We start from the raw sequence: 68758 nt of genomic DNA, 5'->3' as shown, positions 1-68758 counted from the left end.
CCCTCCAAGACCCCGTGAGGTGAAGCTTATTACCTCTCCTTTGCAGAGGCATTAACTGAACTCAGAGAGAGGCTGCATGTTCCAGCCGCCGTTGAGTCTCCAGGCACAGAACAAGATTGCACCAGCCTACTCTGATGGGTATGTCCTTGTTATTATGCCTTGACAACCTGCCTGGTAGTCCACTTTCCAGATGTTGGATAATTCTCTATAATCTACTTCCTGCTGTTTCTGAGCCTTAGGTCTCTTTCTGGTCCTTTGCTTTCATAGCTAGCTCTGCATGAAGCATCTTTGGGCCAAGAACTTTTTCACAGTGCTATTTTGCACCGTTATTTCCTTCCTAGGTGGAGTTATTTTGTGCCCAGGCCTCATTCTATAGTTCGTTCACACTGAGGCAGTGTTTATGAATGGTCTGAGAGGGTCAGCGGGACTGAGAACCACGGTGATGGCTGCGAACGGCTCAGGCATAGAGCATTTGCCTAGCGTGGGCGAGGGCCCGAGCCCTCTCCTCAGCACTGCAAAATAAACCACACAGGAGAGCTAAAGACAGCTTTTAAAAAGAAAAGGTGTGTTAGAAGGTGAGGCTCTGAGGAATGGGTCTGTGGTCAAGAGCACTTGCTACTATTCCAGAAGTCCAGGTTTGGTTCCCAGTAGTTATGTCTGGTTGCTCACAACCACCTGTGACTCCAGTTCCACGGCATCTGACATCCCTGGCATCTTCCATGGGCTTCTGCACACACATATACACACAGACACATGCATACACATAAAAAATTAAAATATTTAATTAAAACAAAACAAAAAAAAAGGATAGAAATCAAGCCATGGTGGTGCACAACTTTTAATCCCAGCACTTGGGAGGCAGAGGCAGGCAGATCTCTGAGTTCGAGGCCAGCCTGGTCTACAGAGTGAGTTCCAGGACAGCCAGGACTACACAGAGAAATCCTGTCTAGAAAGACAAAACAAAATAAAAAGGAGGAGGAAGAGAAAGGAAGAGAGAGGGAGGAGAGGGAGAGGGAGAAGGAGAGGGAGAGGGAGAGGGAGAGGGAGAGGGAGAGGGAGAGGGAGAGGGAGAGGGAGAGGGAGAGGGAGAGGGAGAGGGAGAGGGAGAGGGAGAGGGAGAGGGAGAGGGAGAGGGAGAGGGAGAGGGAGAGGGAGAGGGAGAGGGAGAGGGAGAGGGAGAGGGAGAGGGAGAGGGAGAGGGAGAGGGAGAGGGAGAGGGAGAGGGAGAGGGAGAGGGAGAGGGAGAGAGGCTGGGTGGGAAGATGCCTGAGCTGGTACAGAGCTTATTGAGAAGCATAAGGACCTAAATTCACGGTACAACACCCACATAAAAGTCTGGGTGTGGTGGCATCTGCCACATGATTGTGGCATCCCAGCATGCACTGGGGCAGGGAGAGGCAGAGGTAGGTAAATCCTGAAGCTCACTGACTAGTCATCGTAGCAGAACTGGTGAGCTCCAGGTCCTTAGGGAGACATTCTGACTTGATAAAGAAGGTGCAGAGGTAGGGAGACCGCTCAGCATGGGGACTTGTGTTCAAATCTGGAACATACATGTTAAAAGCCAGCTAAGGCCTGTAAACCAAGGTTGGTGACCGAGACTGGAGGATCCCAGGGGCTTCCCAGTCAGTCAGCTGAATCAAAATGGTAGACTTTAGGCTGAGGGAAAGACCCTTCCTTAAAGAATAAGGCAGAGACTTATAGAGGAAGGCACTCAATATTCTCCCTTGTGTGTCCCCCCACACAGACACACAGACACATAGGCACACGTACCTTATACCTCCACCGCAGACACATCAAAAACAAAAAATAAAAATGAGGTGATAACGCACCTTAGGGGGAAGCAGTCCAAGTATGTGAATGAGAAAAGCTTGCTTTAATTAAATCATTGGCTTTAATTAACTTGGCTACTCCACCAAGAGCAGCACCTGTGGCTCCCACCTGTACACTGTACACACTTGCGCCCACCCACACCGACACACAGGATTGCACAAGCACACAGAGACAAATAAAAAAAAAATAAAGGAAAAAGTGAAGGAAAAAAACGTCAGCGATTTCTTTGCGGAAGGGAATGGGTGGGCGGGGCAGGGTAGGGGAGGTATGTGGGAGAGGCAGGAAATGAGAGTCCACAAGCCCTTGGGGTTGGAAGCAACGGGAGTCAATCTCAGAGGCTTCTAGTGGCTTTCAAGACTTCCTTGGGCTGGCGAGATGGCTCAGTGGTAACGGTGATTGCCACCAAGCCTGGTGACCTGAGTTCAATGCCCAGAAAGAGCTAATTCCTACAGGCTGTTCACTGACTTCCACTTGTTCTGTAACCTGCACCCTCAGACCATGGCGCATGCGCGGTGACTGCTCTGCCCTCAGCTCTGGCCATGATAAATATGTGGAATATTACTTTTGAGACGGTGCCTCACTGTGTAAGCCCATCTGGCCTTGAACTCAGAGTTCTGACTGCCTCTGCTTTCTGAATGAACAAATGTAACTGAAAAGGAAGAGGGGCTGGAGAGATGGCCCAGCGGATGAGGACCGGGTTCAATCCCCAGCATCCACATGGCAGCTCACAACTGTCTCTAAGATCTGACACCCTAGCAGACATACATGCAGGCAAAACACTAACGCACATAAAAATAGATAAATAAGAAGGTTTTCAGCTGGGTGTAGTGGCTCAAATCTTTAATCCCAGCACTCAGGAGGCAAGCAGATCTCTATGAGTTCAAGGCCAGCCTGGTGAACAAAAGGAGTCCAGGACAACCGGGGCTTCACAGTCTGTCTCAAAAAACAAAAACAAGCAAACAAAAAAGGGTTTTCTAGTATCAGATCCCGTGTGAAGGTCAAGATAGAAAGGAGATTGGACTGGCTGTGTCCCAGCATCTTCCAGTGTGATGACACACTCTGAAGAAAGATGGGTAAGAAGCCTAAGTCCCCAGGATGCTTGCTGGGTATGGTGGGTGGGGGATGGGCTGAGACACCATACTCCGGCCCTCCTGTGGTTTTCCCTTTTTCTAAAGGTAAATATCTCCTGGGGCGGGGGTGAGGGGTGGGGAGGTGGGGGGAGCGGGGAGGGGCAGACTCAGAAATAACCTGGGGATCTGGCTGCAAAGTAGGGATGGACTGGTCTGGTCGGACTTGACTTGGTGGTTGTGTGGCTTGAATCCAACCCTGTGAGTAGTGAGTGGTGTCCAGAGGATTCTAGCCAGGGTCCCAGCCTCGTTCATCCCCAAAGCTAGTCTCACAAGAGAGATTAAAAATTGTAGGTAATGAGTGGAATCATCACCGCCAAATGAATTAAAGCAGATGATTTCATTAAAGCAAGCTTTTTAATTCATGTCCTTAGACTGCCCTTAGGGAAGCCCTAAGGTGGGGTTTGAGAGCTCAACTCAGGGGTGGGGGCTTCCCAAATGGGGGATTTGGTTGGCAAAATAAGTGAGGTTACAGGAGCAGAGAATAAGTTAGCCCCCCCCCCCCCAAACAAAGACATGGTTGCAAGGTGGGCAGAGCAAAGTAGTCACCGGTGGCCCTATAGCCTTTTGAAACAAAGGTAGGGTTGCAAAGTGGTTATAAAAAACTTTCTGAAACAAAGACATGATTGACATTCTTGGAATAGGCAGGACAGAACCACGTGTAGTTAAGGTTGCAGATGGGGCATAGTCCAATCCTTGAGAAACAGAACCTTGCCGGGCACTGGTGGCACACCAGGCAGAGGCAGGTGGATTTCTGAGTTCGAGGCCAGCCTGGTCTACAGAGTGAGTTCCAGGACAGCCAAGGCTATACAGAGAAATCTTGTCTCGAAAAACAAAACAACAACAAAAAACAAAAATGAGAAACAGAACCTTAACCATAAACAGGAATGAGAAGGGGGTACCTTTGGGGGCCCATGATGAACCATCCCTTCCCCCCTGAGGTACAAGCCACACAACGGTACAGTATAGAATAGAGTTTATATAGAGCATGGGGAGGGGAGTTGAAAGGGTAGTAGAGACAGAGAAAGTGGGGGGGGAGGAGAGAGAGAGAAGAGGAGGCCAGCCTTAAGGCCATAAACACGTGGAGAGAGAGGGAAATGGGGAGAGAAGGGACAGAGGGGGAAGAGGGAAGAGAGGAAGAGAGTAAGAGCAAGACAAGAGAGTGAGGAGGGGACAAGCAGCCCCTTTTATAGTGAGTCTGGCATAAACCTGGCTGTTGTCAGGTAACTGTGGGGTGGAGCCTAGAAGAAAGGCTAACACTGACTTTGAGACCAGCCTGGACTATAAAGCAAGTTTCAGAACTGCCAGGATTGTTACACAGAGAAACCCATCTCAAAAAAAGGAATTGGAGAGGGTGGGGCCAGGACAGCAGCTCAGTGGAACCGGGCTTGCCTGGCATACACCAGGCTGTGAGGGCTGCTCCCAACACCGTGACAAAAAATGATTCGAAAGCCAGTTGTGGTGAGACGCATCCATCTGGAATCCCGGTGTTCAAGAAGCAGTGGAAACTGGAAGTTCAAGCTCTTCATCCTGAGCTAGATTATAAGTTTAAGGCTAGCTTGGGTGATAAGAGACCCAGACTCAAAAGTTTAAAAAAAAAAAAAGAAAAAGAAACTTCTCCAAGTCAAGGTGGCAGTTGTTTCCTGAATCTGGTTGGTTTCTCCGGAGAGTGGAAGGATGTATACGAATAGGCCCAGCAGGAAATCCAGGCTCTGAGAGCTGCTGGGTGGCCTAGGGTTGCACTGTCCTCCTGTGAGAGAGTCTGGGCACTGAGGTACATGCTGGGCCTCAGACCTCTCCAGGCCTGTCTCAGTCCCAGAGACTAGCAGTGGAGGGTGAGGATAATATAAGCCCCTGGGGACAGGCCTAACCCTGTGGGGAAGGCGCAACTGTAGCAAATGGGAAACAGGTTTTGTGATAGCTCTCCTTGGGGCCCAATTAGCACCCAGGCCTTTTGCCCCAGCCTGGGAGGGGGGGTCAGCTCAGGGTAGTCAGGTAGTAGATATAGACCCAGGGAAGGAAGCAAAGACACTGACCTCTACCTGAAGGCTGAGGAGGGTGAGGAGGTCTGGTATGCCGGCATTCTCCTTTCCAGGGTGGGCCTAAGAGCACCTTAGGCAGGAAGCAGTTGGGGTCAGGGGACCAGAGTGAGGGTGAAAGTCAGTCAAGAGATGCTTTTCTGGGGTAAGAGAGGGAGAGGGCGAGAGGCTGCTGTCGTGGCCAGCATCTAGAAAGCTAACTTCCTCTCTAGGCCTTCGCCCTCAAGCCTGATACTGCTCTCAAAGGCTCCATTCAGCTTCTGGATCTAGGATACAGAGCTGAGGGTTTAAAGAGTGGGAGTGGGCGGAGCTACGAGTGCAAAGCACAAGGTCTTCTGACAGCCCCTTTGCCTACCCCTCTAGTCAGGTCTTTCTTACTGAGCAGAGGAAGGTTGTACAGAATTCAAATTCATCTCCAAATTCATCACCCATCCTAGGGGAACTGGCTGGCCTCATGCTTAGGCTCAGGGCCACGCCCAGAATGACTCTAGTGACCCTCCCACGGTCAAAGCCATACATGGGTTTCACCTAGTGTCATCCTGTCCCCTTGGGCCAGTTAAGACCCCTGGGGCATCCCAACTCTGAGAAATGACTTCAAGCAAGGCACCCTTTTAACACAGACACGTTTATTGGCAAAACCTATTCCCAAGCACAGCGGTGGGGAAGGGTGCTGGCAGAGTGGGCGCACGATCCCCACTCTCTTTGGTAATGTTCAAGGAGCAGGCAAGGCAGAAGGGGATAGGGGTGTGCCCAATGGCAGGGTCACATCAGCAGCTCCCCACAAGGAGGGCTCTGTGCTCAGCAACTGCTTTCTTAGACTGTGTCAGTCAATCCTCCCAACTCCCTACAAGGTAGGCACATCCTTGTCCTCATTTCTATGATGAGGAGACAGTTGTCCAGTGGTGAAGTGTTAGGAGGCCGGCATGTGCTTTCAAATCCCCTGAGCATCTCCCACCGGAAGTCTCCTGCTGCCTGGTCACTCAGATTTTCTGTTTCTTTCAAAGTTCCAGTTTTTTCAATTCTTTTTTTTTTTTTTAATATTATCTTTTTGTAAAAAAAAACAAATAGGTATCTATCCATATTTTGAGCAAGCCACTGTCTCCTGCTCCAATGTGTCAACACTTAGGTCCCTCCCCCCACCCCCAAGATTCAGTTTAGCTGGGGTTGGATACAGCAGGTCTCTCATGGGGGCTGAGTGCGTGAGCAAAACCGAGGCGCAGAAAAAGCACTTAGAAAATACACAGTCAATAAATTACAACTCCCACCCTCCCACTCTCCCCACCCAAGTCCAGAGTAGACTTAGGTATTGGCCTCACCCCACAGGAGGAGCTTAAACCAGTTCCCTCTGTGTCCACTAACTCTAGGGCGTTTAGTGGGTGGCTATGGCGTATATGTATGTATGTATTTATGTATGTATATATGGATGAATGAATGAATGAATGAATACCTGGTGGGAGAGAGCAAGCACTTAGGAACCTAAGTTCTAGTCCCTCACCTGTACCTTACTCTCACTGGGATGCCTCTCTGAATGCAGAGAAGGGAGTCTTGTGGTGGGGCTGGGACAGAAAATGGAAGGAAGTCATTAGGGGTATTTCTGCACAGGGCATGAGTGGGGAGATGGAGGTGAGAGCTGTGGCCTCCAGGCCAGGAGGCTCAGGTCCCTGCTGTGGCCCAGGGGCTGTGTGATCTGGGCAGGCTCTAAGAACAGCGAAGGCTGTAATGGTTCTCACACATTTGCTCTTGGTCCTCAGCAGCCATGTGGCAACATGGGTATTATTACCAATGCAGACATTTTATAGAGTAAGAAGCAGAGACCAGAGAGGTCAAGGGACTTATGTAAGGCCACACAGCCAGCAGGAACTTGAAAAGTGTCCTCCGTCTCTCCCCCTTTGCTATTTATAACTGGGCCATGAATGGAGGAGACGCAGACCTAACTTTTCCAGCATGGAAACCATACAGTCACAAGAGACTGTGACCCCCAATTCCCTGATATAGCTTCTGGTCACCTCCAGCCAGAGAATCCAGTGTACCTTAGGTAGAGGGTTTCCTAGACAACCCCTCCTTCCCCACCCACAGCCATGACACGCCCATGAAGGTCTTCCTGGGAAGGTGGGAAAGTGCAGTGGTTGGGGGCCTGGGCCTGCCCCTCACACAGGCATGGGCACTTCGTCATATTCATCCAGCCCTTCCTCCTCGTCAAAGGTCACTTTGGCTTCATCACCATCCAGCTAGAGGGGCGGGAGGGAAAAGGGTGAGAGAGCAGGACAGGAAAAAAGAATTGAAAGAACTGGAACTTTCGGGGACTTGAGGTACCCCTAGAGTTAGGAAGCAGCCTGGACAAGCCCTGTGCTGTCCCCGGAGTATAGGCTTGGTCTAGGTACATGGTTTATAAAGGGGAAGGTGGCCCCTGAGGGTCTGGTGAGGAGAACCTGTGAAAAGGTGGGCGGGGCTTCCCATCACTATGGCAGCCCTTCACCGAATGTCCCAAATAACTTGGACAATGATACAACTAACTGCTCAGCAGCTCATGTGGGACACACCGTGTGCTTCTCAGAAGGCTTTCAGCCTGTCATGATTCCTCCCTGTACTGGGGAGCCATAGGGAAATGAGGTCGCTTGCTTCAGATCATGCTAGGACACAGCAGACCAAGGCCGAGACAAAGGCCCTGGATACAGAATTTTTTATTTCTTCTTAAGATGGCATCTTATGTAACTCAGGCTGGCTTTGAACCATGTGGCCAAGGATGACCTAGAATTTCTGATTCCCTTGCCTCTACCTCCCTGGTGCTGGGATTATAAGCATGTGCCTCTATATGGAGTTTATGGGGTGCTGGGAATTGAATCTAGGACCCCGTGCACTGGAAGCAAGTGTTTTACCAAGGGAACTACATCTATTCCTAAACCCACGCCTATCCACCTCACTGTGCCGTCTTCCCAGCTCCAAGACACACAATTAGCATTACCGGACCCTCCACCCACCCAGGGTCCCCACTACTCACACACTGGAGTTCCAGTTCTCTGAAGATGAGCGGCAGGAGAAGACGACGCAGAGGCACGGTGAGGATGAGGACAAAGGGCAGGGCCAGCGAGGCAGGAGTGGACTTCACCACCCACAGCAGTGCCAGACAGATGATCTGAATGCCCGTGAAGAGGTGCATGCGCCAGGTCTTCACCTGTGGGGAAGCCCGGGTCAGTGTCTGCCCTGTTCTGACGCCCTTCCCCCACCCCAGCTAGACAGATGCAAAGCCGAGTACCCTCCTGACAAAGGGCACATCCGGGTGGTACTTGGGAGGCTTGAACATGAGCAAGATGCGGTCAAAGAGCTGGATGCCACTGAGGGATGTGACTCCCATGTACAGGAAGATGCCGAACAGCACAGCCAGGGGGATGCGGGACAGGATAGGTTCCATGAGGATGGACAGTCCTGTGAGGAGAGACACACTCTTGGTTCAGGTCACCCAGGGATCAGCACCCATGGGGCTTTGCTCATCCTTGGGGCTGAGCATGAAACCACAAGTGCCATGTGACCCCTTCCTGCATCATCTGTATATGGGCTCAGAGGGGAACAACCTGGAAGGTTATCTTTCCAAGGAGTCAAACCCCTCCCTGCCTTACACCCACTCTCCAAGTCTAATTGGGGCCATGGATGATGCTCAGAGGAACCTGTGTTTCTTCTCACTCCAGAATGCCTCCATTATCCTTTATGGAAAGGAAGAGAAGCAAGTGGAGAGAAGGAAGAGAGACCTTTAGACTGTTCCATCAGGGACTACAACCCTGCTCACCCAGCTGGACTCTGCTTCTCGGGAACCCTACAGAGCCCAGGGATGCTCTGCTACCCCTTAGACCAAAGCATGCTACCAGCCTTAGAGCAACCTATCTGGAAAAGAATCTCAGAGATTTAATAAATCCTCTAATTGTGCAGATGGGGAAACCTAGGCCCAGAGACTAGAAAAGTTATCCAGCCAGAAGCAGGGCAGGGCAACCCCCCAGTTTCTTGCATTCCTTTTGGCTAAGCACCTGGAGGTAGGATCTGACTTCAAAAGAGCCCCGTAGTGCAGCCCTCCTGCCCTGCAAACGCCCATCACAGTATCCCAGGGCCCCAGGGCCCCTGTGCCTCCTCACTTCTGCTAGATCCCCTCCTGTGAGGAACTGGTGTATGGGGACCTAGATGCTGAATAAATGGGATGGGAGCCTCATTCCCCAACCCCAAGAGAAAGAGTCACAGTTGGGCAGGGGAGATAGTGGAGGTGGGATTTCTGAGTGGGGAGAGCCCCCCCCCCCCCGCCCATCCCAAGAACAAGGGCCAGAAAGGAGTGGAGCAGGGCGGAGGGGCATGGCTAACCCCACTTACCCACGAGCACGGAGACCAGGAGCCCACTGATCCGCTGTTCCTTGACCTCTTGGATCTGGGCTGCAGCCCCTGGACCACTGGCCTTCCCCATGACTGTGAGGGCATTGGCGTGGGTAACAGAACGCACAGTCGTGGCACTGAGCCAGGGCATCCCAAAGAGGGCGGCCACCCCACCCATGCCAACGACCAGCAGCAAGTCCAGATGGAAGCCGGAGCCCTTGATCATCTTCCGCTCTGGTTTACTGACGATCAGCCTGAGGGGGGAAGGGAAGTCTGGTGAGCTGGGCCCTCCCTATAGGCTCCTCTTTCTTTCTCCACACCAGTCCCTCTGGGCTCTTTTTGCTTTCTGTTCTCATTTTCCTTTGAGTTCCTGGCTCCCTCCCTCTGGCTGTTTGAGAATTCAGATTCTGAGGGCTAGAAGTCTTGGAAACACCCTCAGGCCTCAGGTGTTCTTGCCTAAATCCTGGAACTTCAGCTTCAGGGAGCTTTGACTGTTCACACCCCCCCCCCCCCCCCCCCCCCCGCGCGCACGCGCGCTTCAGGCCTCTCTCACCATCCAGCAGTGGAGCTTATAGCTCCCAGTTTACAAGGTTTTCAAATGATGTGGCCACCCCAGGGTCCACAAAATGCAGACCTGCCTCAGATGCTCCATCACTCCCATCTGCTCACAGAGGGCCACTGACCAGTCTCCTGCTGGCCCACAGCCTGCTCCCCTCCCTGCCTCCAGCCCTCCCTGGCCAAGTCTTGCTCTTACGTGGTGATCTGAGACTCAAGGAATATGAGGATGAAGACAAGCAGGGCAGGCAGAACAGACGCAAACATCATCCACATGGGGAATTCGGTGTACAGACCCATGGGGTGGATGACCCAGCCGCGGGCGGAGGAGTTGGACACTTTGAGGCCCTCAGGCACTGAGAGTTTCTGTAAGAAGAGACAGCTGGTGAGAACCTGGGACCAGATGGCTAGGGAGACATAGGGTCAGGGAAGCCAGGGTCCTGGGGCAGCCAGCTGGGTTGAAGTGCTCAAGGACCTGCTTCACTGGACATTTGCCTTGCTCCTAGGTACTTCTCTAAGCCCTCTCTGTATGTGTCCTCTCATTCCTGATGTTGTGGGCAAACAAGCAATATCAGAGAGGTCATATAGCTTGCCCCATGCTGTCCTGGCCAGCAGGACATTAAACAGGGATCCGGGGAGGTCACCTGAAAGAGAAAGTGGGGGAAAAGCAGGCCGACGCAAAGAATGGCGATCTGTCTATAGGCTGATCAAATTGCCATTTTTACCTTTTCACACAGGGGTTATATACACAAAAAGGCTGGATGTGGGGAAGGGGATGACGCAGGAGTGTAGGTGTTCAGGGGGAGTACAGATATCTTCCAGAACAGAGTGTCAGCTGGGTGAAGGTTCAGGGGACAGTTCACTATGACCCTGCCTATGATTCACTTGTCCTAATCTAAGTTGGTACTATCCACCAAGGCTACCCAAGGTCTATGACTATTCAGGCTGGCAATTTTCCACCAAAGCTGCTTGTTCGCAATAGCTGTTTCAGTGTTTTTCCACAGAGACCCAAGACTTTGTGCTAGCAGGCTGACTTAGGCCTATGGCTGATTTTAGGCCTTCAGTGTATAAGCGAAGCTGCCCCTGACACCATGCTGCACCCCTATGTGGTGGCTGAGCTGAGGTTTACCTGAATCTGCCTGGCTCAGGGTGCACCTTCTCCTATGGCCCCGGGCAAAAGAATAAAAAGGACAAGGTGGCCCAGCCTCTTGCTTGAGGGGAGGGGACTTGAGGGAATATTGGAAGATCAAGGATGGGGAAAGAATTCTATCTGGCTTTGAGTTAGGAAAAGCCATTCTGTCAGGATACAGAGGAGAGGAAGGAAATGAAGGTTTCGGTGGCAAACCAGAGGAAGAAGAGGACTCACCTGTGTGTAGGTGCTTTCGATGAAAGAATCCACCAGGACCATTATCAGGATGGAGATGGGGACCCCGAAGTCCCCAATGACTCTACGAAGCTGCAAGCAGATAAAGGAACCAGTTGTGTCCATATTCTGTCTCCCACCTGCCTTCCTCTCCATCCTACATTTACCAAGAACTCTGCTCAACCTGAGAGGTCCAACAAGAACGAAGAACCAGTGTCTATCTTTACTCCAGCTATCCCTGACTTCCTTCTTCCTCTGGCCCCTCCTCGCCTGTCCCTACCCTTCTCCCTCTCCCAAGAACTGTCTATCCCTGGTTCCCTGCTGCTGGATCTGGGTGCTTGAGTTGAGATGGGTTTGTATGTAACATGGTCCTTGGAAACAGGGGCCTGGGGTGGGAAGGGGAGTCGAGGGCACTAAAGAAGCTAGGGTTGGTGAAGGTAAGGGCAGGGGTGTACTGACCTTGCCGGGAAAGTAGGTGCTGTTCTTGAACTTTCGTAGCATCATGGCAAGTAAGAAGGTACCAGCCATGAGCACAAGGGAAAAGAGGGCTGTGTTGGGCACGGGGCCCTGAGGTTTGGGCTTCATCACCACAGGAGCATAAATCTGTTGTAGTGGGTAGTCCTGGAAAATCTGTAACCGACAAAACATTGTGTTCCCTCCCAAGCCTTGGCTGGAGCTAGACAGTGTCAGATAAGTTGACTGGGCACTATCAACCATCTGTCTGCAAATCCGTCTATCCATACATGCGTCCAAACATCCATCTGTCCATCATTAAACCCATATCCCCATTCATGCATCCATCCATCTGTCCACCTTCCTTCTCATCTGACTTATTAACATGCTTGGTTGTTGTTGTTGTTTAAGATGAAGAACAAGTTAGCTTGTGTGGAAGTGTGGGAAGGGTCCAGGAAGCAATGAGACTGCATATGCAGGTATGTGCTTCCAGGCGTTGTGTGGAACGTGAGAATTCTGGAGATGGCAGTAAGCAATAAGAAGGTTTATGAAAAGGGCTTAAGGAGTTGGTGACGTGGACAGCATTTACGTGGCATAGGAGAGGTTTGAACCCCAGCACAATAAATAAGTAAATAAATAAAATCTCCTTAAAAGATCTCAGAAGATAAAAGAGCCTGCCGATCAACAGAATCAGGACATGCACAGGTCACCCTTCTTCCATACACAGTACAGATATGGAGGTGGGTGGAGCTCTCGGGGGAGAAGGCAAGCTATGGAGGCAGAGGCCCTGTGGGGTTCTGGAGGGCAAGTGCAGGAAAGGAGAGGCCTAGGGCTTCCAAAGCATCTTCTGCCTCACTGCACATGAATTCCTGGGCTATCCCATAGAGAGTGAGCACTGCCACATGATGTGTGGTTATAAACGTGAATAAGTGTAGACAGAGGTGCCTTCCCTTATACAGTCAGGCCATGAGCACCGAGTCAGTCTCAAGCTTTTATGTGGTCCCAAGAAACCCAACTGTGTAATCCTTGGTGAACCCCGAAACATACATGTGCCCATGTTTATGGTTGTGCATACAGGTGGAAACATGGCCACAGTCATTCTGTACAGACATGTACGTGGTAACACACTCTCACAGACATGCTATGCTGGAGTGTTAGCATCCACTCTGGCCCCACCTTGATCAGCTTGGAGAAAGTCTCATAGATGAAGATGAGGGAGATGAGGAAGGAGAAGATCTCTTGCGTGTAGCGGGAGATGTACTGGACCAGGAAGCTGCCTTCAAAGGCCACCACCAATACTACCAGCAGGATGAGCCAGAAGCCGATCCATGCGCGGCCCACGATATACTCCAGCCCATTGCTTTCACAGAACTGCAGGCAACGAGACAAATGCAGGTCAGGTGACCTTGTGGGCACTAGGTAGGTGAGCTAGGGTAAACTACAGGGTTGGGGGTCAGAGTGGGGCTTGGGACAGTGTTACCAAGAAGAAGGCTTCTTCAAACACCAGCAGGGGTCCTGAGAAGCCGAGCACAAGCAGGGGCTGTGCCCCTAGGAGTGCAAAGAGAATGCCCTGCACTGCTGTGGAGATGAGCAGCTCTGACACCCCCATCAGGTTCCGGGTCTTTTCTCCTGTAGGGGAAAAAAACCGTACAAGGATCAAGATGGAGAGATTACTTCTGGGGAGCAAGAGTAAGTTATGGGGTGTGATGTACGAGTACAGAGCATCAGATTGGGTCAGAAGTGAGGAGGCAGAGGTCAGAGGGTCTAGGTCAATGTTCCCGGCGAGCGGATTAGGGGGAGAGGGGAGAACCATAATTGTCACTGACCCAGGAGGCCTCCGAAGGTGACTGCAGGTGACAAGGCAGCAAAGTAGATGAAGATGACAGCAGCCAGCACCTGGGGACTGAGTGCATCGGTGATGTCACTCAGGTAGTAAGGATATCGGCGCCGGATATCTCGGATCAGGCCTCCAAATATCCGGCCTGTGCGCCGTAGAGGGTCGTCTTCGTCAGCAGGGCCCCCCTTTCCCCCGTTCAAATCTGTTGTAGAGGATAGGAAAACGGTCAGAGGGGCTTACCCACCCGGACAAATGTCTGAGAGGAGAGGAGCAGTGTACTGGGGGTCCAGGGGCCCATGGGGATCAGGAAACCTTGTCTGTGTACCTAGAGCCTTGTACAAGCTGGGGTCTGGTTTGGCGGGGCTGGGCTGGTACCGCCTCCTAAGTAGCTCCTTCTGCACTGGCACCAGGTTAAGCAGAGCTTGCTCTGAAGGGGCCTCTGTAGGCGGCAGCACCAGGCTACAGTCCAGAAAGTTCTCCAGGGAGCTCACCAGCTCCTCTCGGCTATGTGCCAGGGAGGCGGTAATGCGGAACACCTATGGGCAGGAGAAAGGTCAGGAACACTTAGATTGTAGAGAAGAGGTCCCGGGGAGCAGGGCAACCTAGTGGTGCCTGCCTGTAGTCTTAGCACTCAGGACATGGAGATAGGAGGACTGCCTTAAGTTTGAAGCTATCCTTGGCTACATAGAGTTCCAGGTCAGCCAGAGGTACATGGTAAGACTTTGTCTAAAAATCTTGAAAGGGGTGGGGGGAGACCTGGACATGTGTAGCCAGGAACCAACCATCAAAGCCATGGCTGTTACAGAGTCTGGTTCTTTCTGTTTGCTCTGACCTCTAAGGACCAGCTTTTGGGGGAAAACACGCACCCTGGGTGGGATAGAAGGAGCTGAAGTATCCCGGGTGGGCTAGGCATACCACACAGCAGATTGGGCCAGCTAGAACCAGGTCAGAGTGGGCTAGGCTGGACCAGCCTGTCCAATCTAAGTCAAGGTAAGACTGGACTGGCCAGGAACAGATGGAATTTAACCCAATGGATCCAGACAGTGACTCTAAAGTCAAGCCAGTCAGGGGAGTGGGGGTGGGGGGGGGTGGGGGGGTGGGCGAACCTGGTCTCTTCTGCCCTCCCACAAGCTCCCTGGCTAACCTTGTCCCCCACCCCCACTCACTCTTTCTGTCATGAGAGTTGCTGCAGCCCTGCCCAGCTGTGTGTAGTTGACATGTGGAGCCTCGGGTCCCAGCAGAACAAGAAGGAAGCTCACAGGTTCCTGCAACACCAGGCCCTCCAGCGGCACAGCCTCCTTCAGTCTCACGAAGCCTAGCACAGGCTTCTCCAGAAAATTAGCCCGGCCTGTAGGAAGCACCAGGTGATGAAGCCAGGCCGCTGGGACTCTTAGTTTATGAATTCAAGAGAGGGAGCTGCCCAGGGCCAGATGTAGAATACGGGGGGTGGGGGTGGGAGCCTCTTACCCACTAGCACCAGTGTGGTTTCTGAATTTGGGGGGATCTTCAGAGTCCCAGATGCTGAGGTTCCTTCTGAGCGCTCCTCTGCCTGTGGAAAGGAAGACGAGGAAACTAAGTCTGACATCACACTGAACCTAGGAGACCTGAGCAGCCCTTCCTTCTCCTGACCCTTCTCACTTCCAACCTTGTCCTAACCGCACCTGTCCACAGAACAGCTGGGTCTCCAGCGATGGCTGCTGGGGAAGCAGAGGCTCAGAAGGGCCCCCAGAGCGGGTCAGGATGGCAGGCTTTACTCCTTCCAGATCCTTTAGGTCCTCAGCATGGCTGTGGGATGTACAGGTGACATGAGCCCAGTCAGCCATTTTGGACTGACTTTCCCATGAGAGAAACGGGCAGGAGGGGCAAAGACGAACACTAAGTGGAACTTCCCAGTGACCAAACTAGAGAGAGCCCGGAGAAGGAAGATCAGTCTCCTCTTAAAGGACAGTGTGGATAGAAGACAGGTGGCCCCTGTCCAGGATGTTTAGGTGGGAGAAAAAAAATGGTGGGGAGAAAGGGCCTTAGGATCATGTTCTGTAAGTGCCAACTTGAAATCTCAGGCTCCATTTGGGGATGTCAGACAGCTATGGGAACTATGGTGAAGGAAGAGTAGTCCTCTTGCCTGGTGGGGTGAGGCCCGTTTGGAGATGAGGGACGGTAGGGAGACCTTGGGACAGGGGAGCTAGGGAGGAACCCATGGGGTGGGAAGCCCAGGTCCTGGCAGGCAAACTCACATGCGTTTGAGTAGCAGGGCCCGGAGCAGCTCGTCTCGGTCCTGAGGCCGAATCTGATCTTCATAGATGAAGCTGTCTAGAAGCTTATTGGTCACCCCAGCCAGGGATGTCTCTTCCAGATCCAGAAGGAAGGTGCCTGGAGACAGTGGGGTGGTGAACGGAGTGGCTGCCCCAGAAAACCACCTGTGCAGCAGCCACGGGGGGCCCAGAAGGACTCACCTTTTGAGAAGACCTTCTGCAGTTCTAGAAGGCTCCAGAAGGTCAGGTAAGATAGATGTGGCCGACCCCACACACCATCCTCTCTTAAGTTTTCCTCCAGTCCTATCCAGTGCGCTGCCTCTACCCACTGGAGTTCCTGGTTCCTCTGGTCCATCATCAGTTCCTGCAGCTCCACGTAGACCTGAAGCCCATGGCCCTAATTAGTCCCTCAAGCCATGGGCAAGCCCATAGAGAAGAGTGGGAGCCTGGATCCTGAGGTGCTCAGCTCTAAGCTAGGCTTAGAAAAGGCTCTGGGCTCTGGAAGGCTCAGGACAGGCCTCCTGTTCAGAGCATGGGGAGATATGCAGGACCATGTGGGTCTGGCCCACTCCATATCTGTCCTCCTCAGCAGGCCAGTACCATGTTTCATAAGAGGCATGGACCTCTGGACCATGAGGGGCCTCGAGCAGCCAGTTGGCCAGAAAACTGAGGCCTGGTGACCAAGGCTGAAGGGACTTGGGAAGCCATTGGGTCAATCTCCCATCTCCAAGACTATTGAGGGACATGGCTCATACTGTCCTGGGCCAGGTGGTTACTCTTGGTTGCAGTTTAGGGACCCCAATTCCCTAACTAGCTAGGCAGTCTGGTACTCAGTGGGACTTAGATGCTGCGAGAGGGGAGTGTGTACTTGGGTCTTTCTATACGTGCCTAGTGAGTATCCAGCCCAGCCAAGCCTGAACAGCCCTGGCTTAGTCCTCAGCAGTATCGTCCGGGGAACTCAGCCAGGGCCCGTTTCTCTGTTAGTAAGCATGCCCCTTTCCCTCCACCGATGTCCCAGGATGTTCCCTCCAGCTGCTTGTCTGTGTCTGGGTATCTCCTCCAGCTATCCCTTCCTATGTTACACAATGGATCTCAAGGCAACTCTAGAGAGGATAGATGTGAGTCCTCACCTGACCGGAGCTTGGGTGCGATGTGGAGGTACTGGTGGGGATGTAGTCTGTGGCTTCTTGCTCTGTGGGAAGAGCTGAAAACCCAATGGCCAGTTAGTATTGCCTGCGATGTGGTCCTTCACTCAGGCCTTACCGTACTACTGTTAGGGAGCCTCAGGAAGCCAGACCCACTCTTCCACAGCCCCTGGGCTAGGACCTCTGTCCAGCCCCACAGCCATGCCTATTCTGAGCCTAACTTGGGTCTGTCACCACTCTCCACCTGAACTTTATTGAGGAACCCGGAATTCATTGTGATCTGAGCCCCCAGCCCAACCCCTCCTCTGAGATAAGAAGAGAGAGCCCCAAGTCCCAGTGTTTGAAACCATCCCAGCATCCCCTCCCATCCTTGCTGTATCTCCTTTCTTCTCCCCACCAGCTGGTAGCCTCTTACCACACACCAGTCAGATTGGGTGAGTCCCTTATATCCCCCAACCCCAACCCTCATTTCCCAAGGGGCCCTCTTAACTTCAAATCTAATCACTAACACTTAAGCCCTGTTGACAGTAAACAGGTCCCCACCTCAGGTCCCCCCATCTAAGACCTTGGGCAGGACAAGGAAGGTGGTGTGGACTCCTGGGGTCTCTGCTCCAGAGATCCCCACATCTTTCTCCCATTTCTTAGCATCTCCAGCTGTCTAGACTAAATGATCCAAAACCAGGCCTGCTGCTTGGCCTCAATGGTGATATGGGACAGACAGGGTAACAGCTGGGCCTGTGCCCTTGTCCTAGACATACCTGGCTGCCTTGTCACATGTGAAAAGGGCTCAGCCCTACCCACCCCCCCAGTCACCTCCTGTGATCATTTCAAACAAAACATTGTTTATCCTTCAATCAACCAGGATTGTGGGGAGAACTGGCCCCAGGGCTGGAACTGGAGCTGTAGAGAGGGGAAGGACTGGGTCCCTACTGTCCCTATGGGGACCCAGCAGCTCCTCTGGTAGAGGCAGTAGGCATGGGATGGGTCTCACCTTCTGGCTCCTGCATCTCAGTGACAGGTATGTCTAGGTCTGTATATGCTATCTGTTCTATGACGTGTTCCAGTTCTTCTTCACTGTCATGATCTGGGATCTCCAGTACTTCCTCATGGTCCTATGGGGAAAGGCCATCAAGGCTGGATTAAGTGGCTTCTCAAGTCCCCCCTGAGGAGAAGCCCAGAGTGGCTCCCAGAGCCCGAGGCAGGAATCCTGCATGGATCAGGGGACACTTACCTGCATGTCCCCCATGATGCTGTCCTCAGTGTCCAGTTGTCCTCTTCTCTCTGGACCCCCAGCATAACCTGTACCTCAGGTCCCTGAAAGAGAGGTGCAGACTGAATGAGGCAAAGTAATGTCACATACATCAACTGGCCTTCTGTTGCTTCTGTGTCCCCTTAGAGGAGCTAACGTTTAGTACCAGAAGAGCCCTGGGGATGTGAGATGGATCAGATAGAGGCAGCAGCCATGGAGGAAGAATCGGAGTTTGTAGGTGTATAGGCGTGCAGGCAGGGGCTGGGGGACAGGAGACAGTATGGCTGAATTCTCCTTAGTGTTTGGGGTGAGTGGTCAAATGGCATTTAGCTCCATCCTTTATCTACCAGGCCTTAACTAACTTCTCTTTCTGAGCCCTGAGGACTTAGCCAACTCCCAGGGTATGACCTATCCTCTTCAGGGAGCCCAGCTCCCCTGAAAGTCTCCATAACACGGCCTCTTCTCCTAGAGATGGCTGCTTCTGCCCGGACAACAGGTTGCAGCGTCTGTCCTTGGGAGTGGCCCATAGATCCTGAAGGACATGAGCCTGTGTTCTCCTCTCCATCCCATCCCTACCTCTCTGGCTTGCATTCTCCTTGGACTATTGGCTTCCTTCCAGTTCCTAGAACTCACCAAGACCTTGCCTACTCCAGGGCCTTAGCACACTCAGGGTCTCCCCCTGGGTGCACCTCCTGTCAACAGCTCAGCCCTTCTCTGACCTCAGTTCCAGTATCACCCCTTCACAGGTCCTCCTTAACCAACCTGACAGTCACTGACCCAGTCCAGTGTGGTTTCTTAATTGACTTGTGTGCAATTGTCAGACACGTCCTTTGGAAGAGAAGACACTTGAATGTAAGTCCCTGCACGTTCCAGTCCTCATGGGGTCCCCACACTTAGCAGCCAACCTGACTCTGCATCACAAACTCAAAATGATCACGATCCAACCGGAGGTCACAGAACCTCAGCCTTCATTTTCTCAAGTCAAAGGTGTCCCTACCCTAGGATGTGAGGACCAGTCATCTAGTGTGCCAGTTTAGGTGTGGAGGGGCTTCCTTTGCCCTGTCATCGCCACATGGAATCTCGGGGTGACAAACATTTGGGTAGAGTCATCAAACGTAACCACTTGGCTGAGCACAACAGACTGAGCTGAGCTGAGCGTGTCCCCACTCTTAAGGTGACCTAAGTGTTTCCGACATGAATGGAATTTAGGAAGTTACTTGTGCTGGATACTGCAGAGAGGAAACATAGGACACAGGTACAGGGCACAGTGACCACAGCATGGGTCTCAGGACCTAGGTAAAGAGGACCAGCCTAGGCATGAGAAGTAGGTTAGGACAGAGAGGTGGAGGGGAAGAGAACAGAGGAGCAGGGGCCAGCAGTGGAAGGCAGGGGACAAGGCACAGGGAGCAGAAGATAGAAAGACAGAGGAGAGGGGGGCAAAGGCCAGAGGACAGGGTCAAAGGGTCAGAGGCAGAGTGGTGGAGGGTGGCGGGCAGAAGTGTGGAGGTAGGGCCACACCATCATGCTGTAAGACTCTAGGACAGATCATACATTTGGAAAGAACCATACAGAGGACTTTCTGGGTCTTGGAGAGTCCTGAGGTTCTGAGAGGGAGAGACATTGTCACTTGGGATGGCCAGTGACAGCCATGGTAGTATGTATCCCTGAGTCTGAGAATGGAACAACCCACTGGGCTTCGCCCTTGGCAGCCCTGGGTATTATTCATCTTTCCCCTTTCTGCTCTCCTTCGCCTTCCTTTCCCAAAGGTTTGCAACCAGTTTCTCCAGTCTATATTTTTCTTCTTTCCTTCTCTGGACCTGTCCACACTGCTTTCCTCCTGGCCCTCAGCTCCTGAAATACCAAAGTCCCACTGTGGGGCTGGGACTGGCACCTTGATTCTCAACATGGCATAGCCAGGGATCCAGAGTCCTAGGGTGCCTCCCTGACCCTGCCTGGACCAGTAGCCTTGGGAAGCTCTCATGTGTTTAAATCTGTCACCCGTCTGTCAGATGCCAACCTCTGGGAACTCAGTCAGAGAGAGCAAAAAGATCAGAAGGGATCTGGATCCCAGCTGAGCCTTGGAGGGTGCCCCAGGCCCAGGTTGTTGACCGCTGGTTCTACACTCTTAGTTTTGCCCCACTCTGGCTGGACCTGATAAGCGCCTGGGCCCCTGAGCCTTCGGTGATCTGAGTTTGGAAGCACCCCAAACACCTGGAGGGCCAGCTGCCAGCCAGGACAGATAAGGGGCGTGTGGGCCATCTGGAGCCCAGGAGGTGGAGCTCAACTGGGAAGACACAGGGGGAAGGGGAATGGATGACAGAGACAGCTCCCTGGTGGCACAGTGCTACCTTTTTACTGTCAACCCCACACCTCACAAGCAGCCGTGGTGCCCTCTCTCTCCCAGTCCCCAGACCACTGAAGCCAGTAAATGTCGGCAGTGGCATTTGACAAAGCCAAGATTCAGAGGAGTTTGCCTACGTCAGGGCCACTGGATGGATCCACAAACGTCTCTGCCCACTGCACTGAACTGCCTCCCAGAAAAGAAAATATCTCTTAGCGGATTGGGAGTTAGAAGTTCTGACATGGCCTCTGCAGTTCGACTCCCTGCGTTTATTTAATCCTGGCCCTGCCATTTGCTAACTTTGTGGGCTAAGGAAGGTGATGGAACCCCCAAGCCTCAGGGTTCCCCCCACCCATCTGTAAAATAGAGCTAGTAAGAATGATTCCTACATGATTGGCAGACAAAGTTCATGCAGGGAACACATGGCGGATGCCTGGCACACACCTGTCCCATCACGCCTGCCTGTCGCTGATGACCAAATTAGTCAGACTTGTGATCTTCATCCCTCCCCAATTTTCCTCCGGTTTCTATAGAATTAGCCCGAGATTATCAACCCTCAGTAGAGATGCACTTCTCTTTTCCCTTCCAATGGTCTATGGGCTGGGGACAGTGCCAAGCCCCCAGATAGACCCCTAGAAATGCCCCATATAGGAACCAGTGCTGGCTGACATGTAGTCTCCCAGGTGAGAGATGGGGTAGCCTGGTGATGCCCCACATCTGGAGGAAATGAGGCCGGAGTCCATGGGGCTCATGGGACTGGCAGATAGAAAGCAAGTGGGACCTACACCTGGTAGAAAGTCTCAACTTGGCTCCCAACATGCACTCCAGCTACACACACCTCTCTCTATGAAAACTGCCCCCTTATCCTGCGAGAGGTGTGCCGAGGGACTCCACACACATGGACGCATTACCATCCCACCCACCTGGAGGTCAGAGATCATACCCTTGGACACAGATTTAAGCTGACCACCTTCACAGACCCTCAGGACAGATGCCAGAGGACCACCCAGCCTCCCTCTGCCCTGCCCACCTGCTCAGGAGCCTCGGGGGTCCTTCGTGAAGTCCTGCCTGCCGCCGCTGGTGCCCTCTACGAGTAGCTGAACTCCCGACTGCTCTAACAGCACCAGCAGGTGCCCTGGGGGAGGCTCCAAACCCCTGACTCATGCCCTTGCCTCCTAATCTGCCCGTCCCACAGCCGGGAGCCCCTTCCCACCCCACCCCCTTGCCCCGCTCCGACCGGGTGCCCCATAAACAGAGTTATCTCTCACCCACATCTGGACAGCTGTGCATCAGGCCCACCCCACCCAGCCTGGCCAGTCCCTTAAGGCCTTTGGGCCCTTCTGGCCCCTGAGGTTTCCTCTGGATCTACCTTTGTGGACCAAGGCTTGACTGATGAATTCTCAGAACTTCCACGTCTCTGGCAGTAGGGTGCTGACCCCTGGACATGTCTGCCTGGTCTCTGTCCACTCTTCACTGTGGACGGATCTTCTCTGGTCTCAAGTCTCAAGACATCTTCTCTCTCCTACCCTTGACTTCCCTTAAGACTGGCTTTTCCTTGGCAGCCTCCCAGGAGACCTGCCTGGTGCTTATGGGACCCCATTAGTCTTCTCTTCTTGCTCCTGACTAGAGAGGACGTAAGCTACCCTCTCCCAAAGACCCTACTGTCTCCTGAGAGCTGGCTTCTAGGGTCTAGGACACTGACAGTCAACCTGAAACAATGTCAGGTCAAGAAAACAACTGTCCCCACATAAGCCTTGGCTTACAAAGCACCAATGTCTGGGCACACTGGCTCCTCTGTGGCAGCCCAGCCCAGGCCCCTAGGCAGAGAGTGCTTGCATTCTTGGCCCCCGCATGCCCCTCCCCCGGCACCTCCAACAGGACTGTTCTCTCCTCTTGGGGGGGTGCCCTGGATAGGGCACCTATCTCTGACTGACAGATGGGGTCCACTGGGTGGGAATGAGATGGTTTAGAACAGGCCAAGTTGGGTACTGCGGCCCTGGAGGGATGAGAAGGCTCTGCATGGCTCCGGTACTGAGGATGGGACCAGGGCAGCCTCCTGGTCTCTTGGAGCTTTGGTTTTCTCTTCTATCAAGAGAAAATTCCCAGGGCTGAGGATGTAGCTGGGTTGGCAGAGTGCTTGTCCAGCATGCATGAAGCCCTGCTTTAATCCCCAGCAACACATAAAACTGGGTGTGGTGCTGCTCACTTGTAATTCCAACACTTAGGGGGGGCTTATCCCAGAGCTCAAAAGGTGGAGACAGGAGGATCAGAAGTTCAAGGTCACTCTCCGTTACATACTTCTGGAGTTCAAGGCCAGCCTGGGATGCATGAGGAGAGAGGGAGAGAATTCTAACTAGAGTGAGCACCCAGGCACCCCCTCCTCCCCCGACTAAGTTCCAACGATAGTTAAACTCAGAGATGGGCAAATGGAACACATTGACTGGTCACCCCACGGACTCGCAACGGCTGAGTCCCAGCAAAGCTAAAGAGACCGTGGGTGAGGGCAGAATCCTCTAGGGTAGACGGCCTTGGTTGCAGGGCTTGTGCTGGGCATTCAGCTGGTGTCATGCTCGATTTTCCCAAGCCCCCTCTGCATGTCCCCCTGCCCCCACAGAGGAAGCACTTAAAGTGACAGAGAGGGGATGTGCTTCCCCTAAACGAAATGACCAGGGGATAGTAACTCTCTCTGCAGGACACCAAGTCTCTTTGAGCTCATGACACCCTCAGGATGAGCATGATTGTCCAGCTCTTTTTTTTTTTTTTTGGTCTCTCTCTCTCTCTCTCTCTCTCCTTTCTTATTTTTATTTTTATTTTTTAATTCCTCCCCCCAGGTGTGGTGGTACATGCCTTTAATCCCAGCACTTGAAAGGCAGGGGCAGGCAGATGCTGGCAGGTCTACATACTGAGTTCCAGGAGAACTACTGATTTGTACAAAGACCCTGCCTCTCTCTCTCTCTCTCTCTCTCTCTCTCTCTCTCTCTCTCTCTCTCTCTCTCTCTCTCACACACACACACACACACACACACACACACACACACACCAATTGCCAGGTGGTACATTGGCACTTAGGAGACAGAAGTAGGTGGATCTCTGTGAGTTTGAGGCCCGCCTGATCTACAGAGTGAGTTCCAGGACAGCCAGGGCTTCATAGAGAAACAAGATGGCATGTAGTTCAAGCTGTCTCAAACTTGCTATGAGGTTGAGGATGACCTTGAACTTCTGACCCTGAGTTCTGAACTACCATGCCCACTTTCTACAGTGCTGAGGATGGAACCCAGGGCTCTGGGAATGTCAGGTTACAGTCTACCAACTGAGCACACTCCTCAGCCCACTGTTGCCTTCACACAGGGAGTCTCCCAGCTCAGACCTCCCTGTCTGCATGGCCAGACAGGACAGGACTCAGTGGCAGTTAGGTGAGCTGAATCTTGTAGTGGGGTGAAGAAGAGGAATGGGGCGTTGGCGTGGGGCTGTGACCACTGACGATGGAGTCCTTTAATAATGTCACATCTACTCCTTCATGCCATGCTACTCCAAGTCCTCAGTCATGCCATCCTGCCCCGAGGTGACTATCTCAGCTGCCCCATGGGGGATGAAGGCAAGTCTGAAGGAAAGAAGAGCGGGGTTCGAAATGACAGCCAAAGCAAGCAAGCTGGAGCCAGGGCTGTAGTTGGGTGGGGCAAGATATACAGGGTAGCCTGGGAGAACCACTGACTTCCACTTCCTGTGGAAGTCATTACCCCACAGACTGGGGACCCAGATTCCCATGAATTTAATTCAAGGGAATCTCCCACAACCCAGCTTCATTGAACTGCTGGGGCAGGAAGTTCTACCACTCAAAGGAGGACACAGAATCCAACAAGAGATGCTCACACACAGTCATGACTCCCCTCTCTTGAGGGAGAAAGGTGAGGAGTGAGGGAGTGGCAAAGGGACCAGAAAGGCCATTCTTTCTATTCCTTCAGAGCTCTGGGTCTCTCTTCTGCCTGGCCAGCACCCTTAGCTGGGCCTTGGGCCTGAGAAGAAAGAGGAGAATTCTAGCCGGGACAGCAGGGCCAGGTCTGTGTGGATAGGTGGTTCTGGCCTCTTTTCAGAACATACACAAAGTGGGGTTGCTCTTCAGGGTCCAGGGAGCTGTGAGGGTGGGGAGCTACTGCTTTCCCAAGGTGACAGGAGAGGGCTTGGCTGGCTCAGGCTGGCTCAGAGAACACAGGAGCCCCAGACCCAGTTCTAGGCTCTCTTCATTGGATACATGCCCTTTTGAAACTATTCTCTGTTCTTTTGATTTCTGGACTTTCCATGTTCCTCCGCTTGTCCCGAGCTGCCCTTCATCCCCAACTGAACCCACTGAACCAAAGCTGTGACTCCAAGGATCAACACTTGTGTTCCTGGCTCTGCCTTGGGATGGAGGGAGGGAGGAGCCCGGCCCAGATGTGCTGTGTGTCCTCAGCCTTCACCTCTCTGTGCTGTGCCAGGTGACTCTGCTCCGGAGATCATGAGCCTTAAAGGACAGAGACCGTTGCTTTCGGGCCTTGTACCTAGACTCTGCTGGTTTGTGAGTGTTTCCTGAGACAGGGTCTTACTCCATAAGCTTCATGCTCTTGATCCTCTGTCCTCGGCCTCTCAGACACTGGGTATCCAGATGTATGCCTGGCTTCACAGTCCATGTCTTTGTGGATTTGAATGTGAACTGGGTCCCCTGTCACACTTCCAAAGCATATTTGAGACAACAGTGTTTAAGAAAGGTCATCTGAATGTCACAGTGGTGGTCTCATTGACTTCTAATCACTTATTAAACAAGCAAGAAGACATCCTGGGCCTCCTCCAGCCCCCGTCCCCCTCCCCTCCCCAACAGCTGTTTCTCTAACTGTTTCCTCTCCTTGCCCCCACACCCCTCCTCAGCCCACTCCTCCTTGTCTAACACTACTGGTTTCCCTAAGAACTCATATTTCCAATCAGTCCAGGGGTCTCCCAAATGGCCTCATAATTCCCTGGCTCCTACAGTATGGCTGTCAGAAGCCAGTCAGAATGGCCTTTTAGAAACGCCAATCATAGCAAGCGTGCGGTGGTGCACGCCTTGACCGCAGACGCGGTTGTGGTCGTGTCTCAGAGTTCAAGTCCAGCCCGGTCTCACTGTGTCAGTGAGTTCCAGGAAAAATGCCAATCATGATACCACTCCTGGGTCAAATACCAGCTCCAACTCATCATTCAGGTCAATGGTAGCCTCCTTTTTGGCCACTCAATTGGACACAACCTGTGCCAGTCTGTCATTATGTCAAGGAAAATCAAAATGGGTTGAAAATGAGCAAACCCCCAAAATCTTTGTGGCTTAAGCAAGATAGAAATTTATTTCTCTCTAATACAGAAGTCTGGAGGTCGGAGGTCCCAGAATGCAATGGCGCTCTGCAGGACTTTCTGTCATTCATCATCGTCATCGTTAGCAAGCAGCTTCTCCCTTCCGGTTCTGTATGGCTGCTTGGGCTTTACTTGTCACTTTTGCATGCCTGGCAACATGGGTGAAGAAAAACATGTGACCTCTTTTTAAGGGCGCCTTCTGAGATCAAGACTTAATTACACGCCTGTAGTTAGCTCGAAGGGAGGAGGGGTGGTGGAGTCTTCATTCTTGGAAGTGTTATGTCCAGGGTTCTGTGGCCTGTCATTATTGCCCCACTACACCCACTAAACCATCCAACCAGTGGATCTTTTTCTTGTTTAATAATTTGTTTACTAGAACTGGGCAGTGGTGGCGCATGCCTTTAATCTCAGCAATTGGGAGGCAGAGGCAGGCAGATTTCTGAGTTCAAGGCCAGCCTGGTCTACAGAGTGAGTTCCAGGACAGCCAGGGCACACAGAGAAACCCTGTCTTGAAAAAGAAAACAAAATAACTTGTTTACTATTATCTTTTGCCAGTAGAACAGAGATCTGGGCTGGGGACATGGCTCAGGACCTGAGTTCAGGCCATCAGCAGTATGCACGAGACAGGGAGATTCCCTGAACTTGAAGGTCTGAAAACCTAGCCAGCTGGTAAGTGCTGGTTCAATGAGAGACCCTGTCCTGATGAGCGTGAGGTGAAGGGGTTGGCAAGATGGCTCAGTGTATAAAGGCAAACCTGCAGCCTGAGTTCAATCCCTGGAACCCACATAGCGGTGGAAGGAGAGAACTGACTCCACAGACTGTCCTCTGACCCACACACACACTCCAGGGCTTGGGCACCCTCTACCCCTCAACAATAATACATAAAAATGAAAAAACAAGCCACATGTGATAGCATATACCTTTAATCCCAGCATTTGGGAAGCAGAATGGGAGGGTCTTTGAGTTCAAGGCCAGTCTGGTCTATGTAATGAGTTCTGGACCAGCAGAGCAACATAATGAACCCCTGTGTCAAGAACAAATGTTTAGAAAAAGGTAGGGAACAACTGAGAAGACACACACACTACATATACATACTGCACACATATACTACATATACACACTACACACACACTGCACACACACTATACATACACACATACTTCAAACACACAGATGTTACAAACACACTTCATATACACACATACTACACACACACATACTATACAAACATTATATATACACATATTACACACACTTCATATATACACACTATACATACACACATACACTATATACACACATACTACATACACTACATACACATACCACAAATATATACTACACATACACACTACACACACATACTACACACACACTATACATACACACATACTACAAACACATGCTATACATACACACAGATGTTACAAATATACACTTTACATACGTACATATCCACACACTACACATACACACACATACTATACAAACATTATACATACACATATTACACGCACTTCATATATACACACTATACGTACATACTACACACACACATTGTGTATATATGCACACACTACACGCACACACACAGTACACACACACACACACAGAAAACCAAACAAAACTATCAGCTCCATGAGTGCAGGTCTTTTTTGGGCTGTTCTATCACTGAGACTCCAGTTCCAACAAAAAGTATTCCCAACTATTTAAGAGGATAAGGCAGGAGGATGATCAAGAGCAGGAACCAGGAATGGAGGGTAACCTAGGATACACACTGAGGACTTCTCAAAAAAAAAGTAACCTAGGATACACACTAAGGACTTCTCAAAAAGAAAGAAAGAAAGAAAGAAAGAAAGAAAGAAAGAAAGAAAGAAAGAAAGAGAAAGAAAAGCTCTGAATTGTTATTGAATAATGACTGACTTCCAGGAACTATGGTCTACAACAAGTGGTTCTCAGCCTTCCTGATGCTTTGACTCTTTAATAACAGCGTCCACGCTGTGCTGACCCCAAACCATAAAACTATTTTGTTGCGTCTTTATAGCTGTAATTTTGCTACTGTTATGAATCATAATGTAAATATCTGTGTTCTTAGGCAACCCCTGTGCCGGGAACATTTGACCTGCAAGGGGGTCGAGACCCACAGGTTGGGAACCGCTGGTTCTAGAGCCACATAGCCAACGGGAACATTTGGTTCAGATTCCAATTTGTACCTACAGTGGCCTGACGAACTTGCCTACGGTCAGTCAGCTGGCAACTGGAGCCACATTCAAAGTGATGTGACTGTAGAGCACCTCAGTTCTCTCCACTTTGCAGGCAGGCTGTGCACTCTCACCTGTCCCTGGAGACACGTTCAAGCCAGAGAAAGATCTCCTGCAGCCTGTTGGTGTCGTGTCTGAGAAATCCCATTCCAGGTTCTCACTTCTGCCAAGCCAGTAGCCTCTAACTGGATCAGCATGATACTCGGTTGTTCTGTCAGTGGCCTTCGGACAGATCAGTGGGTGAGAGGTCAGACGGAATCCATGAACTACATTCTTCCCAAAACTAAGCCTTGGACAAGGTGTGACCTTTACTTGGACAGATAGGGTTTTCCCTTTCCAACAAAAGAGAACTATCTTTATTACCTTGGCTTCTAAGAAAGCTAGTTTGAGTAAAACACCCACAGGCAGCTCCAGCCTCAGACCAAAGCTGAAAGGAACAGTGTGATGTCCCCAGGGCCAGTAAGCAGATGGCTAGAACAGCCTAGGATGCCTAGGAAATCCCCAGAGATCTCTAGAACTTTAAGGTGCGAGTCAAAAAACAAACAAACAAACAAACAAACAAACAAAAAAAAAAAAAAACCGGTTTCTGTCCCTTCATTTAGTCTGTGTGCAGGGCCTTGTGGAAATGAGGTGAATTGCTTTTACTCATGAACCCAATATTCCCAATGTTTGAAGAACACTGGGCAGAGAGGCACAGCGACTTCCTCAGGTCCAGCTGTTCACCAGCTTTAACCCACAGGAAGCAAAGGGCTAAAACTTGGGCTGTGGGCAGGGAGGGAAAACCGTCCTGGAGGTCGCTCTTAGTTGGTAGGACACTCGAAGGGGACTGGCTCCTGAGACAGACTTGGGCGGGGCTGCAGCAGAGCAGAAGCCCGCTGCAGGTTGCACTGAGGGTGGCCTGGAACACCAGCGGGGCGGGGCGCCGGCTGTAAGCCATAGACCCTATCTCTTCTGCCCACTTCTCGGAGTTGGACACAAGGTCTGTTGTAGGGCAGGCCATGTCTGCAAGAACCCAAAGATCAGGAAGCCTACGGGACTGCACGAGGATGAGGCGGGAGGAATGCTGCAGGGCCTGTACCCTGGTCCCCTGCAGACCATCGGACCATCACTGCGAGGAAGCGGGACCCCCTGTGAGCACCTGAGGTCCCTAAACTTCCCACCACCCAAGCCCGCTAGCCACTCCCTGGGGCTTCAACCACAGAGTTAACTCCAGTTCTTCCTCCCAGTCTAGCCTCCTGACTGAAATTGTCTCCATCCAGCCCTAAGTACCTTCCCTCCTCTAGATTCACTTTCAGCTAAGTCAGGTTCGTTCTGCAACTTTTTTGTTGTTGTTGTTGTTTCTGTTTTTGTGTTTTTGTTTGTCCAGACTGGGTTTCTAGAAATTCGCCTGCCTCTGCCTCTCAAGTGCTGGGATTAAAGGCGTGTGCCACCACCTCCCGGCTCCATTCAGCAACCTTGAGACTTGGTCCCAGTGCCTCTGTTCTAGATCCGCAGCCATGTTGGCCTCACCTATCCTGTCTGGATGCAGCCCCAACCTCCCTCCCCCTGGAAATCATGGGGGCCCGCTCTTCCTTAGGAAGGTTGCTGTCCAGAGGATTGTCAGAGAAAGCATTCTGGTCTATAGGCAACTCTCCCAGTGTGACAGGAACCCCATGGTGAAGGGAAGGCTCCTTACCACCTGCTGTATAGTTTATTTAAAACCAAAAGGGTGTCTAGGGGACCGGAAGACATGGCTTACTGAGAAAGACAGACACCCTACTGCCAAGCCTATGACCTGAGTTTCTCTCTGATACCAGGAACCCACATGGAGGGACCCCTCTCCCTAGGTTGGCACTTTAGTCTCTACATGTGACATGTGGTACTTTAGTCTCTACATGTGACATGCTCGTTCACACAGAGAGACGGGAGGGGAAGGAAGAAAGTAAATAATAAATATATTTTAAAAAGAGAGAGAGATCGAGCAGCTGGCTTGTAGCTCAGTGTAGCATAGCATGACCACACCCTGGGGTACACCCCATGTACTTCATAAACCTAGTGTAGTGTGTTCATCTTTCTTGGCTATATAGAAAATTTGAGGCCAGCCTATAATATAGGAGACCTTGTCTTTTTTTGCACACTTTGGTTTTTTGTTTTTCAAGGCAGGGTTTCTCTGTATACCCCTGGCTGTCCTGGAACTCACTCTGTAGACCAGGTTGGCCTTGAACTCAGAAATCTGCCTGCCTCTGCCTCCCAAGTGCTGGGATTAAAGGCATGCGCCACCCCTGCCTGGTGTTGCATGCTTTTAATGCCAGCACTCAGTGGGTAAAGGCAGGTGGATCTCTCTGAGTTCAAGGCAAGCCTGGTCTACATAGGGAGTTTCAGGACAGTCAGTGCCCTGCTTCAAAACAACAGAACTTAAACTAGATTGCTATTGAAACTCAATCACACACACACACACACACACACACACACACACACACACTGAGAGGAAAAAAAAATATATTTGAGAGAAAAAGAAAAAAATTAAACCAAAATAGCAGTTGGTATTGACATCATTGGTGACTGGGTCCCGGAAGCTGGCAAAGAATGTGCATCTGATGTATCTGATTTCCTAGTGAACATCTGTTAGGGAGACAGATGCTGCTCACCTGAGGACCTTGTGTGGGCCTTGGAGGCTGACAAAAGGATATGTATCTGATATGGCTTACTTTCCAGTGAATATCTGTGGGAGAGGCAGTACTGGACACCTGAGGGCCAAGGAAGGTTTATGTGACCAACCTCCTCTCTCCTGTGCCCGCTCTTCCCTGGAATCCCCTAGGTTTCTTGTCTGTGGCTGATCCAACTCTGTCCAGGCCTCCCCTCTCAGTCCATAAGGAACCCTTCCTTGCTGAGAAAATTCTCTCCCTGCCTATCCTGATGAGAAAAACAGAGTTCTTCTAGAAAAGGGTCACACCCTAACTGGAGGGACAGCCCCTCCCTTCAGAACAGCTGCAGCCCCACTTGATCGCTCCTATCTGTAGAGCCAGATGCTTGAGGTCCCCAATCTGACAGCTGATGGCAGAGTCACAGAGCCCAAGCCTATGGGTGTGTTCCCTGCTGTGTGTACGTCTAGGGGTAAATGCTTAACACACTGGCTTTGAGCCAGCTTATCTTTCCACTAGCTGTGCGACCTTAACAGAGTTTCCAAACGTCTCTGAAGGTTCAAGTTGACGGTGGTCGTGAGATGGAAAGACCGGTCCAGAGAAGGTTAATGGAGAAAACCTCAGTTGGTGGTGGTAGTGGTGGTGGTAGTGGTGGAAGGCGCTCCTGCTGACCCTGAGGCCAGTAGCTCTTGCTGCCTCCATGACAGTCCCTAGTGCAGGGAGGTGGAGGTATGCTCTGGTCAGGCTGATGGGGCCCAACAAAAACCTCTCCATGCTGAGCTCCGGAGCCCAGGCAGCTCTCACTTTGTGGAGTGTCTCAAACATGAGCCTTGAGCTGTGCCCATCACAATCCCAGCTGGTGGGTCCCGTCTGGAGAACGCTCGTAGGTGAAACCTTAACTCCGTTCCTTTAGCCCCTGTGCCTCAGTCTCTCTGTGTGTGAAGGAGAGAGCACCCGGACTGGGCTCAATGACTCAGCTGCCCCTGGAAGGGCGAAGGGCAGAGAGAAAAAGAGGCCTCCAGGTCCAAACTCCCCTCCCTTCAGGCGCTTCAGCTTGTTTGTTTTTGAACAGACCTTAGGGCAGCCAATCAGAGCTGAGGCCTCAGGCTTGTCCCTTCTCTGGCTGACTGAAACTCCTGGTTCCTGGCCAGTGAAGCAGGGGGTGGGGGGTGGGGGAGGTAAGGTTCATGAGTGGGGTGCGGGATAATGACTAGGAGGTGCTCCTCTTTGGGGTCCCAATCCTGTCAGCTACCCAGTCTCTTGAGGTGTCCTGTTTCAAAGGCAAAATGCTGAGTCGGATCAGAGCCTGGCCAAAGACTTAGGGGGATGGCATCCAGCCTGGGGCCTCACCTTAAGCTCTGGAAACAGGCTGAGGACTTGTTTAGCTTCCACTGGTGAAGGGAATTGGTTCCTTTTATCCATCCGGGTGTCAGTCTGCAAACGCTTACTTTACTCCTGCTGATAAGTGCTAAGGACCGCAAAAAGAGATAGAAAAGCACAAAAGCCAAGCTAAGGGCTGGGATCTCAGGGATGAGGGAGAAGGGAGGGGGTAAACACAGAAGCTCAGAGCCCTTGGAGACCTCCTCCACACAGAGTCCTGCAACATTTTGCTGTCTACCCCCAAGAGTGAACAGGGCTTCTCTCCCGTGATTCAGCAGAGATGTAAACAGCTTACTAAGGCGGTCAGGCAGCCACTGAGTGCGGCACAATAGCCTGGCGGCTCTCTTTCCCATTGCACATGGGAGAGCTCAGAGAATAGCTGTCAAGAGCTACCAGGACCTGCTCCGTACAGACTCCTTCACCGTCCACCTCCCCTGCCCAGCCTAGCCTGGTCCTGGAGGAATTGACCCCCATGGGTGCCCACTCACCCAGGGCTCTTCCCTGCTGGAGGCCATGGCTCCCACCAACTATGGCAGCACCCAGAGATGCTCTCTAGCCTATTCCCACATGGAGGAAATGGAAGTGCCAGGAGCGAGTGAATTCTATATCCCTAGAGAAAAAAAGAAAGTCAGGATTCGAGTCTGGAGAGATAGCTCAGCGGTTAAGAGCACCAGGACCCCAATTCAATTCCTTGTACCCACATGGCAGCTCACACCTGTCTGCAATTCCAGTTCCAGGGCTTCTGACACTCTTACACAGACATACATGCAGTTTCAGGGCAGCCAGGGCTATATAGAGATAGGCCCTGTCTAAAAAAAAAAAAAAGAAAGAAAGAAAGAAAATCTATGATTTGTTAATTTATAAGGTTAATAAAGTGGACAAGAAATCAAGTTCAAAGGAGTCGAAGTGAGAGGCTCTGTCTCCTCTCAAATTTGTAACTGGGAAATATTGATGTAAATAAATGCTCTCCCCTCCCCCAACCTTGAAAACTCCTTGGTAATCACACCACCTGGCCCCCAGGGGGCTCATGCTGTTTACTGCCCCTAAAAGGAAGCCCACAAAGAAGGTCCAGTCTATCGGTGGAAACAATGTCTGCTCTGCTCCTAGCCTAGCACCTCATAAAGACACTCTTGAGCTTGCCCGCTTCTAAAGAAGCTGCCGGCTTCACCCCTTCCTCCCCACAACCAGGTCCTGCACACACAGGCGGTGCTTAGCTCTTGGGAATGTCTCCTCTGTGCGACCCAGATTTTCATCTCCATCTTTTTAGCGTTCTCATTTTCTTCTTATCACCTCCCCACATCACTCCACCAAGTTCATCTTTCCTGACCTATCTTCTCCCTCCATTCTGCTCTCTCATAACCTGGCCTTCTTCTACAGTGTCCTTTCTCAGCCAACTGGTCCACCCAAGTGGCTCAAGCTAGCACTGGCAAGAGTATGTACGACTCCGCCTTTCTTGGCTGATCACTTCCAATGCCCACTGACTTCCATGTGCCTGGAGGAGGACCTTCTGGCCGCAATCAGAGCTAGTCGTTTCCTGTCCATGTAGCTAGGTCAGTGTTTACCTTCCATTCCTCTTAACCAAAAATCTCTCTCTTCTTCATTGTTCCTTCCTTTTGTTTAGTAGGTTTGTATGATTGGTATAGGCTGCCACACAGTAGGGAATGGGCAATTCGTGTTTGTAGAATGTGCTGCAAAGTAAAGATGACTCAGAATAATGGCTCAGTGGGTAAAGCGTTTGTCTTGCAGGCACAAGGACTTGAGTTCAAGACCCAGAATCCATGTTTCTCAAAAAGCTGGGAATGGTGGTTGGTGTGTTTGTAATCCTAGGATGGGGAGACAGAGAGAGGCAGATTCATGGGGCTTGCTGGCCACCCAACCCAGTCTTCTTGGCAAGTTATAGGTCAGTGAAAAACCCTGCTTCCTCTCAGGAAAAAGATGGTCTGAGCATGAAGAACTGCACTCAGGGTTGTCACCTAGAAAATCGGAAAAACAGACAGGGCAGTTCTCAGTAGCTGGAATGAGGGCAGGCTGAACAATAAAATTGAAGATAAAATTACAAAAAAATGTAGCCAGTCGATTTCAATTTAGTGATCACAATTGGCGTTACTTTCTGTTCAGCACCAGGCAGCACTTCATCCCACGACATAGAAACAATGTAGCAGGCAGCACAGAGGAAGCTGGCTTTGTAGATAAGAGACTGAAGAAAGTTGAAGCAAACTGACAACAGAAAAGCTCTTGGTTTAGAGGCCAGCCTGGTCTACAGAGTGAGTTCCAGGACAGCCAGGACTACACAGAGAAACCCTGTCTCGAAAAAACAAAAAACAAAACAAAACAAAAAAGAAAGAAAGAAAAAAAGAAAAGCTCTTTGGCTATTTTTAGGTGACCTTCCTTTTAAGGAAACAGAGCAATAGGAAAGTGATGGAAATCAGGTATTTGAGTGAGAATGTCCCCCCCCCACCCCCCACCCCCGCCAGGCTGATATGTTTGAATACTAGGTCCTTGGTTGAACTGTTTGGAGAGAATCAGGGGTGAGGCCTTATTGAAGGACGTATGTCACTGAGATGGGCCATGAAGCTTCAAACACCTGACACCATTCCAAGTATCTGTCTCTAACTTGTGCTTGTGTCGGATCTCTCAGCTGTCTCTGCTGCCATGCCTTTTTTTCTGCTGTCACGGACTCTAACCCTTTGAAACCATAAGTCCAGTTAAAGGATTTCCTTTATAAGTTGCCTTGGTCATAATGTTCTGTCACATCAATAGAAAAGCTACTATGGTGGTTTGAATACACTTGGCCCAGGCTGGAGAGATGGCTCAGAGGTTAAAAGCACTGACTACTCTTCCAGAGGTCCTGAGTTCAATTCCCAGCACCCACATGGTGGCTCACAACCATCTGTAATGGGGTCTGATGCCCTCTTCTGGTGTGTCTGAAGAGAGCAATTGTGTACTCATATACATAAAATAAATAAATGAATCTTTGAATACACTTAGCTCTTGGGAAGTGGCATTCTTAGGGGGTGTGGCCTTGTAGGGGTTGGCTTTGAAGCTCTGACCAGACCAGTTTTTCCAGAGTCAGTTTCTCCCGGCTGCAGTCAGATCAAGATGTAGAACTCTCAGTTCCTTCTCCAGTATCATGTCTGCTTGCACGCTGCCATGCTTCACAATAAACTAACCTCTGAAACTGTGAACCAGCCCCAGTGACATGTTTGCCTTTATAAGAGTTGCCTTGGTCATGATGTCTCTTCACACCAATAAAACCCTAACTAAGACAACTACTACAACACGTCTCAAAACAAACAAACAGGTGAATTATACACTTTAAATCTCAGTCACTTGAGAGGCAGAGGAAGGTGGATCTCTGTGAGTTCTAAGCCAGCCAAAGCTGTAGAATGAGACTCTGCCTCAAAAGCAAACAAACACAAAAATATTTCAACCAAAACTACTCAATAAATACCCACAAGTCCATACTGATAAATTTAAATGATTAGTAAATAATTGACGAGAAGAGACAAGCCTCCGTGTAGAAAAATTCCAAATAATATATAGAGTCCCTCAACAGTAGAGATCTTCAGGGAGCAACTGTGTATAAAGTGGAGGCTGGAAAGCCAGGAACATTTCTACAGTGGACAGTCTGACAAGCCCGAGCCAGCAAACTGGCTCCCCTTCAATCACCATAAATTGTATTGGTATGATTTCAGAGAATCATAACCAGTCCAAGTACCAAGAATAAATGACTGTTGGATGCCAGGTTATAAGTGGGACATCTCCATCACTCTCTTCAAGGCTCAGGGAACATCAAGGGGAAAAGGCAGAAAGGATGCAAAATCCAGAGGCGGGGTGGGCAGAGAGAGGTGAGTCGTGGCTGTTGCATTTGAGTTTGCAGCAGCTGGGATTGCCTGCACAAGGTCTGCATAAGACGGAGACTGCCAACATCTTGTGCCAGGGAGGTGGGAGTGGCTCATAGGGCCCTATACCCTGAAGATTTAAATACAATTTATGTACAGTCAAAGGTTGGTGGGGGATGGGAGACATTTTCTTCAGGGCTGTTTCCAGTGACAAAGTACCTAAGTTCCTGTTCTTACCCATGCCTTCATGAGACTCTCTGGATCTCTCTCTCTCTCTCTCTCTCTCTCTCTCTCTCTCTCTCTCTCTCTCTCTCTCCCTGTCACACACACACACACACACACACTAGAAAGGGTACCTGTGGAAAAATGAGCATCAGTGGGGGAGGCAGTAGGGGAAACAGGGAGAGAATACAGTTGAAAGACATTATGAAAGGTATGGCCACACTACCCTGAATGCACAATGATCTCAGAGGCTAAGCAGGCTTGGGCCTGGTCAGTACTAGGGAGGAAAATACATCACATGTGAAAATATCATGTTAAAACCCAGCCTTACATATAATTAGTATATGCTAATAAAACATTTTAATGATCACATTGGTAGTAGTTTATTAATACAACCGCATGAAAGGAGGGCTCCTGGCTGCTTCACACAGTGTATAACCTTAGTCAAATGCTGAGAGAAGCCTTCAGCAAGTTCCACTAGAGTGGCGTCTTGGTCAGTTTGATGAATCTGAGCTCTTGGCTCTGGTATCTGGTTCCTCAGTCCTACACTCCTCTAAGCATTGCCGGGAAGATGTCCTGCATATGTGGTTAACATGTACAGCCAGCTGACTTGAGGCAAAGTGAATCAAACCCCTATGTTCTGGATCTTCCGTACCCCATCAGTGAAAAGGCTTCCCCCTGCCCACCGGAGAAGTAACTGTACTGGGGACAGCTGTGACATCAGCTCCTGCCCCAGAGAGCCTGGCTTGCCTGCCGGCTCTGTGGATTTTGCGTGTGCCTAACCAGCTGCCAGAAGAGCGAGATGATTCCTTGCCAATGAAGTAGTCGATCTTGATAGACAGATGATGGATAGACAGCAGAGTAATGCCTTCCTCCACCTCATTTCTCATTTCTTCCTCGGACCAGCTCAATCCAATGGACACTCCTGGGAAATACAATTGGATGCCGTTAGAAAAATCCACAAATGCAACACTCGATGCGAACAAACAACAAAATCCCATACTCATCTCAGAAACAGAAAGAGCACTGGCAAAAGTAGCCACACATTAATGATTAACATTGAATAAACTAAGATTAGAATCGAACCTCTATTGCCTGGTAACACCCATCTGGTGTGGCCTATAGCAACCATCCTCTTGCTGTTGAAATGCTTCTTCCCCATGAAGGGGCAGGCAGACAAAGAAGTTTGCCACTTAGGGAAGGGGAAACAAGCCTAGCATTTGTCAACGTCTCAATATAGGCAGAAAATCTAAAATAGACTTTATATAAATTTGAATTCAGAGGTATGTTTAATCAACTAGGAGAAATCAGTACATAAAGTAGCCGTGGGGCTGGAAAGATGGCTCAGCGGTTAAGAGGTCTGGCTGCCCTTTCTGAGGACTCAGATTTCATCTACATGAACTACATGGCAGCTCACACCCACCTCCAGCTCCAGCTCCACGAGATCCAGTGGCCTCTTCGGGCCTCTGTGGGTACACATGCAGGCAAAACACTCATACACGTAAAATAAAAATAAATAGATAAATAAACTCAAACAAATTGATCGCAGAAAAATACAGCCCAACTAAGAAATGGTCAAAAAGAACTGAATAGAATCTCTGTAAATTTCCACATAGGGCCACTAGAATATGTGCACGGGAAGAGACCTGGCAGCATTAGTCGTTGGAAAAGGTGAATCAAAACCACAGTGAGAAGTGGGGTGGTGGCAGTGCACACTTTGATTCCCAGCACTCGGGAGGCAGAGGCAGGCAGATCTCTGAGTTTGAGGCCAGCCTGGTCTACAGAGTGAGTTCCAGGACAGCCAGGGCTACACAGAGAAACCTTTTCTCAAACCCAAACCAAAAACTACATCAACAAAAAAGGCCCCCACAATGAGATACTGTTTCAAGTTTCCTAAAATGGCTATTATAGCTAGGTGATAGATAGATAGATAGATAGATAGATAGATAGATAGATAGATAGACACACACACACTCATATGTGCATGTGTGTGTGTGTGTGTGTGTGTGTGTGTGTGTGTGTGTGTGTGTGAAATGAGATGACTCAGCAGGAAAAGGTACTTGTGAATAAGCCTGACTGACGCCTGTTTGATTCCTGGATCCCACAAGGCAGAAGGAAAGAAGTGACTCACAATCCTGTGATCTCCTCATCGACACCAGGACAGTGTGTGTCTCTACTCACACCCTCACACAAAATAAAACAAAGCAAACCAGTAATGTTTAAGAAGAGCTAGGTGTGCAGAGTATGCTTGTCATCTCAGCACTCAGGTGGAGGCAGGAGGATCGGAAATTCAGCTACAGAGCAGGTTTGAGGCCAGACTGGCTGTCTCAAAAACCAAAACAATGGCAATCAGTGAACCCTGAAGTCACAGGTCAACTGTGACATCTCCTTTATGATTAAGTGAGCCAATCCAGCATGATGCTGTTCAGAGTCCCATAGATGAATCAGACACTCTGATAGATGCCAGATGGCATTTACTGGCTAAGCTATCTTGTCCCCCATGGTTTCTCTATGTCTCTTCTGCATAGAATTCTTCCTGGCAGGTACTGATGTCTGACACACAGGTCTTCAGACTCTGCTAACTCCAATCCATCCATCGATCTGCTTGCTCTCCCACACAAAGTCCTGTTTTCAGTCTCCAGTCTTGTTCTTTCCCATCAGACAAGCCACCAGCTACTGCTTGTAGTTTGTGATCTGTCTGTCCTTAGCTTAGATCACTTTGTCCTTCTGCCCTGTGCTAATAATCAGGTTCTATCGCTTGAAGTTGGGTCCCCCAGGGAGGGGTTCTCCTTACCAATACCTTTGAGGGCAACTGGGATCCACACCAACTCTTTGAGCTATTTGTGAGTGAGACAGACCAGATGCTTTCCCTCTCAGGCAGCTGCTGACAGAGAATTCACCAAGCAGCCTGAATCACAGTTAACGGAGAGAGCAGGTCCAACAGAGGAGGTGGTCTGGGGTCTGTCTCTCTGCTCACGTAATTTCTTGTACCCTTCCCACTTACTCAGGATGTGACATCTCCATCATCTGGGTTTACTGCTGGGACCACACAACCTTGTGACTTCTTGTTTCTGAAGAACACAGCTCATTATGGGCAACTCCAGACATCATGACAGTGGTTGGGTCTCAGTAGCACATCAAGTGTATCAGGTTTGTTTGTTTCTTTCTTTCTGAATCAGGATCTTGTTGTGTAGCTCAGAGGAGCCTGCAACTCATGACTCTCCTGTCTTACTCCCCTAGGAGTGAAGAGGCTTACCGGCATGGCCAATTACATCTTGGCTACACTAGATTCTTTTTCTTTTTTTCTTTTTCAGTACCCTCTCACTGCAGATGGTATGGCCTCATTCCAGAGCCTTCTGGGTTTTCCAGAGACTCCCTGAAGCATCAGTATGAGTCAAGGCTAGGCAGCATTTGCTGAGTTATAAGGACTCATGAGGCAGGGAAATTACATCTTAGCCTCAAGCTGAAAACCCCTCTTATTTGGGGCCTCAGTAAAAACTAGCAGCCTTCTGAGTTACCCAGTAAATAGGCAGGAGCTGTATTTTCAGTATAGCCTGTTGTAGCTCAGAGATCTGAAGGAATCTGCCAAACTTCCTTAATGGCAGAAAGCCAGATCACCAGACCCCTACAAATTACACAAAGACCCATGATTCTTTGCAGCATTGCTTTTCCCCTCTAGCAAGCAGAGGCCTTTTGAGAGCATCCAGAAGGTCTCCTGCAAGCCAGGTTCAATTTGATCATCATCATCATCATCATCACCATCACCATCACCACCACCATCATCATCAATACAGCAGATGAGGAAGATGTCCCATGGAATACCAGAGTGGTCCAGGTCCCCTTGGACTCTCTTGCATCAGAAAGCAGGAAAGTCCCCAAGGGGAAGTGACTGTGAATTCCTCCTGTTGTTTGTCCCCAGGGAAAGAGATGGGCTTTGAATCTTCCATCACTAAATTAACACCTACTTGCTACTGCCTCTGGCTTGGTGGTTCGCTGGTACTGTATGTCTGTGTTCACCTCATCTGCAGGGATTGAAATTGGTGGACCTTAGGTACCACCATGGCTGTATCCCTTAGAGTAGTAACAATCACTGCTTTCTATGTGGGACAAGGAGTTATTTCTGATTTACTATTTCAGCAGAAGGGGTTGTCTTCCTGTGTGGCCTTTCCTACTACTTTTTAAAAGTTTTATAGTTATATTTGAATATGGGGTGCCCAAGCATGTCACTGTGTACACATGGAAATCAAGAGATAATTTACAACATGAGGGATCTGGGACTTGAACTCAGGTTGTCCAGCTTGGCAGCAAGCCCCTTGAGCTGTGTTGCCAGACCCCCTTTTTTTTCACTCTTATTTCAAGAAACAAATGAGAGGTTTCTGGTAGCTACTAAGTACATTGATCCCAATTATGTTCAAGATTAAAGAAACCTCCACCAGGTGAATCTATGGTGAGGTCTCCTCTGATCATCATCTTCTGTAACATGTTCCACTCTGCTAAGTTGGTCCCCCAGTCTCAGATTCAAAGCCCTTCTCTTTACCTGGGGACAAACAACAGAAGGAATTCACAGTCACTTAGCATGTTGGTCCCCCAATCTCAGATTTCTGTATTCAAAGCCTTATAAGATTTGCTCAGTGTACAGCAGTTCAGATAAATGGCTAATTGCACCTTAGAAGAAGAATGTGGTGTTAACAACTTCAATAGTATTAGAAGATTCCAGAAGGGAACTAGCTTCCTCTTCGATCAGTAGGCTGTGTATCTGAAATACAGTTGGACCTGGCCACCAGGTAAAGATTGTGATTTGCCTTTGACTAGTGGCTGCTGTCAGCCTCTTGCTCTCTCTTGCTTGCCTGCTTTGGGTTATATAAGGGAAGAGACCTCTTCCTTGGCTGTTCACCTGCCCAAGAATTCATAACTTCTTAGTCATGCTGGTAAATGAATGATTATGTTTTGATGACCACACATTTTCTGGTCTCTATTCTGAATTCCTGTCATAATCACTGACTCCAGGAAGTCAAGGCCTGAGTGGCTCCCACGCCTGCCCACTGCAGACTGCAGAGGAGAGCAATCACAGAGCTGAGGATGCCAGTTGGTCTATACCACCTTGTACACTTATGACTTTATTGAAGGGAGTATTTCTGGGTTCTTGTGAGAAGCCCAGTGGACAGCAGTGTTTCTGGTCTTATGTGATATGAATTCTTTTTTGTTGTTGTTGAGGACCGCACTGCCCCATGCTTTGGGGCTACTATGTTGCTGTCCACACTGCCCCACTCTTTGGGGCTGAGTGCTCTGGTCAAGAGAGAGAGTGGGGATGGAGGGGCAAGAGACTCGAAGAATAGAGACAAGCCAGAGGATCTGTAGTCAAGTCTCCTTTACTGTCTCCACCACACACTATATTCACACCCCCTACTGACCACCACACACTGACTTCTCCTATTGACCCTATTACAAGGAAATCCTGGGTATTTACAAGCACAAGCAGGAAAACACAGGTGAAGACACTTTACCACGTGCACCATGCAGCTGGGGTCACAAAACAGCAAAACAAGCTCTGTGGGATAAACAAGATGTTTGTCAGAGTGTGCTCAGCTGTTGTAGGCTGTTGAAAAACAAGTCTCTATCGGGGTATATGGTTCCAGATGGCTGCAAAGTTGATAGCCACTTTCTACTTTCTAGCCGCTTTCTGATTAAAGTCGGCTCCCAACTTTTTTTTTTTTTTTTTTTAGACAGGGTTTCCCTGTATATCCCTGCCTATCCTGGAACTCACTCTGTAGACCAGGCTGGCCTCAAACTCAGAAATCCACCTGCCTCTGCCTCCTAAGTGCTGGGATTAAAGGCGTACGCCACCACTGCCCAGCTGTAATACAAGTCCTATGGTGCATGCCCGCCTCTCTGTGTCTCTTGTCCCCCTCCCCTGCAGAAGTTCCAACATTCCCAAGTCATTAACACGTGTTTTGACCATGCAACCCAGTGACACTCAGCAGCTGGCTTCAGGAGTCCTTGTCAAACCTGTAAAATGTCATATCTAATGAGTATAGTACTGCATTCCCATATCAATCAACTCTTTTTCATTCAGCCTAGTGTTCTAACTCCTGATTCCAGTCTGGTACTCCCAAAGTCCCTACTCAAGCAGGCTCTTCTGATGTCTGCTGAGATATTAGTCAGTCCCTGCAGCCCTCTTGTATTCCCACATCTGGGAAAGTTCTTCCTTACCTCGTCTATAATAAGACTTGACCATAGTACTTGGCTGAGAGCCTTGAGTCATTTTGTGAGATATCTTCCACCAAGGAGGAGGGGCTGCTTCTTTGGCTCCAAGGATTGGGAAGAAGCCTTCGTTAGGTACCAGAATTTATAGTCCCATATTAGGACTCAGAGTAGAGTCTGCTCCTTAGTAGGCTGTGAGCTCCCAGGGTCTCATACTTTCCAAATCAGATTGCAGAATCGATTTTCAGCACATTCTGCTTCCATAGGTTGCAGGAGATGTATTGTGTTTCTTTGCATTTTGTCATGGAGGACTTCTGGCTTTATCTATATCCCAAGTTTATGATTGATGAGAAATCTTTTTCCTTTTACATTTTGATAGCATCTAACAGCAGTCAACTAACTTTTTAAAAAGATTTTATTTATTTATATGAGTACGCTGTCACTGTCTTTAGACGCACCAGAAGAGGGCATCAGATCCCATTACAGATGGTTGTGAGCCACCATGTGGTTGCTGGGAGTTGAACTCAGGACCTCTGGAAGAGCAGTCAGTGGTCTTAACCACTGAGTCATCTCTCCAACCTCCTCTGTGATCTTTTTTAAAGACAAGTTTTCACTAAAAAAAAAAAACCCCAAGATCCTCTTGTTTCCTGAATGCCAAGGTTACAGGAATGGAGCACTTACTATGCCCTGGTGGTTTTTTTGGTTTTTTGTTTTAGGTTTTTTTCTTTTTTCTTTTTTCTTTCTTTCCCCCTTTTTTTTTTTTTTCCCCCATTTTTATAACCACTGGTTATACCTTATACTCAAATATTAGGGCAATTGCATAGGTGCTGACTTTCTTCATCACATACTAGTTCACCATGGGTAAGGCTCTCACACCCCAGCGGCATTAGCATCCCATTTATCTTGTCAATGGAATTCTGCCATATGGAGCTGCCATATGTGTGACACATGATCCAATCTATAATTCTGTTCAGGGGGTCTGCTCCCTAGGACAACTTGGATATCAAACACTATTGTTTGGGTTTCCTCCTAAAAGTAGCATCTGAGTCAAAGAGTCAAAGGCAAGTCTTTACTTGCAAAGTGATGTTAGGAGCACCCAGGAATGTGAGAGGAAGAAGAAAAGAACCATAGGGTATTACCAAGCAAGATAAGACTGTGAATGCTCACACTAGTGGTAAAAGACAGCACACACTTTGGTTGCATGGCATAGAGAAATCAGTCTGGAACTGACCTGGAAACTTCTTCCTTGATGGATAGCTTTAAGAGTGATAGAAAGGATTAATCAGGACACTGGGGAGAAAAGACTTCAGTGATATTATTAGTGCGAGACTCCACACATTATAATACCAAGCTGCCAACAGAAGTGCCTACTAAGTGCCATAGAGGTGTAACTGTTGTGGGGGTAACAGCCAGTTTCTGTTTGGACTTGAAGGAGGCCTGCCCCCCTGGAGGGAGTGCATGTCTGGTTTTATAAGTCCATCTTACTGACCATGAGAATCCACATTCTGCAAGCATAGTTATCCAGCCAGCACATGCCTTTGATCTCAGCAGTTCAGAGGTAAGAGGATCCCTGAGTTCAAGGCCAGCCTGGTCTACAGATTGAGCTCCAGAATAGTCAAAGCTACACAGAAAAACCCTGTCTCGAAAAACAAAACAAAAAATCTAGCTATACAATTTGAAAAATAAATAAATGTGCTAGCTAACAATATAATAAAAATAACTAATACAATAGAGGAAATATATAAATATCCACTAGCCATTTACAAAAAAAAAAAAAAAAAAATTGCTAGGTGCAGTGACCCATGACTTTAATTCCTGCATTTGGGAGGTTGAGGTAAGAGGACTATAATTAGAGGCTAGCCTGAACTACATAAGATCCTATCTCCAAGAAGTAAAACCAGGAAGACATAAAGAAATAAAACAAAAACTGAAAAAACAAATATAAACAAACCAAGGATTGTAGACTCTCTGAGAATATTTGTCTTTTTTGGTGTGTGGTATATAGGGGCGTGTCATGCATGTGTGAGTGTAGAGACAATGGATGTCTTCCTCTCTCCCTCCTTTTTTTGTTTTTCAAGACAGGACTTCTCAGTGTAACCAGCCCCAGCTGTCCTGTACTCACTTTGTAGACCAGGCTGGCCTTGAACTCACAGACATCTGCCTGCCTCTGCCTCCCCAGTGCTGGGATTACAGGCGTGTGTGCCACTACACCCAACTTTCTTTTTGAGACAGATCTCTGTAGTGGTTTGAATGGGACTAGCCTAATGAGTTTGAATGTTTGGTCCATAGGGAGTGGCACTACTAGGAGGTGTGGCCTTATTGGAGGAGGTGTGGTCTTGTTGGAGGAGGTGTGGCCTGGTTAGAGGGGTGTGGCCTTGTTGGGGTGTGGCCTGGTTGGGGTATGGCCTGGTTGGAGGGGTGTGGCCTTGCTGGAGGGAGTTTGTTACTAGGAGGAGGGCCTTGCCCGCTCATAATGCTCAAGCTATGCCCAGTGGGGTGGATAGCCTGAGTTTGCTCCCCTGCAGACCAAGATGTAGAACTCTCAGTTCCTTCTCCAGCACCACATCTACATGCCACCATACTTCTTGCCACCATGATAGTGTATTAAACCTCTGAAACTGTAAGCCAGCCCCAATTCAGTGTTTTTCTTTATAAGAGTTACAGTGGTCATAGTGTCTCTTCATAGCATTAAAATCTTAAGAAAATCTCTCACTGAATTTGGAGCTTGCCAGTTCCACTTGACTCGCTGTCCAGCAAGCCGCAGGAGTCATCCTGTCTCCATCTCCCCTGCCTTCACCAGACTGGAGTTACAGGCAGGTGCTGCTAGCCCTTTTTTTTTTTTTTTTTTTACATGACTGTGAGAGATCTGAACACAGGTCTTCTTGTTTGCACAATAAGTCTTGTGCATGCTTTTTAAAAAAGTTTTGTGTTCTATGTTCTCTCTGAATATTAATTTTCCTCTCCTTGACCCAAGGACTGCAATGTAGCCATTGGGTTATAGGACTCTGAAGAAATGGGGAGCACCGGCCCATAGGGAGACGGTGCTGTTGTTATTGAGACTTTGGCACCACCAAGGCATCTGAGCTAAGGCACCTGAGTATCCTCACATCGCAAAGGAGAGTGGTATCTTGTCAAGCAGAATCATGGAATTGTTCTTGCTCCAACAGGCACAGAGAGCTGCTTAGAGGCTGAGTGGGTAAAAGGCAGAATTTGCCTCTACAAGGTACTTACTTTTCTATCCAAATCTCTCTGGTGTCCAGCTGAGTTATGACTCTGCTACCTGGTTCTCCAGACTCCATCACTTGCTCCCAGATTCTGCTAAAAGGAGATACAGGAGGAGGATGGAGGATGGAGGAAAGGAGAGTTAGTTAGCTAGCCTCTGTTTGTTCTGTTTTTTTTGGAGTTATTCTACTCCTGGATAGAATGTCCAGCCTTGTGCTTCTATGTTCTTAGAACCATTAGAGATGGCTTTAAGCAGGAAGCTTCTCCCGAGAGTCTCAACCATGTAGGTTCCCAGGGCTCCTCTGGTTCCCAGTCCTGGCTGCCAATATTCTTGTGTTGTCTCAGCATTCTCTTCTCAGTGCGCTGTTTTCCACCCCTGCCCCCAGGAACCAGTTTCCTGTACTTCCCTCTATGGAGACACACATGTGTTCCCTGCTTTCTTGACTCTGCCTCGTCTTGAATATAAGGTTACCCTCACAGTAGAATGGGTACACATGCCACAGATGCACACTGAAGTAACACACAAGAAAAAATGAGTCTCCTAAGCTAATGTCGAAAGAAGTGATCACTGGCTACCTGTGGTGTCACACACCTTTAATCCCAGCACTCAGAAGGCAGGGGGTGGTGGATTTCCAAGATACCCAATGCTACCTGGTGAGGCCTCATCTCACAAAAAGGAGGAGGAGGAGGAGGGCTGGAGAAAAGCTCAATAGTTAAGAGCACTGACTGCTTTTCCAGAGGTCCTGAGTTCAATTCCCAGCAACCACGTGGTGGCTCACAACCATCTGTAATGGGATCTGATGCCCTCTTCTGGTGTGTCTGAAGATAGCTACAGTGTACTCAAGGGTATATATATATCTTTGAAAAAAACAAAGAGGAAGATGAAGAAGAGGAAAAAAGAGGAGGAGGAAGAGGAGAAAGTAGTCATATCTTCTTGTATACATTTCTCCAGTTCTTTAAAGTCTCAACGCTGGGAATGTTATATTGTTGAACACATAGGTGATAAATCTATACTGAAAAAGAAGGAAGCTGTTATAAGTCAGGATATGACAAAGAACAGGTCATGTTTCTTGATCTCCAAACTTAAGACCGAGCTGGGTTACAACTCAGTGGTATAATACTTGTCTAGATGTGTGAGGCCCTGTGTTCACACCACAGCACAAGGAAAAATGCTTTACTGGAAACCTTCATTCATCAAGATCTACAACAGACATAAGTCAGACATATAGGCCAATGGGGTAGAACAGAGAGCTTGGCTAGACTCCTAGGTCAAATCATTTTGTGTGTGTATGACAAGACTGGTCTTGGGGTGGCAGGGGAGATAGTACCTGATAGTATAACCAAAACTCACTTAAAGTGGATCACAGATCTACAAGCAAGAAGCCTTTACAGGTCAAAGAAAGCAGGGCATCTGGAGGTGCTGTTCATTAGCACAGCACTTGGCTAGAACCAGCAGGCCCTGGGCTCAATCCTCAACACTGAAAACAGAAAAGAAAAAAGGCAGCCAGGCATGGCAGAGACACTAGGACCCAGAGCTCAGGGTTATTCTTGGGTTTACATCAAGTTTCAGTCCAGCCTCACAGACGATCTCAAAAACCTACAGAGGAGCTGGGCATGGTAGTACATTCCAGCTCTCAGAAGGCTGAGGCAGGAGGATCTCAGTGAGTGTGAGAACAGTCTGGTCCTACAACTGGAATTCCAGGCTAGCCAGAGCTACATAGTGAGATCCTGCCTCAAAACAAAACAAGCAAAAAAACAAAAACAAAAACCCAAAACATACAAAAGCAGTGATTTCTAGGATTTGACACCAAAGATACAGACAACAACAAAGGCTAGGTTGGATACTTCATGGAAATTCAAGGGTTTTGAGTATTAAATGACAGTATCAACAATTTTAAAAGACAACTTGCAGAATGAGAGAAAATAGTGCAAATCAGATCTGATAATTCTTTGATATCCATAATCTATACTCGTACATTCCACATTAAGGGGAACAACTCAATGGAACACGGGCGATGTTCAAATCCTGGAAGTGGTTTACCAGGAATGGAGCAGGCAAGCAGAGACGTGACGAGCAACCTGGAAGCCAACGGTAGTACAGAAGCCAAGCCAAATTATACCTTCAAGTCCTGCCCAGCTCAAAGCTAACCCTTTTTGACCCCCACCCCGCCCGTCAACGTAGGTTGCCAAAGGGTTAATCCTTAAATCTACTGGTCGGTGGGGTGGCTGCTGCTAAGAACTCCCATGGAGTCCAGGACGCCAGGCTGCCAGTGATTCCCTGAGTGGTTCCAAGCTCTGGACTCAAATGGTTTCGCTGAGTTCCCATCCTCCACTCGTGGAGAGCCTGGCTTGCTTGGCTACTGCAGACGAATGCAACCCCCCGCAGAGATAGAAGAGGCAGCTTCTGTGGCTGCCTTTAGTTTCTGAAGGATTAGCACCTTAAAGCCACCTGCAGTCTGTAAAAGTGGCCTGGGCTGGGTTTACAAGCTGGGATGAATGGATAGGAAGCAGGGATGGGATAAAGATGCAGGAGGTGAGGGTCTCCATTCTTTAGGGTATAGTGAGAAACCTGAGACAGCACCGACTTCATGTCAGAAACAAGGAAAGCCTCAAAGCAGAGACACCAGGCGAGGATCCCCAGCCTTGAGTGTGGGGGTGGAGAAAAAGGCCCTTCTCTACACAATCTCCGTTGTCTCTCAGGGGGACCCCCTCCGCTCTCTCAAGGGCCTCAGTCCTTCCCCTCCCCCAAACCCTGTGCCCTTTGCTGATTGGTCCTGGGCTGCCAGAGGCGGGGACTTATGGCCCTGACGTCACCGGCCAAGGAGGGGAGACGGGCGACTGGGGGAGGGGGTGAAGAGCCCCGGCTCAGCACCTCGGAGAGCTCCCTCCCCGGCCTTGTTTTGCTCCAGAACCGCTGCCGGGGGAGGGAGCGAAGGGGCCGGCCTTAGGCCTCGAGGCCGAGGGATGGCAGTGAAGAGGACGAAGGGCCCCAGGGGGCAGAGGGCCCAGCCGTGATCCTGCGAGGGGGGCCCGGGGCGCCGGGTGGGGTGGGGGGCAGCGGGCGGCGGCAGCAGTGGCCGCACATCTGGATGGAAGCGAGCTTTGTCCAGACCACCATGGCTCTGGGGCTGCCCTCCAAGAAAGCATCTTCTCGCAACGTGATCGTGGAGCGCAGGAACCTGATCACCGTGTGCAGGTGGGTGCCGCTGGCGGTCGGGGTGGGGTGGTTAGAGGGGTTAGAGCGGGTTGAGAAACCTAAGGGTTGAGCATGCCCACAAGAATGCTCTGCAGCCGCTGAGAAAAGGCAGGGCAGGGAGGAACGTGCTGTATATCCATCCCAGGCCCGGAACTGGGAGGCAGGCTGAAATGTCGGTCCTTATTTTTCTTGGCTAAGCCAGGCCTATGCCCGGCCTAGGGTTTGGGGGGGATGAAGAGAGTTTAATTGGCACTGCAGTTTCCTGTGAGAACCAGGAAGTGACATTGTATATGAGAGGGGGAGGAGGGAGGATGGCTGACTCTCTCCCTGGCAGTGGGGGGCAGGGTGGGCAGAGGGAACTCAATGGGGTTGGGGGTGGATGTCCTCCAAGTCCCCTCTTGGCACCCCTGCCAGCTTAGCCTCTTGGAGTGGAGCTTTCTTGAGAGACTTTACTATGCTCGACCCTCTGTAAAGCAAGGATGGTGTTTCTGGGTAGCAGCAGCCTGTAGCAGGACCAACTGTGCACAAAGGCCCTGAACCCATCCAATGAAGGTCGAGCGCACTACCCTGTTGTAGGGGGCCTCCAAGGCCTAACTGCAGAAGCTCCTGAGTCCAAGTGAAGACTGGGAGCCCGGATCCCTAAATCCCTGAGGGTGGGGCAGTTGCAGGACTAGGAAAATTCTCCTCTTTCTTGGACACCAGGAAGTAATCATTCCCACTTCTAGCCTGCAGTGACTCACCCTGCCCTACCCTGAGGCCAGAAAGCCACCAGCTGTGCAGACTCTCTCCCAAAGCCCCACCTGTCCTTGCTGCTCCCTCTGGGATCTCCATGCCAGTTGCCTTCTCCACCTGCAGCCTCCGTGTCCAGTGGGGTGCTGCATCTTGGATCATAGTACTCTTGGGTGCAGGACTGAGTTGTCCTTTCTTGTCAGTCTCACTTGCCTGCGCATAAACCTCAGCCCTGTTCTTTCACCCAGAAGTCATGCCCACCTGATGCCCAGTCTCCCATTACCCAAGGTTCTTTTGCATTCTGGACACATACCAAGCCATGTTGCCTCTGCTTTTCCCAGTGTCTCAAAAGTGCTGTGCACATCACCCCTGTAAGAAAGTGGCTGGGATGTGCATCTGCGACCTAGCCAGAAGCACAGCTGCCTGCTCTGCCTTCCTATTCCAAACCTGCTGGTGTGGTGTCAAGAGATTTCTGCCCTTGGGACCACACAGTCCTGGGATCAAGCTTTTGCTTCAGTTCTTAGCTGGGCAACCCCTGTGGCAGTCTCCTATCCATGCTCTGAGCCTTTGGTGCTTTTTCTTAGGTTTTACATCTTAGGTATAAAAGCCACACTAAAGATTGGGTCGTGGTGTGTCACATTAGATACTAGCCAATGCCTGGCACACAGAAATGGCTCTATTTCAATGAGCCCCTCTCTTGGCTCTTGGCAATCTAGGTGCATCTTTCTCTTGCCTGCCAGGAGAGCTAGGGCTTAGAGTGTGTGGGAAATGGAGAAAGAGCCACTGAACCGGAGAAAGAGAGGTCCAAGGGACTCAGAGGTAGCTCAGAGTGGAGGATGAGGAATAGTTTAGGGGCTTGGGGGCATGACAAATTCTCCAAATCCCAAGGGACCCTGCTGCCTCATTACTGTCACGTTTTTCTCCTCCAGCTCCCAACAGCTCCCTTTAGCAGGCTGCGGGCTCCCCTGGGCCCTGGCCTCCCTGTCTCCATGGTAACCCCAGCAGCTATCCTCCTCCTAACCAGGTCCACACTGTGGGGTTCCTGGAGGCTCTGACCAGCTTTCAGCTCCCCCAAGGACAGATAGCAGATGGCAGCCATGCTGACCAAGCCCCAGGCCTCTACTGAAGTCTGACCCAGATGACCACAAATCGGTGGTGTGCATCACAAAGCTCAGATAATGGCCTTACCCCAGCCTTGCCTCCTCACCTGGCCTGTGCCCAGTAATCAATACACTCTCACCTTCTCCCATCCTTGTCTGGGATCTGAACCAAAGTTGAATGGGGCAAGTGCTGATATTTCTATTTGCATCCAAGGAAAGAGGCTTTGAATCCTGCAGTCTGCTTCCCCCTAGCACAGTCTGACACTGACTGTCTACTCTCAGGCTCCATCCTCTGGTAAGCCCAAAGGACAGTGATGGGGAGGGGCTCCTGGTTGTGCCTTTTAGTGGGAAACTTAGTAGCCAGTGCTTCATGACTAGAGGCTTCTCACGTAGCTTCTCAGAGGTCACTTAGAGCCTCGGTACTTGTTTGTATGTTTGATTTTGTTGTTGTTGTTTTTGTTTTTAAAGACAAGGTCTTTCTATGTAGTCCTGGCTGTCCTGGAATACACTATGTAGAGCAAGCAGGCCTGGACTTACAAAGATCCTCCTGCCTCTGCCTCCTGAGTGCTGGGATCAGATAAGGCATGTGCCATCATGCCTGGCTACTACTTTTTTTTTTTTAAAGATTACATTTATTTATCTGTTTATTTAGTTGTACATGCATGTGCCATGGTGTGAGTGTGGAAATCCCAGGACAGCTGATGGGAATGAGTTCTCTCTTTCCACTATGTAGGTCCTGGGATTGAACTCTGGTCACTGGGCTGAGGGGCATGTGCTTTTATCCACTGAGCCAGCTCATTGGCCAAGCCTCAGTAATTAGAATGGCCACTAGGAAGCCATAAGACAGAACAGAAAGAGCCAAGGATAGAGAATGGGCCAAATGCTTGCCTCCTCCCAAGTTACATGACTGATCAGTCCTTCTCTGGAGTCTTCAGCCTTCTTGTCTGTAATATGGGGCAGGTTGTCATAAGAGGACCTACCTCCCAGGGCTGTGGTGAGGACACACATGAAATATAGTTCTGGGGACACTGCATAGCTTGGTTAAACATGGATAGAATAAAAGAGGGACAGACCCAAGTCCCTCTTGTGTCCCAAGGCACCGGGCTCCTGCTCTGTCTCCAGAAGCAGAGCGGCAATGAGATGTTAGCTGCTGTGCACTCTCTCCCTGTTCCGCTCCACTGCACAGATGGCAAATGGAGACTCTAGTCTAAGGAGGGTAGAGGGTGCCGGAGGCTGAAGCGCTGAAGCGGGGCGCAGAGAGCCGTGGGGGATGCTCGGCTCCAAGCCCTTGGCCTCACCTGCCTCCTTTAGCTATCTTCCTTCCTGAGAAACCAGTGTCTGGGCCCCCAGATCCCTTCTGGGGATCTACTGCCAGAGTTCGTTCTCACCCAATGTGTCAGACCCACACCCTGCATTCTGCCCCCACACCCCAAGCTCCACACTGCCTAGCTCTGGGCAGCTGTTCCGTGGGTGGGCTAGCTGAGAAGAGTGGGGAGGAGGGATGTCCCAGAGCTGAGTGTCCAGCTAGTCACAAATGCATGCCTACATTCCTGCGTGCGGCCCATACATTCTGGTCCAGGTGACACCCCCAGAGAGGTGGGAGCTCATTCCAACAATATTGAAAGACTGTTTGTGAGCATGGGTTCAAACTGGCTTCTGACTCCTGATTAACCGTCAGTTCACACATTTGAAAAAATGCCACTCTGAAGGGTGTGGCAGGGACAAAGGGTCTAGGGATTATCCCCTAGCTCTTGCTGTCTTTCTGCCACCTTCCCTCACCTCCCATCTAGCCTGGAACCCTCGTTGGTTTAGTTCCCCTCCCCCACCCCCATTATACCCACACCCTTCATGACCTCTTCTCGGCCCATTCCTCTGACACCCCGTCTGACCCTTCCTCCCCTTCCCCTCCCCCCAACCCAGGTTCTCTGTGAAAACCTTGCTAGAGAAGTACACAGCAGAGCCCATTGATGATTCGTCTGAGGAGTTTGTTAATTTTGCAGCCATTTTAGAGCAGATCCTCAGCCACCGATTTAAAGGTAGGCCGTCACCTACCCCTTCCAACCCCAGCCTGTGGCTTTCAGCTACTGTCCTGCTTTAATATCCCCTATGGATTTCTAAACCCCGTCCCTGGTCCAGGGCCCCATTCTGGGCTGTACATAGAAACTAAAGCATAGTGTTGGGAGACTGGGGAGAGGGTCATGTGGCTACAGCTCCATCGTTGTGCATGCAACTCTCTCTCTCTCTGCTGGTAAGCTGCTGCTTATGCTGGGGGGTGGGGGGGGGAGAAAGGCAGTCCATGTGTGTATGGTGGCTTATGATTATGCATGCAAGTGTTTTGTGACATGGACCTTTTCCAAACTCCCTGGTATCGCTGTGTCCCCTCCCTGCCCTGGCTCAGCTTGTGCCCCAGCAGGTCCAGTGAGCTGGTTCAGCTCAGATGGACAACGGGGCTTCTGGGACTATATCCGGCTGGCCTGCAGCAAAGTGCCCAACAACTGCGTGAGCAGCATTGAGAACATGGAGAACATTAGCACAGCTCGAGCCAAGGTGAGGGGCCATAACGGGGGTCAACACGCCTGACCCATGCTCTGGACATAGGGGCCCCATCCTTACGCCTTGCCCACAGCACTCAGAATGGGAACCATACCAGAGGGACAGATAGGTCCCTCTGGGACAATTAAAGGTGATCGTGCTTTTCAGGGCCGGGCATGGATCCGGGTGGCTCTGATGGAGAAGCGTATGTCAGAATACATCACCACAGCTCTTCGGGACAACCGAACTACCAGGTCAGACCTCTCAGACGGCAGTGTTCACGGCAGTGTTCACGGCAGTGTTCACGGCAGTGTTCACGCTCATTGCCTAAGCCTTAAGTCCCCACAAGCAAACTTCAATACCTGGACTACAAGTCCCAGCATGCAGTAATAGTTCGATTCCCCCAGATGATGTGGTAACTGGACTACAGAAGCCTCAGTCACTTGCCATTTTACTTGGCCTCATGCCATGACCTACAACACATATCCCTGCCAGCTCTGCAAACAAAGGCAGTCACTCTATTCTTGGGTCCCAGTGTACAGGGCTTCAGTACTTAGAGTGTGTGTGTGGGGGGAGTTGCTCAGAATCTGATCCTCAGATCCTGAGGGTCAGAGATCACAGGGCAGAATGTGCCCTGGTGGGGGTGGGGAGGTATTGGGGGTCTCCCTCCACCCCCGTCTGATTTTTTTATACTACAGCCTATCCCTAGTCCACCTTATTTTAGAGTAAATTCTTTTGAGGACCTCACTTACTGTGTGACAAGCACTAAGACTAAGATTTGCTCCCTGATTTAAAGGATTGAGGTGATCCAGTGCTTTGATAGGGGTTCATTAGCCTAGAGAACAGAAAAGTGTTTCTTGTCAGGAAACAGGCATTGTGAGAGGGGCGGGGTCGGGTGCTAGTTCCAGTGAGGTGGTGAGCTGGAAGGAGTCTCCTTCCTCTGGGGAAAGTTTGTAATAAGTAAGCCCGGCAGAGAAATCCCCCTTGGGAGTCTCAGCTTTCTTCTCCCTGCAGACGGTTCTATGACTCCGGAGCCATCATGCTGCGGGAGGAAGCTACTGTCCTCACAGGGATGTTGATCGGACTCAGCGCCATCGACTTCAGGTGGGGTCTGCTTGGCGGTGGTGAAGGGGACTTTCTCACCCACAACTGTCCAACGCCCCTCATTCCCTCCCCCCACCCCTGTGGCTCTTCTGCCCCAGCTTCTGTCTAAAGGGCGAAGTTCTAGACGGGAAGACACCGGTGGTCATCGATTACACGCCCTACCTAAAATTCACCCAAAGGTGAGCAGCCCGGTTATTGCGGTGAGTGCGGAGATAGGTACCGGAAGGGCGCTGAGTGTCATCCTGGTGTACTGCCCAAGGGTCGGATTTGGGGTGCTAGTGGGGCGAGGCGGGGCGGAGCCGGCCCCACCCACTGCTCCTGCTCCTAAGCTACGACTACCTGACGGATGAGGAGGAGAGGCACAGTGCTGAGAGCAGCACGAGCGAGGACAACTCACCGGAGCACCCCTATCTGCCCCTCGTCACCGATGAAGACAGTTGGTACAACAAGTGGCATAAGATGGAACAGAAGTTTCGCATTGTCTACGCACAGAAGGTGCGCGGGGCGAGGCGCGGGGAGCTGGGCGCGGTGGGGGGCAGGGCCTGGGCTGGCACTCCAGCTGGGACCCCTTCGGGCGTCCGGGCTGAGCCGGCGCCCCGCAGGGATACCTGGAGGAGCTGGTGCGTCTGCGCGAGTCGCAGCTGAAGGACCTGGAGGCGGAGAACCGGCGGCTGCAGCTGCAGCTGGAGGAGGCAGCCGCACAAAATCAGCGTGAGAAGCGGGAGCTGGAAGGCGTGATCCTGGAGTTGCAGGAGCAGCTGTGAGCCCACCTCCCGCCCTGACCCCTGTGAACCCCAACATGACTCCATTGGATTGGGATCGCTTTCCTGACGACATCCAATTCGCATCAGCCCACCCATCCCATCCCCTTTTCCCAAGATCCCGTGATTGCCAAACATTACCTGCCCCCCAACATTAAGACCCCTCAGCTTCCAGTGCCTATCAGCTAGAGACACCACCAGCCTTTCCTCATCAGCCTTCCGTTTTATCCTGTGCCACCCGCATTGTTCAGACCTCTGACGAACATCACCCAGTGATTCCCCCTCCCCCCAGCCGGGAACATTTTCTTCCTGAACCTGACCCAGCTAGCCAGCACAAATCCCACCCCTTCAAGAGTACCCACCCTTTCCACTCTCCTCCCTACATCATATCATCCCAACTGACTCCCAAACACTCCACCATGAGTGCACTAATCCTGGCCACCACAAGCATGGCCTTACTAAGGAGCAGGTCTCAGACTTGTGAACCTTAACTCAAAGATCCTAGTAGTTCCAGACATGTGCCATCCTCCCCGAGTGCAGTATATCCCCATTTTTACCGCTCAAGTTTCCTTTCTAAGCCCTGGCCCCCACTTTTGCTGAGTCTTGCTTCCCTCTCCCAGCCAGGCCTGATCCCCCTCCCCCTCCCAGGACAGGTCTGATCCCCGGTGACCATGCCCCCCTGGCCCAGGGTTCCAAGGAGCTCACCACACCTCTGGTCAACCAGTGGCCCTCCCTGAGCACACTCAATAGGCCCGAGGGTGCCAGCAACTCCAAGCTATATCGGAGGTAAGCCTCAACCAAGTGCTGTCCCTATACCTCAGACTCAGGAAACTGGGGCCTGGAACTGCGGGGGTGTGGGGTGTGGGGGAATGTCACTACCTGCACACTTTTCTGTTCTGCTGTAGACACAGCTTCATGAGCACGGAGCCGCTGTCAGCAGAGGCCAGCCTGAGCTCAGACTCCCAGCGCCTGGGAGAGAGCAAGAGGGATGAGGAACCCTGGGGCCCCATCGGTGAGCACACCCCCACCCACACTCACCTTAGCATTTCAGAAAAGGGATAGGGCTCCCCACCCCCAGTCAGGCTATTCTCTCAGCCCTTCCTGTACTTACACACCTATGAGGAGCTTGGCTTGGGTTTTTTTTGTTGTTGTTGTTTTGTTTTTTGTTTTTTTGGTTTTTTGATTTTTTTTTTAGTACAAACGTAGGCTGCACCTCTTCTATCTGTAAACTTGGTCAGTCTCTGCACTTTGCTGACCCATATTTCCATCTGTAAAATGGGGATGTTGGTAAAAAGGACCTCCAGTGTGCATGTCTGGAGAGGGCTCAATGGCTTTCTTAGTGCCCTGACACCCTCTCAGGGCTCATCCTCCCGGGATCCCTCAGCCTAGTTTGCTCTTCCTGCATGCACACTGAACTGCCTGCCTGACCAATGTTTCCCCTTTTCTTTGGCTGCCAGGAACCAAATTAGTGGCTCCCTCCGAGTGAATGCCCAGGACTTCAACGCATGCATTTTGTGTTGACCTCCCCCTGGCTCCACCTTGGTTACTCCCTTCCCAGTTTCCCCCATGCCTGGACCTCCTGTCTTTTTAAAATTATTTAAATATATAGATATATAATTATACTGTATCAGATAACTCGACTTTGAGACAAGGCAGGCTTTGGACATGTAACCCACCACACTGTTTGTGACTGTGTGTGTGTGTGTGTGTGTGTGTGTGTGTGTGTGTGTCTCCCCCACCAGACTGTGAGCTCCGTGCGGGCAGGGACCATGTCTTGTCCATTCTGTACTCCCAGAGTGTGAAACAGAGCAAATGCTCACTGTGTGCTTAATAAATGGATGGAGGCTGAACCTCAGGGGGAGACAGAGACGTAAACTGATGGTTTACAACACAGTGTCTTAAGCCCTGTACAAGTTTGTTCAATCAAGGTTTAATTAAAAATGGCAGATGCTCCAGAAGAGGCCATGTCTCCTGGGGGTGACCTGTGAATTGGCCCCTTTCTGCCCACCACCAAGGACCTCCACCCCACATACATGCAGCCTGGTTGGCCCGGCCTTACCCGCCCTCTCTCCCCAGGGAAGGACCCCACGCCCTCCATGCTGGGCCTCTGCGGCTCCCTGGCCTCCATTCCCAGCTGCAAGTCCCTGGCGAGCTTCAAATCCAACGAATGTCTGGTGAGCGACAGCCCTGAGGGCAGCCCGGCGCTCAGCCCCAGCTGAGGAGCAGCAAGGGCAATGGCAGCCCCACCTGCCAGGGGCCATGGACAACTGCCACCTTTTGAGCCCCCCAACCCAGGCCACCCTTCAAGAACACCACCCACCTAGCCTTGGGTCTCTAGGGAAAGACAACCCAAGCCTCTTTCCTGCTTCAGCTCCCTGCCAAGGAGGCAGGAGCTGCATGGGGAAGTGGTGGGACCAGGAGGGACACCCAGGTCACAAATCCTCGTTCCCTGGGGAGGCCACTTCATTCTGGTGGCTCTGAAGGCTGCCTGGTTCCTTTTGCTCATCTCCCACACTTGCCTCAAAAGCAGATGGTCTAGCCCTGGCACTCCTGCTGCCCTGCCTCTGGTCTAACCCTGTGTACCCTCTGAAGTCACCCTTCCTTGGTACCTATGTGGGGAGAGATTAGGCAAATAAAAACCAGAGGACTGAAGTGGTTTCATCTGTTGGAGAGTGAGGGAGAGCTCCATGACAGGGTCTCTTAACCAAGACAACCATGCCAGGAGGAAGATGTGCTCTGTGGGACCACATGGGGCCATAACTCAGGGTGTGGGCATGGTGGGAGTGGGGCTTCAGCTTCTGTAGATCTGCAGGTGCTTTCTGGCTCTGACCCCTTTAATACTTTGATCCCTAGCAGAGCCCTCTGAGGATGTGCCGTAGTGGGTTATTAGACTGCCATGGGCCTGCCCAACTCCACTGTAGCACAAAGCTGTAGCTCCATCCATTATGTCAGAGCTGGCCAGTGGGCAATCCTGCCCCATGACACCACCTTGGCATGCCCTAGGGGAGATGGCTCTTGCTCTCACCCCAACACAGTGAGCCCCACATGAAAGGACCTTACTACCACACAGGCAACCTTTCACCCCTATCTGTCTGGATACCCCCTATAGTGGGAAGCTTTTAAGACAAGGTCTTTAGCTGGCCTGGAGCTCACTATGTAGACCAGGTAGGCCTCAGATCTGCCTGCCATAAATTCTCTGGTGCTCGGATTAAAGGTATGTGGCACCACACCTGGCAGATACCAGCTTTTTTTCTTTTTTCCTTTGGTAAAGATGGAATTTGGCTGTATAGTTCTGGCTGGCCTGGTATTCGAGGCATTCCTCCTGCCTCAGTCTCCCATGTGCAGAAGTAACAGGCCACTGTGTCTGACTGAGGACTCCTACATGGGCACGCGTACCCCCAAGACACCGCAGCCACAGCAGTACACAGAAGATCACCATCTTTAGACAAGGAACGAACATGGCTGGGAATACCACCTGGCCCAAGGACTCTCAGCCCCTCAGACCAGGCTATAACAAACATAGAGGGATACAAAGAGGGGCAATCGTCAGATTTGGTCTTGAACTCAGAGGTGGGACAGTGGCAATCCTGGGAAGGGACACAGCATGAATCCAGATATGAGGACAGCCTGGGTGACTGGATTGGGAGGGAAGGCACTTGGCTCAGTCTCCTGTTCCCGCCCGTGCAAGAGCCGGTTGCTGCCCAACTTTCAGTGGCCCAGAGGCTGCTCCTGGTTGAGCCTCTGGAAGAAGCTTTTGCCAAACTCATAAGTGCTGATCATGATGGCGCAGGAGGGCGCAGCCTTGATGATTCTGGGGAGGAAGCCTGTGATGGGAAGACAGACCACAGTTAGGGGTCCAGGTCCCCTCACATACACAACATGGACACACATCATGTATGTAGTGCATATAAAGACAGACACCCACCTGCAAAGAGTCCTCTTGTGCCAGATTCAGCCTGGATTCTCCGAAGCAGGAGCCAGGTGGAGTCAACTCTGGGTGGCTTCACTGCAGATGCAAGGCCCATCTCAGTAGGACTCAGTCAGGCCCTGCCTGCCCTCCCTCCCCTCACTAGCCCCAGCTTACCTCTCACAGCCTCCACTGCTCCCAGGGACATTTGTCGCTGTGTCTTCACCACATCGAAGGGTAGGGTGAGGGTGGCAGCCACCTGGTGAGGTGAGGAAGAGGGCTCAGCTACATTCCCAGGCCCTGAGAGGGACTTAGGCATCTCAAGGGCAGCTGAGGAAAGCAAGCAGGCTCCCTGGCAGGCACTGCTATGTAGACACCTACTGGGCATCTCTACTGACTCTCATTCAGAGTCCGGTAGGACACTTCTAGTGGCCTTACCCCAATGCAGTCAACTCACCATTCCTGAGACGCCACCAGCCACAAAGCTGATGCCCACAGATGTCTGGTCTTTCGGTCTTAGTCTGCTCAGCCAGCTCTTCACCAACTCATAGTTGAACCAGTACAGAGCTTGGGAAGTAGATACTCAATAAATGAGGGAGCTGGGGAGGTGGGCTCCAGACTTCTCACCGCCCACCCACAGCCACGCCATCCCAGGTGCAGGCTTGCCTGCTCTGAACCAGGTCCTCATCAGGACTTAGTTCAGGAAAACCTAGGCACTGTCCTTATATAACGAGGGACCCAAGGCTCAGGGAAGTGATGTGACTTCACAGTCATTTTAGTAACAAAGGAAGGACCTGGTTAAACATTACCAAGGGCTCTTTCCCCTAGGCCCTGACAAGTGCCTACCTGAGAAGGGTACATCTCGAAGAGCTGTGGGACCCCAGCCCAGCCACAGCGAGCGCCAGCCACCCTGAGCCACCGCAGCTTGAACACAGGTAGCCAGTTCACGGTATGACACGTGCTGAGCCTGCAGCTTGGTCCGCACAAGCTCCAAGGGACTGACCACTGTTACAGTGCCCACTAGGGAGGAGAGGGTTGGTAAGACAATGCAAAGAGACCACGCATCCAAACCCAGCCCTTGTCCCAGGGTCTGAGGGTTTAATATACTCCTCCACCCCCAGGCTAGCAGAGGCTGGGACTGGGACCCAGGAGGGACAGAGGAAGGTCAAAGGCCAGGGTTGTGCTCACTTCGGGCGAGGGCACCAGCCACCATAGGTGCGTAGAGGTCAGAGGTCAAGGACTGAGCACACAGAAAGGCCTTGAGCTGGTCATAAGCAGTGAAGTAGATGGCAGTAGCTGGCACAGTCATCACCCTGGGAGGTTGAAGAGGCCAGAAAAATGACTTAAGGACCCCAAACCTTTCAAGCACCCCCTTCCCCACCCGGCAAATAGGAGTCAAGGAAACACTCCGTGGCTAGGGTACTCACAGGGTGGCTGGGAGACCACTCCACAGGGTCCTGGTGCCCTCATGCCTCACAATCTTCACAAAGGCATCCTGACCAAGCCAGCAGCAGGCCAGCGGGGAAAAGACAGGTATGAACCAAGTTTGCAATGGAGTGGCTCAGCCTCTGCCCATAGACCCGAGTCCTGAGATGAGCTAGTTAGCTCTACGCACATGGCACACGGCCCCCTCATTTGGTTCTAGGTGGACTCTTAGTCACCCCTTAAATCTTAAGGAGGTGGCTGGATGTTGGTGGCGCACACCTTTAATCCCAGCACTCAGGAGGCAGAGGCAGGTGGATCTCTGGGAGTCTGAGGCCAGTCTGGTCTATTACATAGAGGAAACTTGTCCTTCACCATCTCCTCCTCTTCCTCCATCATCACCACCACCACCACCACCGAACAATACAGCCCACCAAAACCACAAAAAGCAAAAACCAAAAAACTAAAACCTTAAGAAGGGCTAGGGTGCAATTCAGTAGGAAAGCCCCCAACTAGTATGTACTAAGGGATTAGGTGCTGGTTTTGATTTTCAGCATGAGGACCAAAAAGCTTTCTGAAAGAACGGCCTCCCTGGCAAGCCCTTCCTACACTGAATAAATAAATAGCCACCCCATCTGCTTTACATTCCACACATCTGCAGCCTAGCCAAACTGAGTCCCTCAGGACACACTGATGCTGCTCCTTACCATGGTGCCAGTGAACCGTGCGGGATCCTGAAACCAGGTGGCACAGCGGGTACCATTTGGGCACAGGTACAGGGGCTCCAGGACACCATTGCAGTATAGGAGGCACTTCCCTGGGGATTGTAGAGCGGAGGATGCTGGGAAAGGGAATGGACATTAGGATGGGATGGCCTGGAGCCTTGCTGGGTGACACAGCTGGGTCAGTACGTGGCGTCAAAGTAAGTACTAGTCTATGATCATGGGCACCCCAGGTACTCTAGGGACACTCAACACTTCTTCCCTGGGCCCTCCCAGGCTTGGGGCTGGGGGCACTCACATCTGGTGTAGGAGAGACTCCAGAATCTGGAGGGAGGTGTCAATTCTGAAACACAAGGTCAGCCCCAGTGGTCAGGAATGTCACCTCCCCCACTGGAACCCCATCTCTGAGAAATCCTTATTTTGTCAGGCAGCTCCCCTCAGTCTGGCTCCAGGTTCAGGTACTCACCGCTGGCTGCCGAGGGTCTCTGAGACTGAAGGCGGACCTTCACCACATCCAGGGGTGTCACTGGGGAAGGAGGTAGGTGTGAAGGTTTCTTTAGGACACCACTCTCCCTCTTCTTCATCAGAACCAAATTGTCTCCAACCTCTAGCCCACATTAACCCCCAGCTGCCCACACCCCATCTCCCCAGGTCTTACTGAAGAGGGAGGTGACCACAGCCCCTGCTCCTGAGGCCACCATTTGCTGAAGGGGGCTAATGCCCCCAGGGTCCTGATCATCCATCTTGGAGTTTCAATCCTGAAAACACACACCACAGTCAAATGGAACTTACCCTTGCCCACAAGAAAGGCCCGGGGGGGTGGGGGGTGGAAGCATGAGGTAAGTAAGGTGCTCCCTGTACTTCCACAACAGGGCTCACTCAGGGCTCATCCAGCGTCTGCCTCTATAATCTTTGAAATCTAGAAACGTGCTCACTTTGCCGAGGGGGAAACTAAGGCTCCAGGGTTGCAGTGACCTTCAAGGTTACGTCATTCGTTTGGAAAGAAGCTAGACTAGCCGTTGGCCAATGGCAGTGATGGCCATTTCCTCAGCCACATGCTTACTATGCTCCTCCGGACCACAGAGGCCAAAAGATCAAAACACCTGAGCCCCTCCACCCAACATCTGGGCGGACACATGAGCGCCCCGGGCGAGGAGAGGTCGAGTCAGGCAAGGAGTGAAACATGTAAACAAACCTGCTGATAGAGAGGAAGGTCCATCTTCCTTCCCAAGATTGCTGGCCCTCCCCCACACTGCTGCCCGGGGCCACACAGGACAGGCCGTGAGGCCTGGATAGGAGGACGTTCTCTCTCTGCCTCCTCTCTCTTTTAAATACAAGCCGCGGAGACGGAAGCAGAGACCCAGTAACAAACCCTTTCACCGAGACTCGGCCGCACTCCATGCCCAGGCCCAGCAAAGGGATCCACGGAGAGGCCCACCCCTTCCCGCAGCCTCGATTCGCCTCCCAGCCGGGGACCCTCGGTGAACCCACTCCGGTCCCGACCCACCCACCTGGCTCCGAGCCGATCCTTGCGCCGCGCCACGCCAGGGGCCTGGCGGGCCCATAGCGGCTCCGCGGCCGGTGCAGGGTCCGCGCGTGCCCGCTTCGCACAGCGGCCGCCCGGGAGAGCCGTGGGGCCGGCCCCGCCCCCAGCAAGCTAAGCCCCGCCCCGTGGCCGACCGGCCGCGCGCACGGAGTGCAACGAGGCCCGCCCCCTCGCGGCCCTCCCCCTTCCACCCGAGGCCCGCCCTTGCGCTGCAGCCGCGTGGGCGGGTCCCCGCGGCCCCGCGCTCCTTGTAACCCGCAGGTCAAGGTCGCCGACTGGACGGCGCTTGCACCTGGCTCCAGTAGCTCTCCTCTGCCCGCGCCCCGCAGGATCGCTGCCCGGAGAGTCCAGACCTGTGATCGCTGGAACTTTCCAGACCGCTTGGTTGGGTATTGCTGCTCCGCGTCCTTTACAAGGCAGCTGCCGCGAGGGTCGGTTCTTCAAGGTCATCAGAGTTTGGGACAGCAATGGCAAACATTGCCCACTTAGCTCCGTGGCGGGAGTTTACAATTTATGGCGAGCGTGTGGGCAGGAATTACCATCCTCTTCATTTACGGATGATGAAACGGGGTTGCAACCCCGGAACGCTTCATGAGCTGCAGGGCAGCGGTGTTAGTCGACCCGCAACCTAGGCCAGGGGTGGTGGGGTCCTGGGCAAATTTACAGAACTTCTTTGGGCCGAGGACTCCGGGGACATACAGAGCGTAGAGCAGGGAAGAAAACCAGTGTTTCGCGGCAGATCTTAAGACTGTTACCACGTTTAAAACTTAACAAGTTTTTTTTTTTTTCCCCGAGACAATCTATGTAACCTTGGCTGGCATAGAGCTTCCAATGTAGGTCAGAATGGTCTCTACTAAAACTTTTCATAGTAGGTTATTACTGACACAGGTGCTCCCATTTTACAGAAAATGAACGGACTCAAGTTAAAACTTTTGCCTCTGCCTGCTGAGTGGGCTAGCATGCAGCGCTGTATCCGCACCAGCTCAGCACCGGGCACCCCACCGCCCGCCTGGCCTTTAAGACTTCCGCACTGACACGGTGCTTGATCTAACAGAAACTGGAACACGCGGTGCGAGCCTGCACCTTTAAGAAGAATGGGCCGCGGCTTTGACGTCACTACCTTCTCCGCCCCTCAGTCCCCAACTGGTTGCGAACCGTGCTGGAGCCGCCCAGCCAGCCCGGCTAGCACGTGGATTCCAGGGGGCCAACCATAACTTTACCCTGAGAAAACCCTTTCGGCATTTCCATAGCTCGGAACCACCTCCAGCTTTGGGGGCGGAGTGAGAGCAACCGGTAGTTAGGAAAGCAGCCAATGATCAAAAGGCCCTGCCAATCGGTTGGCCGGGAGGCTGAGGCGGGAGCAGAGTCACGAGTTAAGTGTCGCCCGAGCTACACAGTAGACCCTGCCTTAGCCTGGTCTCCTCTCACCCCAAACCTGGCCTAAAAGTAACACAAAAGCCGTTCCATAAGCTGTCGGTTAAGTTGGGAATCCAGCGCCTGCTAAGGCCCTTTCAACCTCACAGTTAATGTTTTACCAAGTTTCAGAGCAGAGAAATTATTTTTCTGTAGAGGAAAACTGAAGGCCCTTTATATAATCTCTCTCTCCCTCTCTCTGACTTTCTCTGTCTCTCTCTCCTTCCCTCCCTTTCTTGTTTATGATTTGGGGTTTGGTTTTCTGTTTGTTTTGAAACAGCGTCTCATATAGGCCAGGCTAACCCCAAACTCCATGTTTAGGCAAGGATTACCTTGATCTCCTGCCTCCCAGATGCTGAGATTACAGCATGGAAGACCATAGACCAGCGGTAATTCTTTGCCTACCCCTTGCCCCAACTTCCAGTTTACAGATGAGAAAGAGTCCCCTGAAGTCACTCAGAACCTACCTGCTCTCAATGAGGTCACTCTGCCCCAGCAACACCACTCCCAAGACTCAAGTTACTTCTTGAAATGTCTGCAGTCTGGAGGAGCTGGTCCTGAGTAACACGGCATGGCTTCTCTCTCATAAGGCTGGCAAGGTGGGTCAAGAACCTTGACAGACATTAGGAATGCCCAAGCCCTGGCTAGAGCTACAAGTCTGGAGGAGGCAGAGACTCTGACTGTGAACTACACTCTGCGTCTGGTGAGGGGCCCGGGAGGCAGCATGTGGCTGTCATTCAGATGCTGAGATCTTGGTAGCAGCAGATGAAGTGTGAGGCCGGCAGGAGGAGGGGGGACCTACAGCTTGCATCCCCAAGGCCTGTGGAAACATTTTAGGTGGAGGCAGAATTTCAGTCCGATGTCAAGATCTAAGCAATGCCTCTCTGCCCATGGCCAACACTGTCACAATCTGGTGGAACCTTCCAGAGGCAAAGTGCCAGAGCTTCTGTCCAGCCACTGAGTTCTTCCCCACTCTCCCAAGAGAAATCCAAATTTCAGGCCCAGCGAGGGCTGATCAGTAGAATCAGGGAGGGAAGGGTGGCAAAGCCACAGAGAGATGGAGAAAAGTAGGATCACAGTGATGTTCTGTGAGGAGGGGAACAGAGGCCACAATCACTTGTTTGTTTTGGTGTTTTGAGACAGGTTCTCACTATGTAGCTCTTAGCTGTCCTGGAATCCACTCTACGCACCAGGCTGGCCTTGAACTCCCGGAAGATCCACCCACATCTGTCTTCCAAGTGCTGGGATTAAAGGCATGGGCCACCACCGCCCAGCCAGCATCCTTAATTTAGGCAGCACATACTGGGTTGTTTAGGAGCAAATGAAATCTAAATAAGTTTCAAATAGTAAGGGAGGGGGGAGGGGAAGGCTACCATACCCCAGCTAACCTTGGCATATTGGGGCTTATTGTCTCATTCTTAAAAAGTTGGTAAGCAACAAGGGCCCTTCCTAAATGCAGTATCTTATTTGTAGAATCAGAACTAGTATAAAGTTGCTTTTGTTTATTTTATTTTACTTTATTTTGAGAGAGGGGAGGGGATCTCAATAGGTAGACTAGGCTAGCCTACAAGTCACTTTGCCAACCAGGCTGGCCTTGAACTCCCAGAGGTCCATCTCCTGCTGCCTCCTGAGTGCTGGAATTAAAGGCATGCTCTACAGTGTCCAGCATCAGAGGATGCCTTTGTCTTGAAATGTAAGGCAAATGTCCACCTAAGACTGTACCTCAGTGTTACAGCATGTATGTAGCACTCTCAAGGCCGTGGGTTCAATCCACAGCACCAACAAACAAACAAAAAATGTCATTATCCAGCTTGCCCCCACTGGCAACAGGCTTTCCTGGCTTTCTCCTCTCCTACTTGGTGGCCTGAGCAGGTGTGGTGTGGCCGAATCCCCAGTACTTCATTTGAGAGACCCTACCTTGAATGTGGCATGCAGACGTATTCCCCACCTCCCACCTCCCACCCCCCACCTCCGACCCTGAAGAAGACTTTCCAGAACTGGCTTCTGTTCTGGCTTCCAGAGTGCTGACTGCGAGAGTGTGGATTTAAGAGTGTCTTGTACGAGGCAGTTTAAGGACATATAATAACTATCAACACTCAAAAGGTCTAAACTCCCACCCAGCCAAGCTACTTCATTCCTTCTGGCCACCTGATTTCACAAGAACAAAACGATAGAGTCGTCCTTCATCGAAGCCTGTTTGCATCAGCCAGAAGTCACATTACTGAAGTGTTAAGAGCAGGGCGGCGACTGGATGATCAACCCCAGCCACTGTGAAAGAGAGTCAGAGGTCTGCATCCTGATGTAAACCAATCGGGAAGGTAAAATGCCGCTGCTGGGGCCGTGGCTCCATAGTAGGGTGCTTGCCTAGCTCGTGGGAAGTCCTGCGTTCCATCCCCAGCGTGGAAACCAGAAAGTTGAACAGCAGCATACCACTTGCTCGTAACAGGAACAGCACCGCCCCCTAGGGGACATTTCTGAAATATGAGGCTGGTTCGCTTTGGATTATCAGAAATACTGGGGTTTGGAAATGTCCTGTAGTGTGCTGAACATTCCGATACAACATGAACTTTCAACAACAAAACCCTATATCTCTAAGTTTTCCTTTTTCAGAGGAATTACAAGCATTAAAAACTTGTTCATAATTATCATCTGTCGACAACTTCATCCCAACTTTGTGTATGTATATGTGTGTGTGTGTGTGTGTGTGTGTGTGTGTGTGTAGGTCAGGTGTCAACCAAGGATGTTGTTCCCCAAGTACTGTCTACATTTTTTTTTTTTTTTTGAGACGGGTTACCTTACGAATCTGGAACTTGCCAGCATAGTCTAGGCTAACTAGCCAGTGATGCCCAGGGCTCTGCCTGTCTCTGTCTCTTCAGCACTGAGAATATAAATGCATGCCACAATGCTCAGCTTTATATGTGGATGCTGGGGACCAAACTCGGGTACCCATGCTTGCAAATCAAGTAGTTTATCAACTGAGCTATCTCCCCAGTCCCTACTCCCAAATAATTTTTAAAAAAGAGTTCTTTTATTCTTTTTCTGTATATTTTGCCTGTTTGTATGTATACTCCATGCATGCCTGGTGACCACAAAGGTCAGAATTGGGCTTCTGACTTCCCTAGGACCAGAGCTATAGAGCTGAGTCACTATGTGGGTGCTGGGAATAGAACCCAGGTCTTCTGCGAGAATAAAAGGGGCTTTTAACTGCAGATCCAACTTTCTGGTGCCCCCACACCTTAAATAATTTTTTTTTCAGTGTTGGAGAGACAGCTCAGGGGTTAAGAGCACTGGCTGCTCTTCCAGAGGAACAGGGTTCAATTCTTGGCACCCACATGGCTCACAACATCTGTAACTCCAGTCCCAGGGAATCTGACACCTTTTTCTGGCCTCCATGGATGGGTACTGTACACCTCTGGATTGGTACACATAAATAAAACAAATATGTTTTAATTATAATAAAAATGTTTCCTGTTCATTTTCCAGGAATAAAACCACTAATGAAAACCGTGATGTATCTTTTTCCTTGACATTACAGCTTGAACTCTGTTCTGGTTTTTAAGTGTTATATGTAGGAAGACCACAGGACCTATGAGTTTCATGAATGAATGTTTTATTGGGGGGGGGGGGGCTGGGAGACCAGGTACTGCAGAACTTGCTATGGAGCTGAAACTAGCCTTGAGTTCTGGATCCTCCCCTTCCTCCCTTGCCTGAGTTCTGGGACTATAGGCAATGCTACTGCATCTGGCAGGTCACTGCTGAATGTTAAAGGTGAACTAGATAGTATTCCCACAAGCAGGCTCAGAAGACTGGCGTGCCTCAGGCCCTTCCCTGTCCCACATGATGCCCAATGCCTCTGGAAACTGCAAGTCCAGTTTAGCGGTGTGTGGCCTTCATTGTTCTGAAAGGCTCTCATGCATTCAGCAGTTCTGGGAGCATTCTACTGCCACAAACAAGGCCTCTGGAACAGAGCCGGGGAAGGTGGAGAGCGGGTAAATTACCCACTAGATCACCTTAGGCCCAGAAGCAGGAGCACTGGCTGTGCCTACCACAAAGGTGAGCGAGCACACTGGAAATGCTACTGTGTTGAAGCTCAGGTAACAGAACGGAATTGTTGTTCTGGTTGGTTTGGCTTTGAGGTTTGTAGTGTTTGAGACTCAGGTTATCCCAGGCTGGCCTCAGACTCTCTGTGTACCTGATCTTGAATTCCCAGTCCTCCTGCCTCTCCCTCCCAAATGCTGAGATTTATGATGTGCTGGGGATGGAACCCAGCCTGCCTACGTGCAAGCACTGGACAGAGCTGCAGCCTTACCCTGCTTGTCTGTCTGTAGAGACAGTCTTGCTATGTAGCCTAATGGGTGGCAGAAAGCCTGATGCATAGAGACAGGTTTCTTCCCTAACTGGTCTCCTTTTGAGGCTTCACAGTAGCCTGCTCTCTGGCCTCTTCTTCCCTTCTGCACCAGATGGCACGCACGATCTTGCCTATGCCGGGCAACTGTTCCCCCACTAAGCTACAGAATCTCAGTTTCTTCAGCTTCATCAGCTTCCCCAACACCAATGCCACTGAGAGACCCTGCTCCTTTCTTGGGGGATACTAAGGTCTCAGTAGAGAAAGGTGGCTACAGCTTGGGACCTGAAAAGTTGTCCCGTGTGGGCAGCTCCTGCCCACTTCCCTCCATGCCTGCAG

At 50.8% G+C, this 68758-nt stretch overlaps 3 protein-coding genes and 2 long non-coding RNA genes across 12 annotated transcripts; 1 reads left to right on the top strand and 4 right to left on the bottom strand.

Annotated features, from left to right (window-relative positions):
- Positions 1-5605: 5605 nt before the first annotated feature.
- On the bottom strand, positions 5606-21730 carry Slc4a1 (solute carrier family 4 member 1 (Diego blood group)). The gene is made up of 20 exons (XM_034506358.2): positions 21572-21730; positions 18183-18265; positions 17943-18063; positions 16937-17010; positions 16008-16188; positions 15789-15924; positions 15216-15339; positions 15022-15103; positions 14721-14902; positions 13880-14090; positions 13544-13756; positions 13198-13346; positions 12894-13088; positions 11724-11894; positions 11268-11357; positions 10101-10267; positions 9347-9600; positions 8250-8419; positions 7995-8168; positions 5606-7224 (listed from the first exon to the last, which is right to left on the bottom strand). The coding sequence occupies exons 2-20, from the start codon at positions 18195-18197 to the stop codon at positions 7144-7146; spliced, it is 2790 nt and encodes a 929-aa protein (XP_034362249.1). The 5' UTR covers positions 18198-18265; positions 21572-21730; the 3' UTR covers positions 5606-7143.
- Positions 21731-25865: 4135 nt separating this feature from the next.
- On the bottom strand, positions 25866-28556 carry LOC143442511 (uncharacterized). The gene is made up of 3 exons (XR_013110748.1): positions 28229-28556; positions 26814-26917; positions 25866-26042 (listed from the first exon to the last, which is right to left on the bottom strand). It is a non-coding gene; the product is annotated as an uncharacterized LOC143442511 (long non-coding RNA).
- An 8030-nt stretch (positions 28557-36586) lies between these two features.
- Positions 36587-49991, bottom strand: LOC143442654 (uncharacterized). The gene is made up of 3 exons (XR_013110991.1): positions 49881-49991; positions 45652-45738; positions 36587-37144 (listed from the first exon to the last, which is right to left on the bottom strand). It is a non-coding gene; the product is annotated as an uncharacterized LOC143442654 (long non-coding RNA).
- On the top strand, positions 48472-57716 carry Rundc3a (RUN domain containing 3A). Of its 7 annotated transcripts, none has more exons than XM_076935726.1 (11): positions 48472-48838; positions 52588-52703; positions 53081-53214; positions 53368-53453; positions 54214-54303; positions 54402-54482; positions 54633-54798; positions 54906-55063; positions 55689-55850; positions 55970-56076; positions 57141-57716. In XM_076935726.1, exons 1-11 carry the CDS (start codon positions 48732-48734, stop codon positions 57281-57283), a joined length of 1350 nt encoding a protein of 449 aa, XP_076791841.1. In that variant the 5' UTR covers positions 48472-48731; the 3' UTR covers positions 57284-57716. The 7 variants fall into 7 exon arrangements, with proteins under 7 accessions (XP_076791841.1, XP_076791840.1, XP_034360639.1 ...); XM_076935725.1 differs by having other exon boundaries at positions 53078-53214; XM_034504748.2 differs by having other exon boundaries at positions 48474-48838; positions 55713-55850.
- A 769-nt stretch (positions 57717-58485) lies between these two features.
- On the bottom strand, positions 58486-62784 carry Slc25a39 (solute carrier family 25 member 39). Of its 2 annotated transcripts, none has more exons than XM_034504752.2 (12): positions 62627-62784; positions 61774-61873; positions 61582-61641; positions 61414-61458; positions 61101-61234; positions 60399-60466; positions 60160-60284; positions 59818-59991; positions 59429-59538; positions 59149-59230; positions 58990-59070; positions 58486-58888 (listed from the first exon to the last, which is right to left on the bottom strand). In XM_034504752.2, the coding sequence occupies exons 2-12, from the start codon at positions 61856-61858 to the stop codon at positions 58773-58775; spliced, it is 1080 nt and encodes a 359-aa protein (XP_034360643.1). In that variant the 5' UTR covers positions 61859-61873; positions 62627-62784; the 3' UTR covers positions 58486-58772. The 2 variants fall into 2 exon arrangements, with proteins under 2 accessions (XP_034360643.1, XP_034360646.1); XM_034504755.2 differs by having other exon boundaries at positions 61101-61210.
- Positions 62785-68758: the final 5974 nt, after the last annotated feature.

The sequence above is a fragment of the Arvicanthis niloticus genome, chromosome 6, assembly GCF_011762505.2.
Source record: "Arvicanthis niloticus isolate mArvNil1 chromosome 6, mArvNil1.pat.X, whole genome shotgun sequence".
NCBI lineage: Eukaryota > Metazoa > Chordata > Mammalia > Rodentia > Muridae > Arvicanthis > Arvicanthis niloticus.
Note: the sequence above shows the minus strand (reverse complement) of the source record. Positions and strands in the feature narration are given on the sequence as shown.

Excerpts from the sequence above, each read along its gene's own strand:
- Rundc3a (XM_076935724.1), top strand. The coding sequence starts at position 48,732 with ATGGAAGCGAGCTTTGTCCAGACCACCATGGCTCTGGGGCTGCCCTCC. Across the intron at positions 53,215-53,367 it reads TTAGCACAGCTCGAGCCAAG|GGCCGGGCATGGATCCGGGT; the intron begins GTGAGGGGCCAT and ends CGTGCTTTTCAG. Across the intron at positions 55,064-55,688 it reads CTGGAGTTGCAGGAGCAGCT|GCCTGATCCCCCTCCCCCTC; the intron begins GTGAGCCCACCT and ends TCTCCCAGCCAG.
- Slc25a39 (XM_034504752.2), bottom strand. The coding sequence starts at position 61,858 with ATGGATGATCAGGACCCTGGGGGCATTAGCCCCCTTCAGCAAATGGTG. Across the intron at positions 61,235-61,413 it reads GAGTCTCTCCTACACCAGAT|CATCCTCCGCTCTACAATCC; the intron begins GTGAGTGCCCCC and ends TCCCTTTCCCAG. Across the intron at positions 58,889-58,989 it reads CACAAGAGGACTCTTTGCAG|GCTTCCTCCCCAGAATCATC; the intron begins GTGGGTGTCTGT and ends TTCCCATCACAG.
- Slc4a1 (XM_034506358.2), bottom strand. Across the intron at positions 13,347-13,543 it reads CACCTTCGGAGGCCTCCTGG|GAGAAAAGACCCGGAACCTG; the intron begins GTCAGTGACAAT and ends TTTCCCCTACAG. Across the intron at positions 11,358-11,723 it reads GCACCTACTTTCCCGGCAAG|CTTCGTAGAGTCATTGGGGA; the intron begins GTCAGTACACCC and ends ATCTGCTTGCAG.